At 38.0% G+C, this 71164-nt stretch overlaps 2 protein-coding genes and 1 long non-coding RNA gene across 4 annotated transcripts in view; all 3 read right to left on the bottom strand.

Annotated features, from left to right (window-relative positions):
- Positions 1 to 15342: 15342 nt before the first annotated feature.
- On the bottom strand, positions 15343 to 25311 carry LOC140327755 (uncharacterized). Of its 2 annotated transcripts, none has more exons than XR_011920106.1 (3): positions 22643 to 25311; positions 16911 to 16985; positions 15343 to 15691 (listed from the first exon to the last, which is right to left on the bottom strand). It is a non-coding gene; the product is annotated as an uncharacterized lncRNA (long non-coding RNA). The 2 variants fall into 2 exon arrangements; XR_011920107.1 differs by lacking the exon at positions 22643 to 25311 and adding an exon at positions 17307 to 17518.
- Positions 25312 to 26219: 908 nt separating this feature from the next.
- On the bottom strand, positions 26220 to 35748 carry LOC140326671 (C-X-C motif chemokine 10-like). Its single transcript, XM_072405489.1, has 4 exons — positions 35591 to 35748; positions 33687 to 33822; positions 31443 to 31517; positions 26220 to 26783 (listed from the first exon to the last, which is right to left on the bottom strand). Exons 1-4 carry the CDS (start codon positions 35655 to 35657, stop codon positions 26678 to 26680), a joined length of 384 nt encoding a protein of 127 aa, XP_072261590.1. The 5' UTR covers positions 35658 to 35748; the 3' UTR covers positions 26220 to 26677.
- Positions 35749 to 69539: 33791 nt separating this feature from the next.
- The window catches only part of CCNG2 (cyclin G2), a 7626-nt gene continuing 6001 nt past the window's right edge, over positions 69540 to 71164 (bottom strand). Inside the window, exon 8 of the mRNA XM_072405488.1 lies at positions 69540 to 71164. This exon is cut by the window's right edge and continues 944 nt beyond it. The gene's annotated coding sequence lies outside the window, so the exon portion shown is untranslated.

Raw genomic sequence — 71164 nt, 5'->3', positions numbered from 1 at the left:
CGCATGCTCAGAACATGCACTGAACATCACTGAACGACCGTACACACGATAGATGGTCAATGATCATCGTCCAATCCGATCCGCCGGTCCGGTCGTTCATTTCCAACGACTATCCTCGTTCGTCGGTGTCGTTGGTTACTTTTTTTACAAACGATTTTTGGCCAATCGGTCGTTCGTCGTTCGTTCCTCGTTCATTTCCAATGATAAAAATTGTACGTGTGTACGCAGCTTAACACCATTCTATTTATTTTTTATTCTTATGTTTAAAGCAATTCAGGTTCAATTCCTCAGAGGAGCAGGTTCAAGTTGGGGAAGGTGGGTCAGTGGTTTGTTGCAATGATTGCTGGACCCCATGGTGTGCTGAAATAATTTTTCCTAATGCAACAGATTGTACCTTTTTCAGGTAATTTGAACAAGAAATATAATTTATTTGCATGCAAAGAACAAATACTCCAAAAAAAATGTTAAAGTCGAGACAAAAAGTTGCCCTGACACCATTAGAGGGATTTGCATAGAAAGCAAGAAATTCGAACTTTTTCCAACTCTGCCAAGAAAAGAGTTATTTTTATCTATGTTCCCATTGGTATGCCTTTGCATAAATTTGCATCAGCCTTTCACCAGGTCAAAAAGTGGGGGAAAATTTTTATAATGGTAACACAAAGAGTGTACATTTATTGCATTTCAGCAGTAAGTGATATCATCGGTACTGTAAACAAATGTACATATTTAGCTACCACACACATGGTGGCATCATCATGCTGGGCACACTATTTGGTGTAATTCATAATATAGGGACTTTTTGTGGTTACTTTAACTGTATTAGGAATATGTATGTATGAGGAAATAGGTACTTTTGTTTTACTGTCTTAAGCTTCTTTTATTTTGTAATGATGAAATAGGAACTCATTATCATCAAGTTAGACAATATGCCGTTTGTTTCTCTACACATTTAGAACTAAATTCTCAGCAGAATTTAAAACAATGAATTTAAGAATTGTATCAGCACACAAAATGTTGCTAAATACACATTGCTAAAACATTTTTTATCAATGCTTTGTTTTTTTGTTAGCTTTTTGATGAATCCATTACACTCAGGAAAGCAGGAAGGAAGTGGAAGGCAGTGGAAGGAAAATTGTAGTAACATTCCTATTTTGTTTATTCTTAAGGATGACACACTAGTTACACATTGCCCTTAAACCACAGTAATGGCTAAATAATACAGTATGTAGACTGTTAAATATTGTTGATCTTTTTTATTTTTTATTGGAAATATGTGAGCTGTACTTAACAATTTATTACTGCTAGAAGTAAATAGGGTGAATATCCGCATATTAAGGAGCTTAAGAATAGCGATATATACTACTTTCCATCTTAGTACCAAACCTCTGAAACATTTTTACTTCAGTTGAAACAGCTCTTTCTATAACCTCACTAAAACCCAAACAGTAATCCTCTGTGTAACCATAACACTAATCCTTCTTTTAATTCTAACACTAACTCCTTCTGTAACACAAGTACTATGTCTGTCCCTAAACTATCCCTATCACTAACCCTCTCCAAAACATTAACCTTTCCTGTAATTCTAATACTAAGCCTCAATGCAACCCTAATGCTAATCCTACCGTTCGGTACTTAAACATAGTCAATTAGAATATTTACTTTTCTTGCTCAGGGTTCTGATTCTTTGCCCTTTCATTTGGCCTGATTTATTAAAGTTTTCCATGGCTGAAGAGGATATACTTTCATCAGTGAAGCTGGGTAATCCAGCAAACCAGGAATGGATCAACTATTTGCTAGCAAATGTTTTGAATCATGGCCCAGATCCATTTCAGGTTTGCTAGATCACCCAGCTTCACTTATAAAAAGGTATCATTTCCACCCTTGGATAGCTTTAAAAAATAATGTTCATTGGAGGGAAGAACATTAAAATATAGTATAACATTCCATATAATATAACATTAAATAAACGTTAAAAAGACGGCAAAATCTGTTTTTAGATACTTCTAAACTTTGTGTAGCTTTATCTTGCTTTCTATCCTATCCTATGCCCCTGCCAGTATGCGGGTGGTAAATGTTGTTCTTTAGTGTTGATGTTCGAATTTGGGTTGTCCCTATATTCGACCCGAATATGGCTGTTCGAATTCGGATAGACCCGACCCGAAAAACACGGGATTCGACAGCAAAAATGCAGGAAAAAAAAGTTTAAAAAAAAAAAATAATAATCCTAAATGAATTTATTTCTATGTGTTTTTATTTTAACTTGTTTATTTTTTACAGGTTATCTGACAATGACATTATGAATCCTAATGTCATTGTGGGATTCCCGGACCGTGGGAACTTTGCGGTCACAGCTAATTGAAAGCACGTGCCTTCAATTAGCTGTAACCGCAAGCAATACCAGTAATAGAGGTTGAATGGAGATACGTATCATTACCTCTACTGCTCTGTGATTGGCTGAGAAATAGGAAACCCTGATGACAGCTCAAGCATCATCAGGATTTACCTTTCCTCAGCCAATCAGGGAGCAGAGCAATCAGCGGAGCTTTACTATGCTGACAGCTCTGCTCCCCTGATTACTCCCGGAGCCTTAGAGGAGCTGTGACATGTTTTACACATACAGAACATGTCACAGCTAGTCTAGGGCTGCAGGAACGATCAGGGGAGCAGAGCTGTCAGCATAGTAAAGCTACGCTGATTGCTCTGCTCCCTGAGGAAAGGGAGGCCTGATGCAAAGGCATCATCAGGATTTCCCTTTCCTCAGCCAATTAGGGGAGCAGAGCTGTCAGCATAGTAGTCAGCTGAGGAAAGAGAAAGCCTGATGACAGCAAAGGCATCATCAGGATTTCCCTTTCCTCAGCCAATTAGGGGAGCAGAGCTGTCAGCATAGTAAAGCTACGCTGATTGCTCTGCTCCCTGAGGAAAGGGAGGCCTGATGCAAAGGCATCATCAGGATTTCTTATTTCTCAGCCAATCACAGAGCACTAGAGATGAATGGGCACAAGTCTCCCCATTCATCTCTAGTGCTGAATGGCTGAGAAATGTAAAACCTCAGCCAGAACACTAGGGGTGAATGGAGAGGCTTGTCCTCATTTAACCCCTAGATAAAACCCTCATTTAAACCCCAGTTATAACATCCAAAAATGAATATAATGGCACTTTACTGATGTCTTTTATAGAACATGATCAAACTTTATTCACAATAAAACATATAAATCATTTCTAAAAACATCCATAATGAAAATTTCTGTTAATAATTTTCATGTTAATAGTATCATCACATTTGATGTTTTTTTTGTGTGCATCAAGTGTTGTTCATCTTATTGTCTGTAACTATGGCCAACATACCCATAAAATTTTTAAATACTTATCTTTGTAAAATTATTACTATTTTAAAGAAAACACAAATTATCCACAAGGTATATAGCCAGTATATATATTGCAGGTGTGAAAAAAAATACAAAATGAACATGTCAGTACGTGTCAGTACTTCTAACATTATTTTTGAATGAAAACTTCAAAAGAAGGTTCAAGCCACGTTTTTTTTTTTTTTTTGCATAATTCAGTTGTTTTGGAGAAAGTCAGTTACAGATTCTGGTGAGAGTGGGAAGTAGGACGTGGCCTTTAAGAAAAACATTTACAGTCAGAAAGAAAGCTGTGGCTTACAAGAAAGGAAGTTATTTTTCTAAATATGCCCTTACATTTGTGTCTGCTCTTATTACCTATTATGCAATACATTTACTGTATATGCTGTATAGAGAAAGTCTGCCACATCAATGACCTCTATGAAACCTGCCTTCCTTGACATAGTGCTATAATCACAACAGAGAAAAGTTGGGGTGAAACAATACCTATTAAAGTTGAACTGGAGACAAACACTTACTGAAACAGTATTCATTATGTATTTATTAAAAAAGAATGTAATACTTTTTTTGTAAAACCATACTTACCGATTGTGGCACATACTTACCTTGTGCTATCGTCCTGCAGTAATGACAGGTCAAAGATGCTGCCATCTTCACTGCCAACTTCATGGCAGACTTCTATGGAGACATTAATCCCAATCTAATCGCTGATTGAATGCATGTGCATTCATTGCATACGCTGGAGTTACATTATCCCTGGTGGCTTACTGTGTTTTAGAATGAGACACAAAAAGCCACCAGGAGCCAGGGAGCTAAGTATTTGACAAAAGACACATTGCATGCAAAACATACTGGTGTTTTCTTGGTTTAGGTCAGTTTTAACTTTGTATCTTTGCTACAAATTGTCTTGCGGCAGCTAGACATGCAGCTAATGTTGGTGTTCCTGTAGATGATCCCTTTCTCCACATACACTTTCAAAATGGAGTCTAGGTTTCCCACAGTACACTATTCCTTTTCCTCTGAATGAGGGGTGATGTCAGGTTGGAAGTTTTTCAAGGTCAAAACACTGCTACATTAGTGTGGTATTAAACACCTTGGGATCCCCCAAAAAAGTACACAGGAAGTAACCATGGAGATATGAAAATGATAACCTGTACAGCAGCTCTCAGACTGGGAAGGCCAATCAAATGTGCTGCATGCACATGTGCTGACAGGGAATAAAAGAAAGAGAGACGAGAGCTTCTACATCTGTTATGCGCAGAAGCAGCTTTTTCCTGCAATTAAAAAAAAGTGTCAATCTCACGGATGCATGGTGAGATCGGTACTCTTTTATTTTAATTTACAGGAGGATACATCAGCAGATCTTTCACCTGTGTAGGTGTGTAGGAGACAAAGTAAGAATATGGGGTGCCCCCAGTTCCTCTGCGCCATGTTGAGGGAAGAATCCATGACAGTTTGGGACCGATTCGAAACCAAGTCTAGAGGAATTGAGGGCTCTATGGAAATAAAGGTAAATGCAATTTGTTTATTTTACTAAACATTCTGATTTAGGTATTATTTAACTGAAGCAGAGAAAAAGCAGACAGTGTGTTGGGTGGTAAGGTAAAACAGCTCCCACATACGTGTATTTCATTTGTGTATTTAGCTTCAACTGGTAGGTAGCTTGCTGATGCCACACTTGTGTTTATCACCATTTCACTTTGAAAAAAAAACACATGAAATGGTGCCTAATTCCCTGCTGTAGCATCTTCAACAATGGGTCCCAAACCAAAACAGAAGAAAATGCCTTTTTTATCCTTGCCAGATAGCTCAGTGTGGCTTACCCTGTATCCATATGATGCTCTTTTGTTTTTTAAAACCCCTCTACCAGACAGTATACTCACCATAAGGGTTACACATGGACAAGTGGGATACCTGAATGCAAAGTTGTTTTACTGTCAACTTGTTTGAAAGCTTGAGAACACCATGTACAGTGTTTGGCCACCATTTCACTTTTCTATTGTCATCATCTGCAGTATTACCACTGACAGCTAACCCACGACCGGAAACATAAAGAAAATCTCCTATATATAAAAGTGTGGTTTGCAGTATGGAATTGTTCAACTTTTGGCAAGAAATTAATGCTGTCTGCGATTCTGTGATACAAAATCGATATTTATTTTGCCAAAAGAATGGTGAGCAGATTTTTTTTATTGGCGGCACCAATTACAGTGGCTGTCTGAGGGCCGATGATTTCCCTTCACTTTTGTGAGATGTGAAACTCCATGAACTTCATGAAATGTCCTCTCCTGTGATTTTAATGTTGTGGTTCCCCATATGTGCTTATCCCCTGTTGACTGAAAAACATTGGTTTGGTTACTGTACAACACCAAACAGCTTGGTAATTGATGTAATTTTATTCAGCAGGTTAACTACTGGGCAAACCTGCCTGTTCCACCACCCAATCTTAAATTATGAATTATATTATATATTGAAGGTGCTGCTGGGTTTGAATGTGAAAAGGTAGAGGGCCAAATTTGCTTTTTATCGGTAGACATGAGATGTGTCCAAAATTCATCTTTCATTCATGTGGATATCGTTATTATTATGCCAAGCTCATTTAAAATGTCCAAATATCTGAACACATACTTAGTAACACAAGTAGAAATGAACAGTTAACTGATATTTTACAATGAGAGCTATGGGGTTTGTCTAATTGCTCTATTTAATATGGTAATTTTGGAAATCTTTAATCCACAGCTACAGGCTAATTTAAAATGCCTCCTCCCCAATACACCTAACTTCTACATGTTTTCTATATAACTGCTGGCATAAATCAAAAAAATCTAAAACCCATATTTACTCACCCTACACCAGAGTCACATGATGCTCCAGCCCAGTCTTCTGTCTTCCTCTTATTACTTCATGGTCCATTCATGGGCGTCAACATCATTGGATGCCCGATGTGGACACTTTATTTTGACTGTCTGCTGTGAAGTCCTTTTCTTACTCAAACAGAGAATGGTAATCATGGGCACCTTTGCAACAGTGAATCAGAGTTACCTAGACTGGAAGTGGTGCTGCCAATGGAGCTGGACAGAGTGGTGTAAATATATCTTCCTGTACAAGGTAAGGAAACATTTTTTGGGATGTTATTAAATAGCAGAGGAATGGAAGGGTGGGCAGGTTTGATAATTTGACTGGTGATCGGCTTTAAAGCAGTGCTCATTACTTTTACATATTGATTTGAAATACCTACTGTGAATAAAACTCAAGAATAAAACTACAGCTCAAAGGAAACACATCTTATTATCATATAGGTCAATTATGACTCATTTTTTACACTATTGTTTCTTTCCAGTATGCCAAAATGTGCCCTCAAGTGTGAGAACAACTTATGATGAAACAAATTTTACAGTAATACCCAACAGTATGGTATGCAAAATGTAAAAATATTTACCTGCAGTTTATAAAGTATGCTCAAGAGATTTTTCCAAGGTAGAAAAATATGAGCAGCAATACTGCCAATATGTAGGAGGAAAATATAACAGATACACGTGTTTTACTGTGAACAGATACCGATTTATTTTTAAACATAAAAAAGTGTTTAGTCATAATAATTTACAAATACCACTTGTAATAATTCATACTGACAAATAAAATAGGTCATTTCAATGTGAATATTTAAATTAAAATATTTCATTCGGGGTCTATTTATAAAATTGTGGCGTTCACTGAAACATTCTTTGGTGGAGAAACAATTCTTGCCATTGAAACACATGAACCTGGAAAATTGAAGATTCCCACAAGGGAATGTCTGATTTATACCTATACATTTATATACCTGTTTTATAAATAAAGCCCTTTGTGTTTATTGTGATAACATTACGTTTTATAACACACACACATTTATATAAATATTTGCACAGTAAATAAATATTCCAGGGATAGGGATCACTCCACATGCACAAGTTCATACAGATAGTTCAAAATCCAGTTTATTTTGTAAAACTTAAATAGCTTGTTGCATCAAACAGAAAATGTTGACAAAATTATGACTCATAAACCAACACTATATAAAAAGCCTGGGCCGCTCAGATTACCCAGATTGCTCAGAATGTTATCCCTTCTGAACCCCGAATTGAAAGCATCAATGTCATTTATCCATGCGCTCACACCTAAGGTTGGGTAAGTGCTTTAAGCTACGGCTTGCATTCATCCTTTCTGCGCACAGGACTAAAATGTTAGTGTATGTCCTTCTCATATCCTTTGACTAAGTTCTCCTATATATATCTCTGTACTTCTCTTCACATACCACCTGAACCTGTCATGGTTGGTTGACCGGTGACAATTGGGGAATTGCTAGAGGAGCTAAACTATTTTGTTTGCACTTTGAGTAAATGGGAGACAGTAACTGAGGCTAGACCAAGTCCACAAAAATAGGCTAGGCAGATCTAACACGAGATGAGACAGAAGGCAAATTGAGCAAGGCAAGCAGAGGTCTGGTAACAGTAGTTCAGAATGATCCAGGGAGGAAGAATAAAAAGTGAAGCCAGGTAGGGAAAACAAGAGATAAGCAGGCACAGGTCAAATCAGGAACAAACAGGTCACAATGGAAAATGGTTAGTAGACTGAGATCATCTGGCACAGAGGGCAGGGAATTACAACTTTATGCAATAGTGCTTGAAAGTTTGTAAAAGCTTTAACATTTTTTATATTTTCCTATGAATGTGACCTAAAACTTCATCTGTTGTGCTAAAAGTAGAATGATAAATAATTGTACCTGCTACCATATTAATAGTGTGTCCAATCCCAATATCTAATTTAAGACTACTCAAATTATCCTTTTCACATGATCAATAGAACACAAACATAGGTGAAAAATTGATCAAAATGACAATTTTTATTAAAACATTAAAAACACAATGATGTCATACACATACATAATACATACAGATATTCAGGGCCCAAAGCACTTCTATTTAAACATCAGGAATGGTCATATGGGACTGTGGTCACTTGCCCAAATCTTAAGTGCCAAAATTATAAGCGCAATGGAAATTAATCCAGGGAATTACATCATCATCATCATCATCTAACATCACTGATGAATCCACCTCCTTTATCTGCCTGCACCCAATTTGCATTTTTCTTCTTTCCAACAGATGTCACCCATTCTGACTGCCTGCATGAACTGTTTTATCCATTTATGTTGCAATACACTCTGAATCTTACTGGCTTTAGTACATCCTGCATTTTAGATGAGCTAATTGAACAAATTTGAATTTGTCATGTGGGGCCCTGGTCACATGCCCAAATCAACCCTTTTATGTAAGGTAAACAATTTGTGTTTTTTTTAAGTGCAACACCCTTTTGCAAAAAAAAAAAAAAAAAAAAGGTGCAACACAGTCCCCTTAATTCTCGATCACTGGGTGATCCTGGGAGCCTCCTAGGATACCTATGTCACACATCCCCGGAGGCTTTTGACTGCTCCTTCTGTGCATGCTCGAGTATCTCATGACGTAGGAAGAACCTGGAAAAACAGAGAGAAGATAACGACTGTAGATGAAGATGGTGGCGAAGAGAAGATGACGATGTGGGACTCGGTGGAAGAAACCTCCAGATAGATCGACTTCTCTCGCCGGATTGAAGGTAAGTGTATTTTTTTTTTTTTTTGTTTTGTGTAGTTTTTGGGTTTCCTTTTTCTTTAAGTATTCACCTGGACTCCAATCATTGAAACACATGAACTGAGCAGATACTACTAGGGAATGTTTTAATGAACGTATGTTAGGGTAAATTATTTATAAATAGACCCCTTAGTTTTACAGTTAGAAGTCCTTTTATATATTATTGCTAATAGAGGATGAAGTATATTTTTGTATGACTCTGTATCACTGTGTGCTTTCATACAGGTTCTCTTCATGACATTCCTATTCCTTTAATTTACAGATTGTTGGATGTGTTTGGTATTATAAAAGGCATTACTAGAATCAGCCTAGATACATATTTAGGTCAAATGTTTGATTAATATTAGAGTTTACATTGCTAGTAAAAGAGGAAGGAGGTTTTTGTACGGCTCTGTAACACTGTGTGAGAGGGAGCTGGCTACCCTGCTGACAGTAAAATGTTCCTTCATCTTCAGCCTTCATGTTGCTGATTTTAAGAGTGAAATCTGTTCCTGAATAGGATCCACTGTATCTGTCTGGGGCCCCAGAATGCAGAGTGGTGGCATACCTAATAATCAGTGTTGGACGTTGTCCTGGTTTCTGATGGTACCAGTGTAAATCATTGCTGATACCAGTACTGGCTTTACATGACATGGTGACAGTATCTCCTAGATTTGCAGTGATAGAACCTGGAGACTGTGTCAGTGTAATCTGTGCCCAGGAGCCTGAGGATTGTAAAGGAAACAATTCAATCCAATACAAAATGTGTTTGAATGAGTTTGAATTTGAATTTCCCGCACACGCGCCGACGTCATCGCCAAGAGACACGTACATGCTACGGACAGAGAAGAAGCAGGCCGGCTTCTTCTTCTGGGAGAAGGCACCCGGCGCTGGAGAGGGAGATCGACGCTGGAGAGGGAGATCGACGCTGGAGAACGACGCTGGATGATCACAGTGGGACCAGGTAAGTGATCGATAAACCCGAACTTTTCTCACTGTATTTTCATACAGTGAGAAAAGTTCGGATTTATCGATAATTGCAATTTTTTTTAACCCGAACCAAGGTCGGGTTTAGCGGTAGGGTGGTTAATAAACCTGAAGCTTTAAAACCTTAATCATTGCAACCTTAATCCTTATTATTAGGTCACGATTGTTGCTGATAATAATGTGGCTCATGCCATTGCCTCTGGTCTCTTCCCTACAATCAAAAATTCTTCTGACGACTAATGTAAGTGGCTATTTTCTCACTGACATATTGAATTCATTTTAGCAGGGGTTTCCTGACATATGGAAATTATTTTAGGGGTTCTTATGGGGGTAACAAGGTTGAGAAATGGGTGCTCCAAAGCCTGGGGAGTGAGAAGGCTCACATCCCTAGCCCAGGAGAACTGAACCACATGGAAATGTCCAAATATGGAATTCCCCATTCCCTATTACCAGACCTTTCACTCTTGGTGATTGGAAAAGTTTATATAATCGCATTTTCTTTAGTTTTGGATAAGGCAGGTAAGTGTTAGACTGTCAAGTTGTTGTGTTCCTGCTGCATAAATTCATCCAATTAATTTTTCCTGGGGACCATTGCCATTACGACAGTAAGTGGGGGAAAACTCAAAATTCAAGTTGTAATCAAAAGAACAGGAAAGTCCTACAATGACAACACTTGATCCAAGGACAAGAAAAATTGAAATTTACCCTAGGGAGATATTCTTTCATGTTCTGTTGCATCTTAAGAACTGGACATATAGGAAAATCTCCCCAGTAGGGTAGGGACAGCAAATAATGACCTGAAAGGAGTTGCAACCCTTCCCTGCTCTAGTTAATGGCTAGACATACACTCACATAGTAAAACATTTAGGTTGACTCTATTCCAAGTACAAAATCTGTAAATGTTTCAATATTTGTGTTTGGTTGGTTATGCTTTGCAGCCACTGCATCCTCTGCGTGCATGCAAAATAGGAACGTCTAGTATGGCTGTCATAAGCAAAGTGCTCACAAGATGGCAGTATTGCATTAATTAGGTCCTGTATATATACAATATTACTTGTATTAAAATTGAACTCTAGAGACCCCTAGTGGTCAGGAAATAAAGAGCAGAACCTGCTATTCCAAATAAGAAAATATTTGACTATTTGAGGTCCAGAACGTTGGCTTTACAGATTTTAAAGACAGTAAGGAGACATAATAAACATTTTACTATGATTTTCTGTAAAAAAAAATGCCAGGAAGATAGCACATTTAAATTGGCATCAACTAAGTCCTGTATGCTTTTTCATGTATGACTTGTCAAATTTTTTTCAGAAAATATATAAAATAAGTAAATCAATGTTTATGACCACAAATGGGCATATTTGTGCAGACAAAAAGTGCTATGGTATTCTAGTAAATCACTAAAGTCAAAAGCCAGTGGGCAATTATCTGTGTTTTTAGAATCTTTTTGTCTCCTGTCAATTTTTAGACTTTTATGACAAAGTTTATCCAGATAACTGTAAAGGGAAGGGTTTGCAGGGGATGGTTAGAAGAGTCAATAGGTGATTTACAGTTTAGGAACCATTGAACCATCTCTTAATTTTTATGAATGGTGTTTTGTACAGCTGAAATTACCTTTGTTATATTTTATTTTTCCTGAAAATTCTATTATTAGTCTTTACTAGAATGTTTACATGACACGAGGGGTGATGTTTTTCCAAAAATGCCTAATTTTTTAGGTAAACCTAAGACACCATGATATCTTAATAGTCCTGTATGTCACGGTTGTCTTTTTAACCACAGGGTATGAAAATGCCCCACACTATAAAATTACACCAACAGCTGTGCCAACATCATCCAAACTGCAGCTGGATAACAGTCGCACTACATCAGTTACTTCTTGAAAAGGATCTACCATGTCCATGTCTGGAAGCAGGCCAGTCAAACCCAAGTTTGAAAGTCTTTCACTAATACTGATTTCACTTTCACTAATACTGAAACAATGCATACACCATCTAATGCGGTGGTCACCAACCTTTTCGGACCAGCAGACCACTAAATTTACCAGCTCTGGACCGTGCATGTGGAGGGAGCAAGGTGTCACTCAAAGGGGAAGCAACTTCCCTTTTAGTGACATCATGATGCCAGAACCCGCCCACTCTCCCAGTGAACCCAATCCCCAAAGACGAAATCCGCCCACTTCACAGAGCCTGCGACCCGTACGGAGGACGAGGTTCCCAGCTCTGGCCAGTGCGCCTCCCCGCCCAGGGGGGCACCGGTCAGAGTCACGGACCACCAAAATTTTCTTGGGGACCACAGTGGTCTGTAGACCACTGGTTAGTGACTGCTGATCTAATGGGTCAGGGGTTCTCTATTGATTTCTTCAATCTTGTATATTTTCTTGTGTCAGTAAAATGCACATGTTCTCATCTGTAGACCCTGGAGACTATTGTATACCTGATCTATCTTGGTAAACTACTGATGCCATTTTGAATTTTGGGTTGGGTTTGGATTGTTACAAAAATGTTTTGTTATAAAAATATGATATGTGATGTTCTTGTGGTATTTTCTTTCTTATCTTAAGTGGTATTAGATGATGGCACTTAGGGTCTCAGGATTGCAGCCTGTCTTATTGTGCTGCAAATGTACCTTTTCAAGCTGCACTAGTTTTTTTCAGGGTGTGGTTGGAACCAATAATTTATTTAGTCCATATAGCTGCTCTAGAATAAGTACAGGACTCATGAAAAACCTATACCTTTCACCTGTCTTGTTTTATTAACAATATAAACACATATATTAACTGTTTTGTTGATCCATACATAGTTATTTAAGATAGCTGCCATTGGTGTAAAGAGTATACCAGGAATCAATAGAAATGTGCAAAAACTGTAAAGAATTACCATTTTCAATGCAGCTAATAAACCAGCCCAAGATAAGTTATAATAGTATCTAGAAGCCTCTTTTTCAATTTGAAAAAATAAATAAAAAAATAAATAAAACCTGTACTTGTATTAGGGAAACATTAGCTGGATCCCTATATATACAAGTGCAGGAAAAATTGGGATTTGTTCACAATGAGTTTATAATGTGAGATATTTCCAAGGTCCTCCAAGATGTTGCAAATGGTCTAAAATGCTCCTGTTAGCTTTGAAATCACATAGTCTGCAAATAATCCAATTTATTATTAATCGTGATCAAAAGTGAATTTTGACATCATAATAAATGAAAAGGCTTTTCAAGAGTTGTAGGTTGGTGAATTTGTGTATAAAAAGCAAATTTCAGTTTTAAGATGTAATGTTTAGGATTTAGCTGGTTGATGTGTTTTTAATAGAGGTGACGTCAGTGTAGCCCTCCATAAATAATGGAGCACAGCTAGACCAGGTGTCATTTTGTGCTGTTGGGGTATTGGGTCAGAAAGGATCACTTTAAAGCAGCTAAAAGGGAGAGATAAAGAAAAAAACGCAGGCATACAGTGCTTTACATGTTCTTCTACTTGTGTTTGTCAGTGAGATAGGGTGAGCTTGGAGCAGCTAAAAGGAAAAGATAGAAAAAAATAAATGAATAAAAAGTGGCAGAGGGTGGTTGCAAGGTGCTTTTTATGCTACTGCTAGATTAAATGAGAAAATATTAAAGAACATGCAATGCTTGACAGAATAATTTTTTGCTACTGCTAAATAGAGGAATTTAGGAATTAAAAAAATAAAAAATAGGAAATATAAAAAGAGGCAGACAGTACTTGCCAAGAATTATGGTTAGCAAGAAGGACACTAGTAATGCACACCAATAGTGGTAACACACAGGAAAGGATCCTGGTATGCAAGTTTTCAGAAGATAGCAAGAGGCAGATTTCTCTTAGACAAGCTTCCTTCCTTGTGAACTGTCTTGCTAAACTCACAGAAGGGATGTGGAGACAGTGAATTGAATACATTACCCTGGAGCCATGGTACCATTGCTTCCTCAGCAACATAACATAATTGTTCAGGCTGTATTCCTGTCTCCAAGGAAATCTCTCTGATACAAGCATTTGTTTGTGAATCACATGGAAAAAAAAGAGTTAAAGAGGTAGTTGTTCACATAACTCAATTCAGTGAAGCTACAAGAGAGAAGTGCAGAATATTAATGGAGCATTGATAGAACAAATTTAATATACCATCTTGGTTCTTCTGTTAACAGTAGGGATTATAGTGATATAATTGGTGGTAGTAGTCTTAGAAAACAGCAGGTAGACCAGACATGGATAACAGGAGTTCTGGACAAGACATGGGAACCAGAAGGAGGACAGTGATGGGATAAAGATAGAGGTACTGTGCAGCAACGCTCACCTATAAAAAAAAAAGTTTTTGCAAGGCATTGCTTCTCATGAAGTCCGTATAAGGCTGCAGATACCTCTGAATTGCACATTGCCTTGAGAGCTTCAAATTGTGGGGTTTTAGGATCAGGTGTCCCTTGAATGTGCATTTTTGCCGGGGATGGCCAGCCACACATTGTTTGACATCTCTCCTCATTCAGCATCATCTGCTTATTTAGGAGAAACAATGTGCCCAGACAATCCTAACTGAACTCTCATCTTCTATTCATTTCTCAGAAGGGTGAAAAATGTTGGTACTTCTAGTCCTGCTGCTAATCCAGTTCCTGCTGTTGCTTTTGTTGCCGTTGGGGGTCAGGGCAAGAATTTTGTGCTATAAACATACTGAAAGGGACGTGTTCACTTCTCTTATAAAGCCCTCTTCCTCCTCCTTTCATTTTACCTTTTTGTAGTCATCAGTCCTCCACTTAAAAATATTTGTTGAGGAAACAGAAGTATGCTTCCAACCGATCTCTGGCATGCTAACTAAACCCTTTTTTGACCAAGCCAGCCATTTGAAATAACTTATGAGGCCCCATTGGAAGATACTAAACTGCCATTATTTTTCAAAACAAACTGGCCTTGAACTTATAAGCATATAGCTCATATGCCCACTTAAAATAGCACTTTGTACCCAGGACTATGCAAAGGCAGCCAAATCATGGGCAGTACATGTCTTTTTTTGGATAAAATGCCCATTGGATAAAATCTTGCATGGCACTGACCATCCACACAGTGGGATATGGCACATGCACTTGTGTCTTTGAAGAGACAGTATGGTCCCGTATCACAAAACTATCTGTGACATGCCCACATGCAGGATTTCAATATTAAATATACTGGACCTCCTGTTCTAGCATCAGAAAGTGGTAACTGACTATCTAATGAACCACAGAGCAAGAATAGCAATTTTGTGCTACTGTGTCAGTGAGACAGAAGAGGGGAGTCAAACATAAAACATCAATTCATATGTTTCTATTTTATATTGTGTGTTTATGAATAAAAGCACAAAACTCACCAACACTGCACCTGAAAAAAATAACTTCTTTTATTACATCCTCAGTTAAAGCCAGCTTAATAATTCATGATAATGGGTATCGGGCTGTCTAAGACCTTACTAGGTTTATAAGAGTATGAGTTTGTATAACCAAAAAATGTACGTTCAGACATGAGTAGCTGGCTTTCACTGTGGAAGCAACTATGTTGTCCCTTTTATTCAAGATGGAGTGCTGATTGGGGATACCCAAGTTCAACCTCACTGTATTTAGAGATGGCACTTGGTTGTTCTGTTGTTTAAATCATTGTGGTTTGTATTAGGAGTTTCCATTGTAGCTTGTCCATTTTCTTGCTTCACCTGAATATGTTTATTCATCCTGTAAAAAGGGATAAAATTAACAATACAGGTAATGCACAGAAAGCTGTTCCCAACATTGCCGATAGTAATAGGGTTGATTGCCCTGTACCATAACTTCATGTTGATATGTTTTCCAAACCCCCCCCCCCCCCCTACCTTTTTTAATTAGTGAGCAAACCCCTCCTGATATCTACTGTATCCCTTCCACTGTTTTCCAATATGGTCAGACTAGCATATATACCATAAAAGGGAACGGCAGCATGGTTGCCTTAGTGGTTGGCATGCTCACCTTTGCAGCCCTAGGTCACAGTTTTACATCCTGGCTAGGACAGTATCTGCAAAGAGTTTGTATGTTCTCCCTATGTCTGTGTGGGTTTCCTCCAGATACCATGCAGGTTAGTTAATTGGCTTTCCTACAAAAATTGTCCTGTTAATGACATATGACTATGGTGAGGACATTAGATTGTGAGCTCCTTTGAGGGACAGTTAGTGATATGACAATGGACTTTGAGAAGCGCTGTGTAATATGTCAGCGCTATATTAATACTGTGTGATAATAATCACCTATTGTTTGTATTAAGCCTGCTGTATATCTTGAAAGAAGTGGATATCTACCTCCCCAGTGAGCTTTGAATCAAATCTTTATTTCCTTCTACAGTTACTGGCACTATTCTTACTTGATACGTCTGGATGTATCGTATAGTGTGTCCATCACTAGGCACTGTAGTTACTTCTGCTGGATGTCATATCTCCATGATAAGCAGTAGTAACTTAGTGGCCAGCTTGGATAGCAGCACCAGTAACCATAGAAGAGGAAAATATTTGGCTCACCACTTGTTGGAGTGTGTTCTTCCATAGAGTTCTGCAGGATGGATTTTTAACACGTGATAGGGTTGATATTTTGCAATTCCTTACCCTATAAAACTTATAAGCATAATTAAATGTGGTGTTCAACATTTTTGCTTGTGTAATAAATGAGGATAATCATTGTTTTATTTATATTTAGTACATATTGTCTTGGATACATTGAAAAGATGGATTAAAATCTGTCAGTGTTTATACTGTTTATGCTAACTTGGCTCTTTACATGGAATTTGCATGATCCCCAAATTCTTGCATGGGATGACCTATATTGCTTGCTAAGTGAAAAGTATATAGAAGCTGTAACTCCTTTGTAAATATAATAAATAATTTATTGCTTCTAAAAATGTAATGAACGATTATGCAGATTTACTTACATTATGGATATAATGCTTGACATCCAGTTTGACTTTGGATCAGCACATATCTGCCTGCCATCCTTCATTGTTACTCTGGAAGAAGAATATAGGTTATCTGTAGCTAAAGTCATAACGTATAGACATATATGAAACCCAGTAATTATGTGAGCCACAAGCGTCAAGTGAAATAAAATTTTTCATTACATTCCCAGACTAAACAAAGGCATAAGCAAAGCATGGGTCCCATGTTCTATGATAATTGGATAGATCATTGGTCAGTATACCAGAGAGCCTATCATTGTCCATAATCCAATTCAGTTTCAGGATGCGTGGCTGGTTAGTGAGGAACACCAAGAAGTATTACCCAATTAGTAGGGAAACAAGTTAAGTATGCTCATTAATGGTACCACTTACATAACCTCTATCACTGAACATTGAGAGTTTGCTGGGAAGATTTCAATATTCTTCAACAGACTTCTTCCTATTTGATCTGCTGTTATAAGGCACACACATCTCGTTGGCCTGCAGTAATAAATATGTGCAACATTGCTGTTACAACCCCCTTCAGAGTAAAAAGTCTGCCTGACTTTTAGCAAATTAAATGCTGTTATTTTCTTGTTTAAAAAAATAACAAAAATGCAGTCATGCTATTTTCTAAACCATGTGTATTTTTGCTAGAATATTAACCTTCACCCCCAAATTTATCCAAACGTATGTGCTAAAAAATAATAGCTGTTCAGTTCCCTATATATCTACAATAATATTCCACTGGTGTTGTTTTAGTTATTTTGCTTCCCTACAAAAATTGTCCTGACTTTGTTATTGACATTAAAGTATGGTAGGGACATTATATTGTGAGCCCCTTTGAGGGAAAGCTAGTAATGTTGGCCTTTTGTACTTTGCATGTTGGCCTTAAATAAATACAAGTGAATAAATAGGAAATAAATTGTATCAGGTATTGTGAAGGCTGATCATATCTCCAAATAGGTGTAGGGACACAGCAGGAGTTAATCACAATAAAATGCTGAATACTTCTAGTGTGTTCCTCTACCAATTTAATTCAGTAACAAAAATAGCAACTCCTAAACAATTTTATAACTAGTGCTGTAAGGCAGCGGTCCCCAACCTTTTTGGCCCCAGGGACCGGTTTCACGGAAGGAAATTTCTCTGAGGACCGGGGGGGGGGGGGTGCACAGAAAGAAAAGAGAAGACATGCTCTGGCGTCTTCTCTTTTCTCTCTGTGCACCTCTGCTGCTTCAAAGCGATCACATGACATCTGACAGCCAATCGAGCTGCATGTCATGTGCTCGCATTGCTTGTACACAGACTACTGTGTACATTTACCGGCATCTCATACAAACACCGCTGCGGACCACTTCCGGTCCGCGGATGGTGGTTGGGTGCCGCTTCATTTTTAATAATGGATCATGTACTCGCGGCCCACTGAAAACACCGCCGCGGACCGATAGTGGGCCGCGGCCCGGTGGTTGGGGACCGCTGCTGTAAGGGTATATATCTCTATATGCAGCATCTCATCCAAAGGTGCAATTCTGTGGAGGAACCTAGATTTCTATCATATTTTAGGGTTCTCAATAAATGTACTCCTGTTCTCTTTGTTTTGTCATGGATTTTGGAGATGTAGCAAAAAAATTTTGGCAAACCGATTTCGCAAATTTCATTAAAGTCAATGGGCCGAATTTAAACATTAATAGCAAAGCCCCTATACATGTTAGAACCACCAAATTTGTTATGTATGTGTAGGAGAACAGTGGCAACAAGGGAAAAATACCCTTAGTGAATGGAGGCAGGGGGCCATGAGACAGAGCAGGGACCGCATTGGTAACTGGCATCTAGAGCTGGGTGTAGTGCATCATCAATACCACCCAGAAGTGTGTAATACAATTTTATTTATTGGAGTACTGACAGGCAGCAGCAGTAGCAGGAGACCGTGGGCCCTGGGACGGAGCTTGGACCGCATTGGTAACTGGCACCTAGAGCTGGATGTAGTGCATCGTCAATGCCACACAGAAGTGTATAATACAAATTTTAGTGAATTGAGAGCTGACAGGCGGCAGCAACAGCAAGAGGAGGAGGTGGTGGGCCCTGAGAAGGAGCAGGGACCACAGTAGTAACTGGCATCTAGAGCTGGGTGTAGTGCATCATCAATGCCACACAGAAGTGTGTAATACAATTTTAGTGAATGGAGTACTGACATACGGCAGCAACAGCAGGAGGAGGTGGTGGGCCCTGAGAAGGATGGGGACTGCATTGGTAACTGGCATCTGGAGCTGGGTGTAGTGCATCGTCAATGCCACACAGAAGTGTGTAATACAATTTTAGTGAATGAAGTACTGACCGGCGGCAGCAACAGCAGGAGGAGGAGGAGGTGGGCTCTGAGAAGGAGCAGGGACCACATTAGTAACTGGCATCAAGAGCTAGGTGTAAATATCTGAATTTTGTGATTAAACGTTAAAGGGCCAGACCAAGATGTTTTGTGCGCCAGCATTGTTGCTCTAGTCTGTGGTGCCGGAAGCGGTAGGAAGGTAGACAATATTACTAGTTTGCATCATGAAGTGGATGACTTGAATGCCAACCCTCAATCCTACAATACTTAGCTGAACAATTAGGCAAAGGCAATGGTACCTATCAGTGTGGCAGTACTGAAGATTTTCATCCGCAGTTTTTTGGCTATTGCTATCTGGCACAATGGCAAGCATGACATTGGCGATGAATGCCACCCCTGTACGTTGAGATAACTAGCAGAAAAAGTCAACCGAGGCAGGCTCAGCTGACAGGGTGTGGGTGATAGTCAGCACAGGAGCAGTATGGGTTCACAGGGGCATCTTGTATGGCCAGTGAGTCCTTGTGTCAGTCAATTAGTGACATCTGCATTGGGGGTATGGTAGTTGTTAGTAATCCACCTTTCGTTCATTTTCAAAAAGGTTGTCCTTGACCACTACGCCAGCGGCACTGAAGGTTCTTTCGGACAGAACACTGGATGGCGGGCACGAACGAAGCTTGATGGCATACTGTGCCAACTGTGGGCAGATTTCAAGCCTGTTGACCCAAAAATTAATAGCGTCACTACTGTCAGGACAGGCATCCTTCTCATACCTGCTGTCGTCAACACCACCACCACCAACCAGAAAAGAGCCAACGTAATCATGCACCATGCGCTTCATACGTTCGCAATGGTTATGCCCCCGCACTTCACTTGTTTGAGGGGCCCTGCCTTGGCCTAGATTTTTGGATGTGTGTGGCCTGCTGCCACTACTGCTGCTGTTGCCACTACAGAAGGGATATGGGGGAGACAGTGTCTGCCTGTGCTGCCTGTGTGGAATGTGGTGCGCGGAACTTCCCACACAGCTGGTTGCATAGTAGTCTGCTCTGGCGGGTCACCTTTTCTTTGTTTTGCGCCGAGTTGCGTAGAAACTGTGACATTTTGTCTTTTGTAGCGGTGACCCGGAAAGGTGGCCAGCCAGTAATCATCCTGTTTTTTGATGCTGCAAATGTGGGGGTCTCTCTGTAGGCATCGCAACATGTGGACACACAGATGAAAGAAGGGTTCCCTGGGCTCATTCTCCTCCTGTCCCTCAGTAGGCGCCAAAACATCTTCCTCCTCTTCAGGCTGCAGCAGTTCTTGTTGTTCCACCGCCCGCACAATGTCTGGGGAGAGACAGCACAAATGCAGGTTGGACGGGTCCTGTCCAGCAGCCCCAACATGGTTTCCCTCATCATCATCATCATAATCATCTTTCTCCTCCTCCTCTTGGAACTCCTGACGCTGGCCAGTGTCCCTTCTTGCTCCTCCTGATGCTGGCTGGGCGGTATCCAGTGTAATGTCACCCTCATCTCCTCCCCCCTTTCTTCCCCTCCTCTCCCATTGCCACTTTCCATCAGGCCACACAGGGTATTATTGAGTAGAAAGATGGTGGGTATGACGTCGTTCCAGTCGGACCGCTCCCGACTCACAACCTTTGTGGCCTGCTTAAAGGGCGCCAGTACTTTGCACAGCGTCTCCATCTGCAGCCACTGGTCACTGGTAAAAAAGCTTTGTTGTGTGGCTGTACCAAGGACCCCGATGCCTCCATGCACCATGCTGACCAAGTAATGGCGGATGGCTAGCTTTTGCTCACACAGACACTGGAGCATGTGCAGGGTGGAGTTTCATCTAGTCACAGTGTCACAAATTAGTCTATGCGGTGGCAGCCTCTGTTGGTGCTGGATCTTGCTATGCGCCACAGCGGCAGTAGGGGATTGGCAGACATGGCTACAGATGGAGCAAGCCTGTCTCAGTAAGTCCTCCAGTCCTGGGTACATGCGGAGGAACCAGGTTCAGTATGTGCGCAAAGCCGGGCACATGTGTTATGTGGCCCATGCGCAGCACAGCTATAAGGCTGGCCCCGTTGTTTCACACTACGTTGTCTGTTGTTAGCCGGGAGGGCTTCAGCCAAGCCTCAACCTTTCTGTGCAAAGCGGACAAGAGTTCTCTGGTGGTGTGACTTTTCTCCCCCAAGGACACCAGTTTAAGACACTGCCTGGCAACGCGTGTGCTTGGAAGAGCCGTAGTGGCGTGCCCGCTTAACCACAGTGTCCTCTGCTGCTGGCCTTTCAGGAGGAGTGTCGAAAAGAGAGGGGTTGACGGTAGAAGAAATGCAGGAGGAGAAGGGAGAGGACTGGGGTGGCCTATGTTTTCCCACCACACCCCTCGGCGGGGGTACCAGGTGCTGTAATGCCTCTTACAGACTACCGCCCACTGAGCTATGCAAGGCCACCCAGTGAGCGGCGAGGGACAGGTAGCATCCCATTCCGTGCCTGGTTGTCCAGCTGTCAGTGGTGATGTGTATTTGGCTAGACACCGAAAATGCCTATGTCCGGGAGATGTTATCCATTACATGTCCATGTAAACTGTTTGGGGCAAGGTCCCCTCCTCCTCCTGTATTACTGTCTGTATCTGTCTGTCATTTGTAACCCCTAGTTAATGTACAGCGCTGCATATTATGTTAGCTGTATATAAATACTGTTTAATAATTGGTCAACCATGTAGAAATATATAACAAATCATATGTAAGAACCATAAACCTGAGGATATAAAAAATAATGTGGTACAAGTATTCATTTTACTCTGTTATGTGTTTTAGTAGTGTTTGTGGGTAGTCTTCCTACAAAGTCCCATATTGTCTGCATAATGGAAGCAATTGGTGACTAGTGGAAAGAATAACTGCCTTACAACGCCTAGATTATCCCCTTCTAAACACACTGTTATAGTTGTGCAGCTGGTTCTATCAAGTGGTGTTGGTTCCAGGAATATGCAGGGACCATCAAATGGGGAAACATATATTGCACAATGTACATTGTAAGAATTTTAGTTAATCTTTGTTTTTTAGATCTGTACCTTCCTTTGTTCTGAAGAAACTGATGTTTCACTATGACTCAAACTGATTTGTGAGAAGGTCTCACATCCTATTACCAGTATCATATTAGAAATTGTGTAATGAAATAAATTGTAGTGTCAGCTGTGAAAGATCACTGGGGGTTGCTCAAGCTAACGGGATGTTTACAGGGCAGATAAAAGGCAGCAGACTCCAACAGTCCAAAATAACAGCATTATTTATTTTAGCCAGGTGTTACAGCACACACTCGACAACTTTGTAACAAGACAATAAACAGTAGCCCAGCTGGGCATCTGGCTACCTCACTTGGTACCCTCTCTTGCTAACACATACACTATATCAGTACTGTTTACTCACAACTTTGTAGTACTGTGTGGCCGCTGGCTTTCCTGGAACACTCTGGCTCTCTCTCAGCCTAGAACACTCTGGGTCTCTCTTCAGCCTGGAACACTCTGGCTCTCTCTTCAGACTGGAACACTCTGGCTCTCACTTCAGCCTGGGACCCTCTGGCACTCTCTAGCCTGGAACTCTCTGGCTCTCTCTCAGCCTGGAATCCACTCTGGCTCTCTCTCAGCCTGGAATCCAATCTGGCTCTCTCTCAGCCTCTTGCTGATCACTTCCCTCAGCCTCTTGCTGATCAATTCCCTCCCCTTGCACCTGAGTGCAGGTGGATATATCCCAAAGGAACCCACCCTTCACTTCTCTTGGCCGGCTCCAGGGCCCTAAAGAACCTGTTTTTTCTTCCTAAAAACCTATTCAAACAACCTCTATCTTTTCCCTGGAGCCATTAAAACACTTTTGTACCTTTACATTTTAGATACCTTGGACATTTTACACTCTGTCACACAGCATGCATGATTTTCTAAAACCTCAGAAAAAAACAAAACCCTTTCAAAGGTCTAGACAATTAGACTTTTAGGATAATTTTGTACAAATCATCAATGTATAGGAAACCATAGGCTGCCTTTATGCAATGTATTCTTGGACAGTTTATGAAAAAAAAAACAGCATTAGAACAGTTTTAGAAATTTAAAGATTCACATAGAAATGCTCTTTCATCACTACTTCAGTATTCAATTAAACAGTCTGACATAATCAGCCCTGGGTATAATCATGTTTTGGGACCTCTCAACTACCATAAGCCTAAACAATATCTGACCACACAATCCACAGGTTCCTAATGGTTTTACAATTTTATTGGCAACAAGTTAGCAGAAACACTACACAGAATATCTTTCTCTGACATGTTTTACCTCTAGTGCAGTGGTCCCCAACCTTTTGGAGCTCGCGGACCACTAAATACACAGACCCTGAAGTGCGCATGCGCGGAGAGCCGTGTGTCTCTTAAAGGGGAAGAAAATTCCCCCAGAGTGACGTCATGATGCCAGAACCCGCCCACTACCCCATCACAGGTCTAATCCTGAGACACAACCCGCCCACCACCCTAAGCCTGGGATGTCTCCAAGAGACATAGTCCACAGCCCTGTCTTTCTCCTGACCCCACTGGTGGGTGCCAGAGCCATGGCCCAATTGTACTTACTGATAAATTTAGTGATTTGATTTTGCTTAAAATTGGGGATTTCCCTGTGCAGTCAGATATTATTGGAAGTATCTCGAACAGTACTTCATTCTGTAAATACATTACTAAGTAAGATTTTATTTTGTTTGGTGTCCAAACACCCCGAACTTCCCCTGCAGTCCGAACTTCCCCTGCTCTAAATGGTAAAACTGCATTGCCATAATAAAAGGGAATTATATGATTGTTCTCAGGTAATAATCTACAATCTATTAACCAAATTACCTCTTGTACCTGTTTCCCCTGTGGACATGAACAGTATTCACATTTTCTTGCTTGTTTTTTCAGCAAAACATTGTCAAAATGCACAATAACAATTGTCTTGCAAAGGGGTATACTTGAATACATTCTAACAATGCTGGGGATGATTTAGATGGATATCACTTGATGCTGGGGAAGATGTGGCTGGAAACAAGATAATGCTGGTAAGAAGCTCTCGAACCACTAACAAGTTTAGTTCCTCCTTAAAAAAAATTCTGTTTTCCAGATTTATTTTTTGATGTTTGGTTTGTTTGATGTCACAAATATTTTGATTCACCTAATTAGTTGGTTCATTGTTATTTGCAATATTTTTTTTCAGAATGATCTATTCTATCTCTCTGAATAAAAGTCAGTTTTTATTTGGACTTAGTATAGTTATATGGGAAAGTATTGTTTGCTGCAACAGTATGGTCTTATTTATGCAAAATTGAATCTATGGAGGGGGTTTGATTGGCCAGTGGTGGAAGTTTTGTAAAATCAATGTTCTCCTAACTAAGTAGATGTATATGTGTTTGGGGATATATACATGTATGAGAGCTACAGGGAGAACAGGATTGGATACAAAAACTGATCTTGTAATAGGCCTGTTTTTAGTAGTTAACTTTGGAGTGTTGGAGTAGAATTAAAAGTATATGTATATACATATTGGATGCAATTAGTCAATAGTAGGATAGCTATATTTAGGACAATGGCCCTGATTTATCAAGCAAAATTGGAAGTTCAGCCATCTAACCTATTTATCAACGGATTTTCAGCTATCGAGAACATGCTGACGTATTCTCCCAACAATTATGAACAGAAATGATCTAGTGTTTCGAGGCACGCAACTCTGGCAGCTTGACCCTAGGAAGCTTGCATTAAAAGTCTATCTTTCTCTAACAAATAATTCTTTCAAATGGCGCACATGCGCACATCCACATTCCAGTTAGCCCTAAATAAAAACATATGGTGTGTTAAAACATATATGTTAGCTTAGAAAAAAGCATATTGTAAGACTTAATATTTTCAGGTTCAGAAAGAGTTAACTGATTTCAGCTGTTTACATAGGCCTTACAATCCGACTGGTTATAAATCCCTGAGTACTTTGGCAGGTGAGACCTCACTTTTGTCAGCGGACTAGATCATCCACCCACGTTCTTGTTAGCAATACATATATAGATATCTATGATAAATATATAAATACAGTATAAAAATATGAAAAAAACATGTATATATGTGTCTTTTCATATTTTATACTGTATATATATATATATATATATATATATATATATATATATAGACATATATATATGTCTATGTGCATGCCTCGGTGTGGGTGGGAGGATCGGCGGAAAATTAAAATAATTTTCTATTGGATTCAGTACAAAATAGCTGTATTGAGTCCAATACAAAGACATTTTCATATTATATATATATTATACAAGCTACTGTACAGCTTTATTACATGTTTAACTTTTTTTTTTTTTTTTTACAGATTTGTGTGATTATTTAATGTTTATTATTACATTAATTAAATATTGGACATATTTCAGTGAATTATGCCTAAGAATTATAGACTACAATGTAAAATAAATTTCCCTGCAAAAAAAAATGTAACCCTTTTTGCATAGAAATTTGGACAGAATTAGATGCTAGGAAATGCTTGACCCTGCTTGTGAGCTTGGCAACCTGGACCTTCTTCCATCACCATCAGGTGTGTTAGAATGAGTATGCAACTGAGCTGGACAGCTAACTGACAACCTGTGTTGGCCAGGAAAGGAAAGTGTGCTTGTATACAAGTAGGCTAATATCAGGCAGCACAGCACAATGGAAACAACCCTATAACAATACTACAAATGAACAGAGGAGTTCTGTAAACAGTGACAGCAAATCAACACAGTGAAGTATGTTAAAGATAAACCACAACTTATTCAGCAAATGTCAGACTATAAAAAAAAATAAAATAAATAAAACTATGACAATTTATTCATAAAAGGAATTATTACATGATATATTCAAATACCAATATGTGACAATCTGACTTTGTGAATGGGACAAAGGCAACGAGGGGGGTCAAGTACCAGTTTTTGATGGAAACCATGCATACATTTGTACTAATTATTCGTGAATAAATGACAAAACCTTTATTAGGAATGATTACATAAACATTGTAAGAAAACAGGTTAAAGAATTACTAACCAATAGAGACCATCATTTTAAAACAGGCACAGAAACATTGCAGCAACAGATGAAGCTAACAAAAATGAAGATTACAAAAAGTCACATTAATGCATACCATACAAGCAAACTTACTTGAATATTTGCTCAATAAATGCTCATTTATAAATGCTGTAATCCGGCAGGCGAGTGCACGAGCACTGGTTTGCGGTAATGCGTAGAGTTGTAAAACCCCAAAAAACGTAAGCTCGAATTTCAATTGCTTATTTTGACTGTGTTTCTTTTATATTGTTTCTTTTATTCAAGATAGAGTGCAAGTGATGCTCAAGCTTTAAAACAATGGACTTAAAGTGGTTGCCATTCACATCACTGTAATTACAGTTACATTATGAGTGTGATCACAATTGAACAGTGGTTGTTCTCCTGTTTTCATCATTGTTGTTGGTATTAGGAGTTTCCATGGTGTTTTCACCATTTGCTTGCTTCTGTTTCTGTTGATTCTTCCTGTAAAAAGGAATAAAATGAATAGTAAAGACAAAGCTTTTGTTACTCAGAATTCAATAAAAAAACTGTTCACCAAAATTGTTATTGGTAATAAGCTGATTACCCAGACTTTTTATTGCATGTTGATTCTCTAGTAGAATGAAATATGTGATGCCAAATTCAGAGGGTATTTGGCATCATCTACATCATATGACCACGGTAGGGACATTAGATGAGCCCCTTTGAGGGACAGTTAGTGACACAACTATGGACTTTGTACAATGCTGCGTAATATGATGGCGCTATATAAATACTGTGTAATAATAAAAATAATTTGTCACCTGGAAAATGGTTTAAGGAAGGGGCCTGGATATGGCCATGAGAAATTGTGTTGCTGCAGACTAGGGATCCAGGTCTAGAGTGTCCTGGAAGGAATGGATGGGCCAGGCACTTTGTCCTGCCCCCAGACCACAAATTGAGGATACCTAGGAAGCACCTGGCTCATTGTAGAACAGAACATGTCATTGAGAAGGGGAAGATGAAGCCTGAGGCCAGGTGGCTTAGGTGGTAAGGCTGTGTGCAGTCTGTATGCAGGGAGAGCCCAGGGGGTCTCCCGAAGTTTAGATTTTAGATGAAATATCTTCTCTGTAGATTGCTTTAGGATTATTTTTGTGAATAAAAGTGGGCAGAGTGCCCTGAAATACCTCTTTCAAATGAGTGAATTCCCTCACAATAAAGCTGATTTATCAAGTCGAAGCTCTCCAGGTGCATATACAATCTGTGTGGCACAACGTATTCCCCAACTAAGGAAATTCATTTTCAGTCGCATGATTGAGATGGGCCTGGTATCGGTGTTCTTGTGTGTGACTCGGGATGGTTTTTACCTGAAAAAAGTGGTATTCCTAAGTCACACTCAGGGTAGCTTTTAACTAAGAAAACCCCCACTTACCTTGCTCCGTTATCGTCCCCTGTCGTCCTGCTGGTCCCTGCAGGTCTTGGGGACACGTCTGTCCTCCTCGATCTCCAGCTGGCGAATGCAGCGACGATCTCTGGGGTTTCCCGGTGACATTGGTGCATGCGTCGGTGCGGGCGGGAGGATCGGCGGGAAATTTATAATAATTCAAAAAATAATTTTCTATTGGATTTATTACAAAATAGCTGTATTATGTCCAATAAAAGAAATATTCAAAAAATGTATATATATTTATATTATGTATAAATTATATATGCTACTGTACACTTAAATTACATTTAAATTTTTTTTTTTATTTAAAGTTTATTATTACATTTTTTAAATTTATTTAATATCAGCAAATTATGCCTAAGAATTATAGCCTACAATGAAAAATAAATTTCCATGCAAAAAATTGGTAAGTGCTACATTTTTGTTACATTTTACTAATTCACAAAATTTTCATTTCATTTCATTGCTTCATTTATAGTTAGATTGGCTGCAATTGTTGTTTTAATACATTTTTTTGGACTGGTTGTAACACTGCAAACTAATTCATATCAAGCTGTATATATATATAAATAAGTAGCACTTTATAATATGTCATCTCATCACACAATAGTATGAATGTTAAAAAAAAAATGTTCCAAAGCATTTTGGATCTGCTTCAAATTTCGTTATAGTTTGGCTTTAGAGAAATAAAATATTTGAAAAAAAAGATTGTTGGCAAAGATGTCATACATGTATCAAGGAACATTTACTGATTTCACTTGTGTGTGTGTGTGTCAAAATAGATTTAATGTATATAAATACATATGCATTTTCATTTTTACTATTTTAACTGGACTGGTTTGGGATGGGGGGGGGGGGTTAATCAAGTAAATTTGCTTGTATGGAATGCATTGATGTGACTTTTTGTAATCTTCATTATTGTTAGCTTCATCTGTTGCTGCAATGTTTTTATGCTTGTTTTAAATATAGGGTCTCTATTGGTTAGCAATTCTTCAACCTTTTTTCTTACAATGTATATGTAATCATTAAAGGTTTTGTCATTTTATCTATGAATAATTAGTACAAATATATGCATAATTTCCACTCCAAACTGGTACTTGACCCCCCTTGTTCCCTGTGCCCCATTTTCAAAGTCATATTGTCACATATTGGTATTTGAATGTAATATATAAGTATTCCTTTTATGAATAAATTGTCAGGTTTTCTATTTATTTTAATAGTCTGACATTTGCTGAAAAAGCCACTTACTGGCCAAACTGGTTGTGAATTAGTTGTCCAGCTGAGTTGCATACTCATTCTAACACACCTGATGGTGATGGAAGGAGGTCCAGGTTGCCAAGCACAACATCAAAGCTCATTGATTGCCAAGCTTACAAACAGGGTCAAGCAGTCTTATAAATGAACAGATGTTGTGTTGTTTCTCACATCAATGCACACCATTAAGCAAACTTACTTGATTAACCAACCGGGCGGTTAGCCTGACCTTTGTACGGGGTAAGTAAACTTGCTACTATCGTTTACCCCGAACCAAGGTCGGGGTAGCTAAAAATATAAACAAGCGTGACATTCTGATTGTCATAAAACATTGTATGACAATCAGATCTCCGGGGTTTCCCGCTGACATCGCTGTTGCGTCGGTGAAGGCGGGAAATTCAAATCACTTTGTATTGAACTCAATGCAAAAAAAGCTGTATTGAGTACAATACAAAGAAATCTTTATATATTATATATATATAATTGTAATATATATGTATTATATAAGCTACTGTACAGTTACATTACATTATACACTATTTTTTTTGTTAAAGATTTTTTTTTTATGTTTTATAAAAAATTTTTAATTTTTAATTTATAAAATTTTGGACATATTTCAGTGAGTTATGCGGTAATTTGGTGAATTATAAGTAATTATTGAGTAATTTGGTGAATTATAGCCTACAATCCAAAAAAAATTTCCATGCAAAAAATCTAACACTTTTTACATGGAAGTACGGAAGTTCAGGAAAAATTTGAACACCCAGCATTCGCGTACGCGTCCCTCGGCGATTCCTGATGATGTCAGTGCATGCGCCTGTCGGCAGGGGTCGTAGCGGGAAATTCAAATATTTTGTATTGGATTCAATACAAAGTCCTGTATCCAATCCAATACAAAATAATACAAAATATATTTATGTGGTTTTGTCTATAGGTATGTGACGTTGGACTCTGTTTTAAAATTTACCACACTAGGGAGATGTTTTAGAAAAATATATTACTATACAGTATACCGAATTATTGCATTTTCAGTATTTTTTATTTATTTATGTATTCTTTTTTAAGCTGATTTTTGTGTTTTTTATTTAATTTTATTAAAAGTATTTTTTTTTTTTTACATGATTGTGTGTTTCAAACTTTTTTAAAAAATAATGATATTCACTAGACCCGTGTTCGGACATATTTCTGTAAGTTACAGGTCTACAATTTAAAAAAAAAAATTCATGAAAAACAGTGTACCGCTTTTGGTACAGAAATCTGGACATCAGTGAAACGCCCAGGTGGTTAATCCCCCCCCCCCACACACACACACACACACAAACCAGTCCAGCTAAAAAAGTAATAATGAAAATGCGCATGTATTTACATACATTTAAATCTATTTTTACACAAATGAAATCACTAAATGATACATGTATTAAACATTTTTGGCAACAATCATTTAATCACAATCAACAATCAAACTATAATGAAATTTGAATCAGATCCAAAATGCTTAGGAACATTTTTTAACATTCACACTAATGTGAGATGACATAATATAAAGTGCTAATTATTTTATATACAGCTTGATTGATTTAGCTTGCAGAGTTGCAACCAAACAATTATCAAAACAACAACTGCAGCAAACCAAACTATAAATAAGGAAGTTTTCTGAATTAGTATAATGTAACATAAAACTTTAGCACTTATGCAAGTAATAGGGTTGGTTTTTGGCATTCCCTCATTTGATATAGGGTCCAACACTTCTGCAATAAATTAAATAGAATATGAATAAATAGTAATTATTTTATATATATTGTACCTAATATACTGGATTGGAAAATAAAGTTTCTGCTTTATTCTATTTTGCTCCAGACTTTGTAATTATTGCAGAGGTTTAAGGGGCTTAAGATTTCCATAATGATTCGGGGAGAAGTATATTATGTAAGGGACTCTGGGCCATCAAGAGGTATACCTTGTAAAAGAGTACAGATAACAAAACGTTTGCTAACATCTGCTAATGCACTTTTAAAAAGTACCTACCCAAATCTATATGAGAAAATAGTAATACATCTGCAAATTGAATTAAAAATGAAAATTAAAGTATATCTTTAGTTAAAATGTATGCCTTGATGTCATAAGGAATGGCTCAAACCCCTGTTAGGTAAGGAAGGACTGCTTAGATAGTGGTGTTATTCTTCTGGTGCCAAATTTTGAAATATCCATCACTAGTGGGGACACAGATTGCAATAAAAACCTGGTGGGGATTACAAACCTTTACCCCTTTATCCAAAACAAAACAAAATAAATGGCTCATTACATGGAGTTTGCATGGTCTCTCTAATCTTGCCGAGGATGACCTATATTACATGTTAATTGAAAAGTATACAAATGCTGTGATATATTTAAGTCCTTTGTAAACATAAATATATTCAATTGTATTGTAAAAATGTAATTAACAAGTATGCAGATCTACTTACAGCTTGGATAAAAGGGATAAAAACCACTTTGTCTTTGGATCAATACATATTTGAATGTCATCCTTCATTGTTAATCTGAAAGAAGAATATAGGGTATTTGTGACTGTAGCCATAACTTAAAGACATATCTCAAACCCAGAAATGCCCAGTGCCCAGCTGCAGACTGATAACCTATAGGCTTGTGAATCTGCAGTGTTGATGCTGATAGCTCTGCCACCCCCTGTAACATCTTCCCAGTTCTCTGTAGAATGACAATTCTGTTCTGAACTGAGTAACAGTGAAGCATTGTTGCCAGAACATCACAGAAAACTGCATTGAATAGACTTCTCTGGCACTATCAACACACATTTCTGTGACTTTGAAGGAGGACCAATGCCTTGTTCTCACTTGCTGTTTCCAGGCATTTCTCAAATCCCCCAACCTCTTTGTCCCACCTCCTTTGTGCCCTATGCAGAGCCTGCAGTGCCTGACCATAGCCATTATTGTAAGGTGGTAACTGCCAGTGAGAAGAAGGCCTAAGATGGATAGGATTTCATCTTAGGTCTTCCATCTTTAATGAAAGACAGTTCTCCTTTATTGGCATTTTTTTCTCCATTTCATAGGTTTTCAAGAAAGCTGAACTCAGTTTGCAACATATGTTTGCTGTGAATTATTTACTATATTCAGTGCTCCTATATGGTCACCAGGACAGGAATTAAAGAGAAATTTCCCTAACAGAAATACAGCCAGTGATGTAAGGCAAGAAACTAAATTTATCTTGATTTCCACAATTATTTTTTGCTAACCAGAGACATTTTTTTTTGCACATTACCTATAATTCTTTTTTTTTAACATGAAAGTGCACTTAAAGCAAAACTGTACTCATCAATGAGTGGTAAGCTTCTGCCCCTAAACATGATATATTTTCATGATCAATTCTATATCTTCATTAAATAACATATTAGAATTATTTTAAGTGCAAATTTTAAAAGATGAGACCACGGGTGACGGTTTAAAAACCTTTGCAGTCTATCAATTTAGAGGTAAATTTATGAAAAAATGTCGTAATGAGGAGTTTATTCTTCTCACTACAGCATGCAAAGCAGTACATGATGACTACATGCATCTGTGCAAGCTGGGTGGGAGGTATTTAAAGCAGAACTAAACTAAAAAAAACCTCACCTTTACTTCTGCAGATCCCTCGATCCCACCTGAGCTTTCCTGGATTGGGTTCCACGTGGTCCTGTTATCTGAGGAAGCGGCATGTGGCTGCAACCTTCTTTTTCCTGCCTCTCCCTACGTCACCTAATCTCACATTGCGCAGGGGAAAAAAACAGTGTCGATCTCACTGGCATCCTTGAGATCAGTGTTATTTTTCCCCAATTGAGGAAAAAGTGAAAAAGAGTATGCCAGGAGGCTCTGTGCTCCCATTATGTCTTTATCACTGCGGGGAAGGCAAGGGTCTTCATCCTTTTCCTTTAGAAAAAAAGGTTTTAACCCCCCCAACCCACCAAAAAGAGGGTTGTCTACCCTAATGTGTAAAGTAAACATTTTAGTTTAGGTCTGCTTCAAAGGTATTTTAAGGTTTATTTTTTATTATAATATACTGTACATTGCAAATATTTTTTTTCTACCAAACTTTCTAGAATCTCTTTTTAACTTTTTTAAATCTAAATGATTCTTAATTCCACCTGGACACAATTAACACAGATAAAACACTTGATATAGTTTATAGTTTTTTTCTAGTTAGTTAATTCGTCTGTCCATTCTGTTCTGTTGTGATTCTGTTGTGTTTTGTGTGAATACATGTGAATTACAATGTGTATGGGTTAAACTGACAAAAATACAAATGTTTTGAATGGTAAGACAACTTCTTGTTTATGTATTTCAATGGTGTATTTAGCTTTTAGCATGGAGCTAATCATTATATTTTTATTTAATTCAGTTTATGACTTTAACAGTTTGGGATTACCTGGAAATAGTTTTTGGGAAATTTAGTAATTAAAAAAATTCCTCTCACTAATGCTTAAGGAGTCTGAATTGTAAAACATCTTTGAAAAAACTAGACTTAACTAACATAAGTGCACAATCTTCTGCTGTAACCATTAAATACATCATATTTGCAGGGCAGATCCTTGATACAGGTAGTCCCCAGGTTACATATGAGATAGGGACTGTAGGTCCTTGGAGCAACAAGGAGCAATACCCGTTTTGTAAATAAACAAGATACATATACACATCAGAGGATACATTAGTGACACTTACATAATCTCTATCGTTGGACAATAAGTTTTTGCTGGGAAGATTTCAATTTTCTTTATCATTTCTCTTTTTATATGAGATGATGTTACTTTACGGCATTTGCATCTGACACTTGGCATACTTGGTTCAATTTCTACGCCTGCAATAATAAATATGTACACCATTGCTGTTATTTTTACTTTCAACCTCCTTCAGAAAAAACTATTTGGCAGACAATTTACAGCAAATTAAAAGAATGACATAAACACATAGAAAGTGACAGTCACTATTCAACACAGGACCAGGGTTAGTTTTTTTTTCCACAAAGTGAATTGTGTTTGGTCTTTGTACATAAAATATTTTTCACTAACTTACTAAATGACAGTATTTCATATCCTAAGGCTTTGTGAATTGATAATACTGCTTACAAATAATTGAGATTCAGCTGTTAAACATGTCTGGAGTGATATTTTGTGGGTTTGAGAGGACACCAGAGTTGACATCAGTTGTAATTCACAGTTAAACGCTAGCACCTTAAAATCAATCATAGATATATTAACTGTCACCCTGCCCCAAGAAGATATTGCTGGAGGGGTCTTCAGGCCTGTTACATAAAGTGAATTATATATACAGTACCTCCATACTCTGAAGTAACAAGTGAATATTTGGACATTAATGCACACCTCAAATTTGCCCTTCGAGTTACCTTTCTGCAAACCTCACTAAACAGTCTTAGGGGTAAAATTAGACTTTAGCACCCTCTCACCCAAGTCACAATCACCCTTTCTTTCAGCATAGTAAAAACAAAAAGAGATCTTTGAACATAAATGGCCTAAATAAATTAAAACTTTGTATCAAATACTTTTTTTTATTTCTCATCACTGGAAAAATTAGGTGGGGAAGGGATGTTAGCTTCCCCACAAATGAAAGTGATAGTCTATAGAAATTAATAGTGATTTACCATTATTGCTGCTCCACTCCACTCACTACTTATTAAAGCTGCGCTGCCCATGGCAGCCAACTGTTCCCTGTTAAAAGTCAATACTGGTAGTCCCCAGGTTAAGGACATCCGACATACGGACAACTCCTAGATACAGACGGGGCTTCCCTGCTCTCTCCTGTGCAGGATCGAGACTTGGAGGGGGGAGGGGGCAGTTTGCATGACTTGCAGAAGAAATCTTTTGCAATACACAGCTGAGGCTGTGGGTGATCTTAAGGACAGCTCTTTCTGCAACCCCCTATAACTCTTTAATGACCAAGACAAACTCTGCAATTGTTTCTTTTTGCATACCAAAGCACAGCTTGCGCCAGAAGTTAATGAATGTCTATGCTCCATAATGTTTTTTTTTGCTTTGTTTAAGATTAACTTACAGTGGTATACTATACAGTAAATGACACTACACTGCCTAAATATTTGTTGAGACAAACATCGGTCCGAATGCATTTATTAAAATAATATACCTGTTCCGACTTACATACAAATTTAACTTAAGAACAAACCTACAGTCCCTATCTCATTTGTAACTACCTGTGCATGCAAAATCATCTGCAACATATTTAGCAAAAAGTGTGTAACTGGCAAACTGTGCAATCACACAGGTCACTGAGGCTAAAGACCCAAAACAATGGCAGAAAAAAATAAACTTAGAAGAAAAAAGGAACATTAGGGAGTTCAAAGAGATTTCAAACACAAAAAAACAACAAAAAGCTTAGAAATCAGGGCATGATATAACAATACCTGTGAGTGGCAATGGAAAAAAGAAATGCAAAGCAACACAAAATCTAATGCATATTATACAATACATCTTAGTAAACAGTATATAATAACTGCAAACTATAACTAATAATATAATTTATTTTCTAAATGTTGAGTAATAGCACTCTAGATCGGAGGACACTAAAAGAAAACAAAAATTGCAGATACTCACCTTCTATAACTTCAACCATCACAAAAAGTCCCACAAGACATAATGCAGCAAGACTCTTCAGATTCATTTCACCAGTCTGGATAAACTTCTGCAAGGTAAGTCAGTTCTGCTGTCTCCTTCTTTTGTTATTTTTTTGTTCAGAGGCCTTGTATTTATTAGACGGAAAAAAGGAAGTTTGCAAATAAAAAAAAAGGAGTGATGCAAATTTTTGAACCACGTGTATTTTTTACCAGAATATTACCCCCCACATTTATCCAGCATAATCTACCACAGTTAACAAAAAGTGGTGCTCGTTTCCTTCTAAATATCTAAAGGAAAATCCAACTTGCATTTTTACTTATAAACACAGCTAGCTCATAGTGTTAATCTATAAAACAAAATGTCAATAATACTGTGATTTATACAATCTTTTGCATTTATGGTTGTACAATATAGAAATAAGTGTTTCACATTTTCATGTCACTGCAAGACATTGGGTATAATCATCTTGCAACTGTAAGCTTCCCCAAAAGCTCAGTTACATGAAATATATTTTATTTTTATTTTGCAATAGAGTGGGGTAGTGCTAAAACCTGACATGAGAAGGTAATGGTACAAGTTTCAGAGATATCTTATATTTTTTTGATTAGCCTTTTTTTTAACACTTTTCAATTTTTGTCCTGCATAAATATTTTGCTCTTTAATCTTCATGTGAAGTACAGGGGTATGTAATGGTGTTATGTATCTTTTTATAATGTATCTTTTTATGTATCCTTTTACAATGTATCTCTTTACATCTGTTTGGAGGCTGTAGAAGCTCTACACAGTGCTGGAACAAACCCGAATTTTTCCTCCCCTTGACTTTATTGGTGTTCGAATTCGATGTTCGACCACCCGAATTTTTTTGCTATATTCGAGCGAATAGCTGCCGAATCAAATAGTGAGCTATTCGACCAACACTACTAAACAGTACAGTCTTGAGCTAGCTTCTGTACACCTGTTGTGCTTTAACAAAAATGTACATATTTAGCTACTGCACACTCCATTACTCCATTATACTGGGTACAATATTTGGTGTATTTTATAAAAATTTTCTTTTTTTTTTATTATATTATAGGGAAGTTAGATGTTACTTTTTACTGTAATAACATGAAAATGAGGAAATAGTCACTTTCATCTAGAAATAAAATAATGATGTAGGAAATGTATCAGCACAATAAAGTTGCTAAATACATATTGCCACATATTTTGTTTATCCTAAAGAACAAAGCTAACTAAATTAGGATGTCATTGAAGTTGACTTCAAGAAGGCAGAAGCAGTGATGGGGAGATTGTAGTAACAAATGTATTCTTCAGGATGACACAGTGCTTGAACATTACTCAAAACCCACTGATATTGCTAAATTGTATATTATATTCAACCCACCATTACCCTAACCAACCTAACCTTGGGACTAACTCTTCCATAAACACACCCTGTAACCTTATTTTTAATCCTCTCTGTAATCAGAACCAGATTTCTCACAAGACCACCTAAGCCATGGCCTAGGACAAGGGTGTCCCGCAGGCCAAATCTGGCCCTCAAGGTCCTTTTTTTTTTTTTTTGGCCCCCCAAAAAGTTCCGAAAATGAACTACATCTGGCCCGCCCATGTTACCACGTCACATAATCATTTTCAATACATGCAATACATAGACATTATTCCTGTACACCCATCTCGTGACACAAAGCCCAGGCAATGATCACATGCTGCCTGACAACCAGGGGCATTGTGTTTGTTTCAATCAATTAGAGACTGCATAGTTTAATATTTAGTGTCAGACAAACTTGTGATGTGAGAGGATGAACAACACACAGCCTGCATAGACAGATAGAAATTAGTCTTTTAAACCCTAAAGTATATGTAGAGGGGTTTGTATTTGTTATGGATGAAGTAGTAAACTTCCTCAATTTTTTCAATAAATTTCAAGTTTGGCCCTGTCTTGGTCTAAGTTTTTAATTTCGGCCCTCTGTTTTTGAGTTTGACACCCCTGGCCTAAGGTATCTTGGCCAATAGGGGTAACAATTTGTACTGCTATGATGGTTGTAATACAATACATAAAAGTGCTTAGCATAGGGCTGTTCTGGCCACAATCATCATAGTTCCTACCAATGACCCTCCAATATCATCATGGCATCTCTCCTATATTCGACCCTTGATAACAAGTTAGCTGGCCTAGGGGAGAAATCATGTCTGTAAAAAATAAAACAAAGTATAAAATTATACTTTGCACTATTCTTCACTGTAACACTAACCTTCTCAGTAACCCTAAATTGAATTCTGTAACACTAATAAAAACTCTAACCCCTTACTACCACCAAAACCAAGGTTATGTACACGTCAGATGAATATTGCCAAGATGAATAGTTGTGATCATCTCAGGTGAGAATCTAATACAGCAGTTGCGTGTTCATGGATCCACCCTGAGGGATCCATGAATCACTGATCGGAAACAAAAGCTATATAAGTCAAGGGAGGAGAGCACAGCGGGGTGCAGATTACCCATCCTACCCCTTCCCCTCTACATAGAACAGGCGCTGTGTGTACAGCACTTACCGTATTTTTTGCCGTATAAGACGCACTTTTTCTTCCCCAAAACTGGGGGGGAAAAGTTGGTGCATCTTATAAGACAAATACCATGTTATAAAATAATTAAAATAAGATACTCACCCGATACCCGATTCTGCATGTGTCTTCTCTCCTCGCTGGCTGCAGCGTTTGTCTCCTCTCCTCGCTGGCTGCAGCGTGTGTCTCCTCCTGACTGCAGTGCAGAGCGAAAGAAGCCGGCACACGCGGCCTCTGCTGATCCCTGCCCTAACTACCGTACAGTGGAAAAAAAGGTAAGTGAACGGCACAGAGTGATCAGAAGGTTAATTTGAATGGCACAGAGTGATCAGAAGGGGAATTTGAATGGCACAGAGTGGTCAGAAGGGAATTTGAATAGCACAGAGTGATCAGAAAGGGACAATCAATGGCACATGAGTGATCAGAAGGGGAATACAATCTTTCAGAATCTTTTTTTTCTAGATTTTCCTCCTTTAAAATTGGGTGCGTCTTATATTCCGGAGCGTCTTATACGGCGAAAAATACAGTATTCCTTCCTCAGTTACTGGTAACGATATTAAAATATCAATAACAGTGCAGAAAAATTTTTCCTTGTAATATCCTTGTAATAAACCTGTAATATTAACACCAACCCTTAAAAACCTAAAACTCATCGTACCCTTAGCAAAAACCCCCACTCTAATTTTTTTTACTGTATGTAAAAAAACTTATATACATAAGCATAACAACTCTAAAATATATGATTTTCCATACATTTTGTTATGGTGACAATAGTCACCAGGACAAATAGAGAGGTGACGCTTTTCAGTTGGGCTACAGCCTGCAACAAAAACTCATACCTTAATCCTCCCTATAACATTAATGACTTTCTGTACCACTAACATTAACCCATTAATCTTCAGATTCTCTGTAAACCACCTGTAATACTAATACTCCCTGTAACCCTAACAATAAACCTTGCATTCCTCTAACACTAACCCACCCGATAACCCGATATATTACTTATAACCCGATAAGTATACTTGTAACCCGATAAGTAAATACTTATAACCCGATATAATACTTGTAACCCTAGCACTAATTTTTCCTGTAATCCTAACAATAACCCTCCCAGTAACATTACCATTGACTGGAAAACACTAAAAAAACATAACTCTCACTCTAACAATATTCTTATCTGTAACACTAAATCTTACTATAACCCTTACAGTAACTCTCTTTGTAACCTGAACCTTATCCTTTCTCTAATCCTAACATTACCACTTCTTGTAACCCTCTTTATCACTAAAACTCTCCATATCCACAACTTTACTCCTAAAAATATCCTCGCTACTCTAAATTTAGCCATTTGTTGTGCTGGAATTGTGTGCTCTTTCATTGGAAGGAAGAATAACTAGCATATACTATTTTATAAATTGTCAATGAGACTTTCAAGACAAAAAGATGTGTATATCACCAAAATGTCTGGTGATATAAGGCTTTATGTACATCAAAGTTACTTTTACAAAATATATAACATAACAGTGTTATGACTTCTTTAAGGATCCTCCTAAGGATCTGTTATTGTTACATATCTTCCCTGGTGCTCTAAACAAAACCACACTATGGCTTTATTGAGAATCTTCTGTTGTCATCTAGATTTATTATATATTCCTGTTCTGACCACTGAAATTGCTTTGAAGCCTCATCAGTGCACTGTATAGATGTTGCACAGTAATACTGCATTTCATACATCTTTGTTAATGTTACTATTTCAGGAAAAAAAAATCCATTTGTACTGGCTCATCCCAGCATTTAGCTTGTGCTGATTTGTTGATAATATAAATGCAATGTTTTACATAAAAAGCATGCAGCCCACAGGAACCTTTCCCTTTCTGTTTTAACTCTTGTATGACTATCACATTTTATGTCACATTTTTTAAAGTCTGGGTCTGGAAAACCATAATACTTTCTAAATCATATTTCACCTAAAAAATGTTACATCATCAAGCTGGGTTATGATGCCTGGCAATGAGCATCAGAATAAGTAGAGGAATTGTAAGAATTGGGACAATTCTAAGGATATTTTGGCTTGGAACAAAAGAGAAAAATTTATACTTTTCTTTTACCTTTACTGATCTAGCCAGGTTCAGCCTCTCTCTGATTGAAAGTGTACTCCAGGAGGCATTTAAATGTCCTGGGAGAGATAACTCCCTAACACTTACTTATGGTCTGGGGTAGGGGCATAGCTTGTTAATGCTTTAAATAGCCTAAAGCTTTGGGCAGAATTGAATCCCCAGCAGTATATTATAATTATAACCTTACTGAGGATGGGGGATCTGTCCTTCCTTTCTAGTTATAATTATCGATCCACTGGTGGGGGAATGGAGACATTCTCTTCCTGTCTCCAGCCCTTCTTTAAGCAGGATGTGGTGGCTGTTCTGCACCTAAATTAGTCTCCAAGCTTTACAATTATTCCCTGCAAGGAGGTAAGCCTATGCCTCTCCAAGCATGCCCTGTAGGGGCCAGATTAATTTATTACACAAACAATTGGGTGGAAGAGATTCAAGACCAAAGGTTGGTATCAGTTTGTGAGGTTAGGCAATGAAAATTCAAATGAAGGTCTCCCAACATTTTTTTGTAATGACATCAAAGGAGTGAAGAAAAATCCTTCTAGAACACATACAGGTACTATCTGAAAAATATGAATATTCCTGTTTCAGAAAGTGAGTCAGGGGAAAATGGGATTCAATTCAACATTTTTCCTTGTTAAAAAGGTCCCAGGTCTGCAGACATTTACCAGTGATATACTCATGGAGACTTTCAAGATGGATTCTCAATAGTTGAGTCTGTTAGCAATGGATCTAAATGATAGGATCTGGGTGATATCCTTTTTTTATCCAACAACATAAACACTTTATTGCGACATTGTCAATTGCTACCGACAGCTCTTCAGAAATTTGGGCGTTTTATCATTTGGAGGAAGGCAGCACTTCAACCAAACCAAAGAAATGTCTTTTAGGGAGCAATTATTGATACCAGAGACAATTCGGCATCCCTCTCACCAAAAAAGGTGGCATCGGTGGTTCAGATAAAACTAATTCTAACCAAAAAAGCTCGGTAAAATCTGTCTTCCTCTGACATTACAGATATCATTTTCAGATATCACCCCAACCCCATACTCCACTCAGCAGACAACCTATTGACAGGAAGAAATTATAGAAATGATCACAAGCTTTTTCCCTGCCTTGGAAGTTCCTTTTTCCTCTAAGTATACCCTTTAAAATCCTCAGTTTTATCTATTGACTTTGTGAACTTTCTGACATTGCAACAAGCAAATTTGTGCACAGAGGAACCCACACAAATTTGCATCATAGTAAGGTGTAGAAAAACTTTTCCTAAATCAGTTGTGAATGCATACCTGTAATTAAACAAATTATTTAACACATATAATTTTTTGTGTTTTATACTTTAGTATAAAGTAGTTGAGCTGAAACAAAATATTTTAGCAAATACCACCCTTACCTTGCAGTTTGCAAGTTTGCCAGTAGGTGTCACAAAAGCACCACATTTTTATTATACTGTAAGCCTATTTGAACCTATAACCTATTATGTGAACCTATAAACTTGTATAATTTGATATTTCTGGGTGTATAGGCCTTAATAAAACAGTCCAGTATCAAAGTTCAACAGTAACACAACATCTGATATTCCATCAAGGAAGCTCTACAGAATATTTGTAGAGCCTTATTGTTAACACCCATGTACTTGTGCAAATAGAATTGATGAGCATAAGCTCATAACAATCAATTATTAACTTATTATCGAACAATTAAAAAGTGCCATTGTGCACCAAATATTACTTTTTATGACTCCCCAATTAGGGGTGTGATGGGGGTTTGTCACTTGCCCTTATACTTAGAGCAAAATGTGCCCCTTTTACCAATCTCCAAATGTTGTAATATATGCAGTAATCCATACCAACCATATATATGATTACATATAGATAGTAGATAAGTAGATTTATGATTATTATATACAGTAAGCAGATATCGGTTGCTTTAGGTCAGAACCCTCTGCATATCCTTATTAATTTATGTAAACATGCCTGAAAGTGCTAAACCAGATTACATATGTTAGAGATACTGACATGTTCTATTTAGCAAATGATATGGTGGTAAAGGTATTCTTTTGTAGGGAAGGGTCAAGGATAGTAAGCACAATATTATTTACAAATAAATATGTGAACTTATATACAGTACTTTACATTTACAAGCTTTAATATTCTAAATATCAAAATTGTAGAATAAAGTATATTTTGATTGAATTTTGAAGAATGTTGAAATGTGTGTAAGTTCATATAGGAATAAATGTACTCCCTGGCCAAAAAGCGTGTGTGGACAGTGTTATGATGTGGAATTGCTTTAGCTGGTCTAGGTTCAGCAGTGTTATGTGTCCAAAGAAAAAGGTCAACTGACTACCTGAATATACTAAATGATCACGTTTTTCCAATAATGTCTTTTTTTTTCACTCAAATTGTTTTTTTTCACTCAAATTTAGGGAGCATGAAATATTTTCACACATGGATTGGCCACCACAGAGTCTAGACCCTAACTCTATTGAGAATATTGGGATTTGCTAAAGAAGACTTTACGCAAGCGCTCAAACCCTCCCATCATCAATCATGATCTTTGTGAAACATATGGAAACTCTGGACCGAAATAAATTAAGTGATGTTTTATAACCTTTTTGAAACAATACCCCACAAAATGCATGCTATAATCAAAGCTAAAAGAATGCAATGAAATGTTAGAGTGTGTGACTTTTTTTGACCTGGCAGCAAAAAAAGAAAGTGGATTCTCTAGAACAGGGGTGTCTTTTTTTTGGCCCCCAAAGGAATCCTAAATATGAACTGCAGCTGGCCCGCCGCTGCATTGAAATAGCGCCGCTACTACAATTCCTGGCATCACTCGCGTCTATAAACCAGCGATCTCTCTGTCTATGCAAGGCCCCACATTGGACTGTTTTTTAGACACAAATAATGCCAAGAATTTTATTATCAGCGCTTTTTCAGTGAAGACGGAGTTCCAGCGGTGGGCCACTCATAAGATTTAGCAGCATATTGGCCGCGTCTGGCATTTCCAGCACTCCCCCTCAGTCGTACTTTTTCTTGGTTGGATTTTCATAGAAGAATATTGTTATTATTATTGTTAGCCTGTGCAAAAAGTTTACCATTGAAATTTAATTCAGAAGTCTACAAACAGAGAAAGAGGGAAAAAGATTTTTTCTTAAATAAAATTAAAAAAAAAATGTTATGGCTCTTTCTCTATTATAAGCTTGTTCCCGATTGAATCTAAAGCAAAATCTCTTTGTTTCCATATGGAAATGGCTTATATCTAATGAGAAGGAAAAATTTCCTCAATTTTGTCCACAAATTTTAAGGTGGGCCCGCTACTTTGTCTAAGTTTTTAATTTTGGCCCTCTGGGTATTTGAGTTTGACACCCCTGCTCGAGAACGTTTTAATTAGTTCTAACAAGATCATCAGTCCGGACAATCTATTTCAATTTATTTTTCATATTTATAGCAACAATCGGTCCTACTACCTGCTTTGTAAAAGCATGCTGATATTTCTTAAAAATGCTTTATGCTGTAAACTGTACAGGTAGTCACCCGGGTTACATATGAGATAGGGACTGTAGGTTTGTTCTAAAGTTGAATTTGTATGTAAGTCTGAACAGGTAAAATATTTTAATAAATTCAGTTAGGACAGATATTTGTCTCAACATTAGGCACCATGGTGTCAGTTACTGTATAAAATCCCCACTGTGAGCTAATCACAAACAAAGCAAAAAAAAGTTCCTTATGGAGCCTAGACATTCATTAACTTCTGGAGCAAGCTGTGCTTTGATATGCAAAAAGAAACAACTGCAAAGTTACAACCAAAAGGTTTCTTCTGCAAGTCATGCAAACCGACTCCCTCGCCCCTCCCCCAATTTAAATCTCTGTCCTGCACCTCAGGGAATACCTGTATTGGAGGAGGAATCAATTTCTTCCATCTTCTGTATCCTTCTAATATTATTCTCCTTCTTCAGAACTAACTTACTGCTTTCTATAGTAGAGAGCTAATTCCAAAAACTGAATAGATACTTTATAAAATGTAATTTTATCATTTCTAATATTATATATGCTTACTGAAGGCCATGTCTATTTTTTCAGCGAGTCATGTGACATGTTCTTTTCCCCAGATACTCCACCTTGTATTTTAGGCCATCTAAGCAGTCTGTGCCAGAGACCCCCAACCACCAGGCTTGCTTCTCTTTCTAGTCAAAGGGTGGAAACTTGTAAAGAAACTGCTGCAAAGAATGATTGTTTCTCCTTCTCTGCTTCACTGGTTTGTGCATATATCTCAAGACTGGATGGGCAAATATACAAAACCCTTTGCAAGGTATTACCATTTCATTTGTACAATTAGCTGTTTGCCTGGGGTACAGCTTTAATATTCTTAAGGATAAGAAAAATGTGCCAACTAAAGTAGGTTTTCTCCAGTTTGGTATCTGCTGGTGACCTAATATATACCACTTTTCTTATAGGTACTTTTTGCGTTAGATATGCTGTATCATATACATCTCAACTCAATATGCCAAATACCATACTTATATATAAATATCATATAGTAAGGTATTTGACATACTGAGTTATCATATTTAATGATGCACAAACCAGAGTTTACTATAATATTGTAACATATTTTGCATTCAGACACAGCAACTTTTATTGAACTTTTATAAATACTTTTGTGCATAATTGTTACCTTTAGTTTAGGAGTTATATATTTTTGCTCAGCTCATTTTCACGAACTAGCTGGACTAGTAGGATGACATTCTGACATTCCCTCAAACATTCCCTACCAATTACTTCCATTGAAACACATGATCTCGGAAGATTCCCACAATGTAATAAAATTAGGTCAAGAGATGACACAAATGTATTTTATGGCTAATGATTACATAGACCAGTAATATTATATTTCAGAAACCTGCTGTAAATTAGTAAATTCTTACAGCAATATTATGATAGTCTTTTCTTAGGAACATTAAGGTTTTTTATTTAAAAAAAATATATTTTGAATAAAATACAACCATATGCCAAAAAAGTATTTAGGGGTGCCAATAATAAATTCAATTTTAAATTTTCACATGATAACTGGATATTTTAGTATGGACATTATATTACATTGGTTAAAAAAACTAGGCCATTAACCCTCTGAATTCCAGCTTCATTTGGCCATTGTATTTGAATGCTTTTCATGGTTTCTGCTTTGGTTGGCTGCTGCCATCTATTGGACATCCTGCAAATTACACACTTTGGATTTTCTACAACATCCTGAATAGAGAGAAGACTGTTAGACTTCCTTTTGTTCTTTGCTACAATAGTTTTTCTTTGTTGGGCCTCATTATTTATTCTTCTTCTTGAGTGTTTTTATTTAGAATATTTACCTAACTGTAATCTGCAATACTTTGAATTGGTAGATGAGGAACATTCTGTTTCCCTTATAATGCTTACCTCAGTTATATGTGTTTACTCTGGTTATCCTAATGGAAGTTATTTTGTAAAATGTTAGTTTTCAATTTTAAATTTAGGTGAGCTCTTGTGTTTCAGTAGCTGCAGAAAAAAAACATATTTATTTTCAAGAGACACATATTTGATGGGGAATTCTATCCTTAGTTTTATCCTTAGGAAGGCCATGGATACAGATTTTGTGCTACTTTTTTTTGTTTTGCAAGAGGGGGAGATAACATTCTGGTTCATTAGTAGCTCCTCTGAAAAGTCAAACAGGTTATGCTTAATCCAGGAGTTTCACTTCTTGTGCTCATAATGGGTGATTTTATTTGTATTCTGGAAATGGTATTGCATTCCTCCAACCTACATAAAGTCTCCACTTTAGAGCTTTCCAGTGGGCAACCACAGACGGACTCGCTGATTTTGACAGTAGAAACAGTACGGGGATAGGCAATACACTTGTCTGTCTTCTACATTTGGCTGCACAGAGTTGGCTTTTAGGAAATTAGAAATGTTGCTGCTCCTCGGGGGAGGCGTCCCATCTGGAAGGTCTGTTTAAGTTTGCTTATGGCCTTGGGGTGAGACAGTGGCAATTGTCTCGGGCTGAGTTTCAGAACCTAAGGTAGATGTGATTATGGCTCCAGCCCAGCCCTATTAGGAATTAAATTCTCGGTCTGCAGCAGTTTCAGTTACACAGATGCTTTTAAAGTGGTAGTAAGAGGGGGATACATATATTTTATTAAGAGACTCAGAAGGGAGGAATACCAATACCCTGCAGAAATTCATGTCATTGCAGAATATAATGCAGATCATGGGACAACTGAATTTAAATTATACTGATTTGGCAGACAATAAGCCTCAAACTATGGTTACCTGTATTTACTCTGAGGATTGTGCTCTCCCAACTGACCAGGAAGATATTATGCATGTTTTTTCTGTCTATTTCTATCAAGTTCTGAATATTTTTATAGCTCTGTCCCATCATACGACCCAGGGGACTTAAATGGGGCTATGTATATGCCTTCTTCTAAAAGCATTGATGGCCTCTGACATAGTTTCTTGATAAAGAAATTACAATTGAAGAAATTGAAGCAGTAATAGCATATTTTCTCAACAATAATTCCCCAGATGGCCTGACAGTCGAGCAGTACAAGAAATATTTGAGGATGTTTGTTTCAAGTTTTCGTATGTAAAACTCTTGTCTGGAGAATGGTATCCTCCTTCAATCCATGTAGGAGAGTATGTAATTTTAATTCCCAATCCGGTTAAAGACCCCTTGTATTGCTCCTCCTATAGGCCAGAAGCCTTACCTAAAGTGGAACTCAAAATTCTAACTAAAGCATTGATTAGATTGGATTTATACCTCAAAATTCCATGGATAGAAATTTATGGAGACTATTTACACATACGCAGATTTCTTAACTTGAAGGGTCTGAGATCTATTGTCTAGTTGGATCTTAAAAAAGCATTTGATTCTGTGGGATGGACATATATGTATGTTGTCATAAAATAAATGGGGTTTGGGGTATTTTTCATTCAGTGGATGAGAGTTATTTGCTACTGTTCACTTGGGCAACTCTCACTACCCAATTTGCAGTGAATATGGGAACTAGTCAGTGTTGTCCATTATCCCCAGCATTGAGCCCATAGCTGCTGCTTTTATTTGCCATCTGGTCATTACTGGTCTTCAATTGGGAAATGTGGAAGAAAAATGTATACGCGGATTATATCATTCTTTTCTATTTCTAAATTGGACTAGGACCAATAAAATGATCCTTGAAAATACTCTGATCCCAACCATGTGTCTGGATATGCCTCTACAGGGGGTCTGTACGATATTTGGGCTTGGACATTTCTAGATCTGTTTTGGATTTTATCCCTCTGAATGACACTCTTTTGTATTCATTTTGCATTCATGAGTAAGAACCTCAAGAAATGTAACTTTTTCCTCATGTACAAGCTTAATCTGGGCCGGAAATTCCATTGTTTCTATATGTCCTGAGGAATTCCCCATTTTGGATATCTCAGCATTTCTTTAAGAAATTAGAGGGCCTCCTTAAAGCAGAACTAAACTGGCTGGTGGGTGGTGAGCTTCTGCCATGATCAGCAAGTATGCACAGCATTCTTGTCAGTTATGCCACTTACTGACCCTGTGCTGTTGCCTTGCAAATATGACAGGTCCTTGACCTGTCATCAATGCAGGCATGAGCACCACCATCTTCACTGCCAGCTCCAAAGTGAACTTCCATGGAGACGGTGATCCTGTTCATTATGGATTATGTACCAGTTACATGATCCCCAGTGATCATGTGTGTGCTGATGCTGCACAGAACCAAGCTCTAAGCTACACAGAACATGTACCGTGTTGTTTAGAGCTGAAACAAAAAGCCAACAGGAACCAGAGAGTTAGTTATTTTTTACACAAAATTACTTTTTTCATCTCTGTGAATAGGTAGATTACTTCACTACCTGATGAATCTCTGTGGTTGGGTCTTATGAGGCCTTATAATATGAGAGGCACCCTGCCCCATGACTGTGTCTATGCACTCCAAGGTAAAGGCATGGAGGAATTTTAGGCATATGTTTATTTCTTATGGATCCTTGTCATCCTACCCACCATTATGGGGAAACCCATCTCTTTCCCAATTTTTTAGGATCCTGGATCCCAGGGTTTGGACTGACAGGGGTAACACTTTACTGTCAGATATTATGGAAGGTGGCGCTTTCAGCTCCTTTGATGTTTTGTAAAAAAAAAATTCAAATACCTAATTGGTTATTTTTTTAGATATCTACAACTACGACATGCCTTTTCGTAGCCCTGTTTGGTGGAGGGTCTCTCTCCCTCAGCATGCCAGCATTGGGTAATTTTTAGGAAACACCCCCTTTTAATAAAATGTCTAAATTTTTTCAGCTTCCTCCCTCCTAACCTCATCCATATGTTGAGGCCTGTAGACAACCTTAGTCCCAGGTGCTGGTGATTCTCCCTGTTAAAGGCAGATTTTATACATGTTTTTCCTGGTCCTACATTGAGATTGGCTCTGGAAGGATGTGTTGGAATGTATTTCTCACTTAATTGATATAAATGTTTTCCCCCACAGCTTCATTCTTTCTTGGGATTGGTTGAGCCTTTGGCAGGGACCTTGGCGGAGCAAGATGAAGATGATGTAAAAGTTGTGAAGAAGCGCCTGGTTTAGAGTAAAGATTGGTTGATGGACCGAGACAACATTTCCCATGATAATCTGCTACGGGAAATGCACCTGACATCCCCAGATGACTACAAAAATTACCTTTGGATGTCGGATGTGTGCTTTCAGGAATTACTTTCGGCAGAAGGAACTTTTCTGCAGAAACAAGATACCTTCATGAGAAAATCTATACCAGCTGAACAGAGGTTGATCACCACGCTAGGATACTTTACCACTGGAAGATCTCTGCAAGACATGAAGTTCTCGCCTGGGATCTCACCACAATCAATGGGTCATATCATACCCGAGACGTGTGCGGCAATTATCAACAGCTTGAAAGATGAATACATGAAGGTAGGTACCCCATACAATCATTACGCAAAAAAATGTACACTTGTACTTGATAAAAACAGATAACATTTATTTAACAAAGTGTAATTTTCTTGTAAGACTATAGCACATAAAAAGTATAAATAACAATACATAACCATGTAATAAATAACAATAAACAACAATGTTAACAGCAATATAAATGCAATAAATAGTTGTAACACACTCTCGCTATATTTCGGTATATTGGCGGCTTTCATGGGCCAAACTATAGTCACTTGTCCAAACTGAGGAAGGGCAGTGGCGAGGCTCATATTGGTGGCTTGGAATGTAGTTAGATACAGGAGGAGGGTGAGGCTGCTGGTACAGAGTGGGGAAGGAATGAGTAGGGTAGTGTGGGGTTTAATTGGTGCATCAACCCTTTGTTGACCACATGCGTTGACAATCAGCCCCACAGGACATGCTTGTTCTGGGGTCATCTTCTGCAGTTTAGCAGCAATGCTGAAGCCAAAGGCATCAAATTGATCCTCTTTTTGGTTCAGTATGGCCATAGCTTGCTGAAAATTTTGCTTCTATTCCAGCTTCTCTTGTTTTCTTTTCCGACTCCTTTTTTGGCTAAGGCTTGAAGTCAGAGGAGTGAATGTTGCAGCAGGTGAACTCTCCATTAGGTCACTGGAGGAGGAAGTCCGCAAGAAAGAAAAGAAAAAGAACATATTATTATGCATATTAACTCTTCTTATGTTCTCTCTTCAGTTTCCTGGCTGGCCTGGCTGGCCATCGAGGAGCAAATGATGAGAAGCATGTAAGGATCAACCTACCTGCTGACACTGGATGGTTCTATTGCAACTACAAGGGGTTTTTCAGCATTGTGCTCATGGCAATAGTGAATGCACGTTATGAATTTGTTTTAGTGGACATAGGAAGATATGGGCGCATGTCTGATGGAGGGGTTTTGGAAGGTACGCCATTTCACAAGAAGCTGATAAACAAGCAACTGCACCTTCCTGGAAACAGCCAAACTGTAGAGGGAATGAACTTTGTGTTTGTTGCAGATGAAGCATTTGCATTACATGACAGCGTATTAAAACCATTCCCTCAGAAGAATTTGGACTAACAGAAAAAAATTTTCAACTACAGGTTATCTCATGCTAGGAGGGTGGTTAAGAATGCATTCGGTATTCTAGCAAATCGCTTCAGAATATTCCATATTGCTATCAATCTGTGCATAGACAAAATTGACAAGGTAGTCTATGCTTGCTGCATAATTTTCTACGCCTCAATAATTGCAGTGCATCATTTGCTCCTCTAATGGAGCAAGATTCTGCTACAGCTGCACAGGGCAAAAGCAGTAACAAATTCACCGGTCTAGTGGACCTACAGCTTGCAGTACCGCAACATGCTTGTGTCGGCAAAAGAAAACCAAAAATAAGTACTTGCAGTACTTCAATACCACTGGAGCAGTAGAATGGCAGGATCGCATGACACTTTAGAATTTAGACCACAATGTTTGTTTGACTGCAATAAAAATCTGTACTAAGGTTTTCTTTGCTTTTACGTTAGTCCTGTGTTTTCCTAAATTGTACAATAAAAATATTTTTCGGTAACTTACCTGCCCTTGTGTCGTGAAAATATCAGAAGCCTCATCAAGGCTCTGTGTATTTTCCCCTGCATCCTTGTTCTCTACTTCCTGGCTGCACACCGAAGGACGACCTTCATCTTGATCGCACAGTGCGCAAATTTTGGATTTTGTGCCTCACGTAGTTAATGTTGGCCGCAGGATTTATGCTTTTGCAGAGCTCAACCATAGCATTGTACGCCTTGTACCTATTTGCATACTCCCCAGACTTCACCTTCCACAGACAGGGATAGGATCTGTAGGTCTCAATGAACTCACACATGAAGTCTGGGTTGTTGAATGCATCAAAGGCCATGATCTCTGCAAAACATATTAAAAATTCAATAGTTAACTCACACCACTACACACAAGGACAGGCAAAGCAGCAACACCTACCTTATAAGAATGTTTGTTCTGAAATAATCGTACGATCAAATGTTCAGACAAACGAATGGACTGCAGATTTCCCAGCACACCTTGCATATCAGGTCATTTCCTGTCACATGATATCCTGTCATACTTGGGAGAGATGCCACAACCAAGCCCTTCCAGAAGAGCATCACCAATCACTAATGAGGAGATGGAGGTGATGGTGGCCATTCTGGAAAAGAAAGATTATGATGGCAGGAGGGCTCATTGCTCTTATCCAAATGTCAGGAAGGAGCAAATGTTGGAGACTGTGCAGACCAGGCTGAAGGATAAATTTGGTGTTCCAAGGACCAGCTCAGAAAGCGTTGGTCTGACTTAAAAATTAGAGAGAGGGTCATGCTGAAAGTACTAAGAGGTCGTATCGCCAAAAAACGTAAGTACAAATAATATATGTTGACTGCGCTTAGTAACTTCAAGCGGTGTGTTTGGGGAGGGAAGGACCAGTTTTTTTGTCTGTATCTTTTTTATTATTATTTTTTATTATTTTTCTTATATTTTTTTGTTTGTTTATTATTTATATATAAATACTTATCTTTTTTATGTTTAATAATTTTGTTTTTTATATTCGGAGGAGGAGCATTAAAAGAAAAAAAGCTGGCTGCTAGGGAGGCAGAGCAACAGCCATTAGAGCCGAAGGTACAGCCAGAGGTAGAAGGTAGGAAATTTTTATATATTCAAGCTTAAAAATGTATAACATACATGTTAAGTAGATTTATATTTTTTTTTCTACAGAGTTGATTATGGTTTCCCTTACAGAGCCTATAGAGGAGGAAGTGTATACCCCATCCCTGGATATTGACCCAGGTATGCACCAAAAAGGTAAAGAGATAGGTTGAATATGATTATGTGTAAATTATGTTAATTTTTTTTTCTGTACACGTTTGACTTTTTATCTTGTGAAGTTATTTTAGAGGGAGAGCAGGAAAGCCCTGAGCCAGTCAGATCAGACCAGATGGAGAATGTCAGAGGTTTGAGGAGAGGAGTACCAAAATCTGTTGGTAAGCATTCATATATTGTGCATGCAAAAAAATGTGTCATATCCATGTGTCAACTTACCTTTACAATATCTGTGAACTTAATATGCTTCTTTTTTTTTCCCACACAGGTGTTGTTTCAATGAAAAAAATGATGTTGAAGATAGTCGCCCTGCAAGTTACCATGCAGAAAATGTCACGGGCACTAAGAGATGCAACTAGGGACCCGGAGATGCAGCAAGCCCAGTAGAAAACAATTATTGTATTTTCTTTTTATGTTTTTTTTTTTATGTTTAGTAATGAAACTTTTGTCATTTTAAGAAAAATTGCATTGTGTCATTCATTAATACTGGAATGCCAGGTGAATTTTAAAATTGAACTACACTGGAAACTGACACAGAAGAGGAAGGATGGAGAACTACGCTGAAAACTGACAAAATTATACACATCATTACACATCCTTACACACATACACACATATATATATATATATATATATATATATATATATATATACACACACACACACACACGTATATATCACCGCGCAATTATATCTGCCGGGACGGTTGTTGGTTTCCAGCGACTTCTCTCCCTCGTCGGCGTCGTTGGTCAGTCGTAAACCTTTTTGGTTAACGATTATCGTACGAACAGTCGTTAGTCGTTCGTTTCCAACGATAATTATTGCACATTTGTACGCAGCTTTATTCAGCCACTTTATACTTTTTATTTACTTTTATTACTTTACTACTCGGCCACTTTATTAAATATACAGTACATACTCATGTTAGTGCTGGTATTCTTGGGAAATGTGGAGCCATACTAAATGATAATATGGAGATTTGTTGGATTTTATAAATCTCTTGTGCTATTATTTTTATTCTCACACATGTTATTTTGTATTGCTGTGCATCTTTGTATACCTATTTGTAACAGCTGGAGGGGGGGGGGGGATTGGGGGTGGGGGTTGTCTTTTGCTGTTTGGTGTAATATTTTTTTCAGTTTCAAATGTTGGGGTTGTTCTGTTTTGTATTTGTTGTTTTTATTGTTATTATTGTATTTTTCTACAAACTTATTAAAAATATTAAAAAATATAGTTGAAGATCATTGTACATCAAACTGTCATAGTGCTCCAAAACCCCAGCACAATGTGAATATATACAAATTACTATTCCGGCCTCCTATGGATGCCAATCCAGACTCTCCTTGTACTTGTGTAAACAAGTTCGGAAGTCAGTCTCAGACAGTTTACAAAAGAATGTCTAACTTATGATAAAATGTCATTTGCACATGATAAAATAGATTCTCTTCTCAGACTTGTAATTAATATAAAAAAAATTTTTGCAGGATTAGGATAAAGAAAATGTATTACTATAGAAGTTTTACAGCGAATTCCTTATTTTAAAAAGGACAGCACATGGGTGAAATTTGTTGAAAAGAAAAAAATTTCAACAGTCATGCTTGCTAAACTTTACTTGTACAAAAAGCATTTGGTTTTCACCAAACAATTTTCGTGTATTAACTCTTTGCTCTGCCTGTAAGTCATAGTGGGGGTCCCTCCTTGCCATCATAGAAAAGTGGGAAATTTATTGTAAATAGGTATACCAAATTCCAACTGTTTGCGTCTACTTACATAAAGTGTATTTCCAAATAAAACTTGTTTTAGTATCTGGGTATAGAAGGATTACAACCTTTCTCAGGTTCTTGATTCTATCTGGAACTCCAAGAGAGATTTTTACTCACTCACTGTAATGTTGACAGCAGTTTTACCAGACAGGAACTTCAGGAAAATATCTAATAGCAAGAAGGACTGAATTAAAATTACATTTATCATATCATAAGGGTAAATCTCCTAAATGGAATAAAATCTATGTACTGTCGCTCTCTCGCCACGTTTCCTCCCATCACCCTGTGGCCATATTAACATCTTGGGTATGTCCAGTTACATAGGGGAGAGTGTGCAACAAATAAAATGTAAGTAAACAAAGGAAATATTTTTTTCCTTTCTGTAATATTTGTAAAAATATTAGTAAATGTAAATATGTAATTAGAAAGATGTTGAAAATACACGTTTAATTAAATGTAAAATATGGGTTCTCTAGATCTCTTGAGGAAGCAGACTGGGGTTCCGCAAAGCGCCTAGAGAATACTCTACCAACTAGAGTTCCTCATGTATCTGGCGTTACACACCTAAATGGTAAAAATGTTTTTATGCTGCTGGCATAATAAAATATCTAAAATTGAATTTATGTATGATGCTATTTATCACTGCCTGAAAAGTCTCATGTTTTTTGTTTGGTTCTGCACTTTTTTATGGAAAGCAATTAGGATTTATGGACAGTAATAAATGTACTGGTCTTGTTTCCTTTTATTACATTCATACTACTTCAGCACACATAAACTAAAATTAGCACTCTGAAGAGTTAAATCGCTGCTCTCATACACAACATGAGACTGGGACCCGAAAGATCTGACACCTCATCCTCTCCCCACTGTTTTAATCAATAGTTTGGTAACAAAAAATAAGTAAACCTGTATTACTGTATATTCAACCTACCTCCATTATTGTTAACAATACCAAGGATTTAGTTTGGCTTGTATAAAATGATGGCTCTTTATAATAGATGATATATGTAGAATGACTAGAATGGCAGATTAGCTGTAAAACAAGTAATAAATTACCATTATTCAAATCCTAAAGATAAGTATTCTATAGTTAGTACAAACAAGTCCGACAAGAGACTGACATTAGTCATATGCAAATTGATCTCGTCATGAATTAGTGTTTCCTTTGTTAGCTGTCTGGGACTGTTTACACAATGCAAGGAGTGCTATGTATAGTATGTCAGCAAAACAGAAATTCCTCACTGCAATTTGCAAACCTGTTGCATAGTGATACTGTGTTTAGTATATTGCATCAGCTACTGATGAAGTTCTAGTGCAACTCATTAGAAAAAAATGAAGAAACACCCTTTCCTCTCCCTGGTCCTCATAATGACTTTACTTATTTAAGTGAACCATAAAAATGTTGTATATTTATTTGTCATTATGCCTTGATGCCTGTTAAATCATACATTCTGTGTTAAATATCAATTTATAAATAACACTTAACTATTTGAGCCATTTCACTGAATTTCTTATTCGTTTAAGGTATTTATCTTCTATTCTATTTTTATTGTAGGATTTTGTTTACAATGTTTCCTACATTAACATTTTTTAATAGAGTAGGGCAGGGTTAGGGTAGGACTAAAAACTCAGATAGCTTTTATCCATGACCTGTTTGGGAAATTTTCTTCTCTACTTGTTCCAGAAATGCAACAGATATAAGTGAGATGAAACAGAACAGATATAATTAAAACGGGTGTCCCCATTTAAAGATGTAGTTTATGTACACATGTAGGATAATTGTTGCTGGAAGTGATCTTTTCATGATGTTCTATGGAGAGGGGGAAGGGAAGAGAAGGGAGCAGCACCCCAATATGTTCTCCTCTCCACAAGGGTCGTTTATTATTCTTCTTGGACTGATCAATGAACGACGTTGGTGGACTGCAGTACTCGTCAGATTTTTATTCAAGACTGGCACGACTGTTAGTCTCAGGCGACAATAATTTGAGGAGTAAACTCAGTCTTACCCTCACCTTCTGTTCTCTAAAATTTAGGATTTCTTATACTCAGTCCCCAAGACAAATAGAGGGGAAAATCTCTCTATTGAGGACACTGACAGGAAAAAAAATCAAGCAGAATTTTAGCCCACCTCTACTCTATATTAAAACATTTTGGGTTTGGGTAAACTTTATAAAAAACTGCAACATAAAACAAAAGCAACATGATTACTAGAAAAAGACTTTTAGGCTGGGTCTACATGGACGGTTTTAAAAACACATGTAAACGTTCCTACCATGTTTATATGTGTTTTTATGCACTTTTACAAGCGTTTTAAAGCTTGTCTAAAGCTTGTTTTAAAGCGTCCGTGTAGCCTTAACAAGAGATTAGCAAATAGATAGAATGTTACTTTGTTGGCAAATAAAACGGTTGTTTCTTTTTGGTTCCCAACTATGTCAGAAATACCAGGACACCATGTCAGACATGCAAGATTTTACAAAAGGTAAAAGCATGAGGTTCCTCTGCTACTCTTCTACAAAAAGTAATAATGGTCAGTAACCATCTTCCTTCAGCTTTGTAAGTTTAGTTCAACACATATGTGAGTTCCATAGACTTTTATTGGCCACCCAAATAAATATTTGTTTAATTTTTCTGGCTGATGAGTCTCTTTAAAATATCCCGTATCATAGCCTTAAAATATCATGATGTTGGCTATGGTTGTGATAGGCCAGCTGGGAATTGTGGGAAAATTGCCTACTTGGCAAGGTACAGGAATGAGTCATGCCTTAGACTGCTGCCAGCTCAATGAGAAGATTTGCTTGGTTTAAGCATGGGCAGCGATTACAATATTCTTTCTATCTGTTAATGCTTATAAGCTTTTCCACACTGAAAATTGTAGACGGCCAAACAAACATAGATAACTGATCTCTTTCTTAATGGTTATGTAAGAGAGAAGTCACAAAGAGAACAGAATGTCTGTCAGGTGAATTAAAACAGAATAGAACAGCTGAAAAAAAAAAAAGAATGTCTGTGTGAAGAACTATGAATTTCTGTACTGAATCGCCCTCCCATTGTGCCCAGAACAGACCAGTTGACTGTTCAGTTAAATCCGATCCACACGGCCAAATGTTCCGCTATGAACATTTTTTAGCACATTATTCTCCTTTTTAGGGATAAACAGGATTAGAAGTAAAACCCTGTTTGTCAAGGCACTTAAACGTATTTAATGCTCATCTTGTGTAATAACAGTCCTAAAAGCTATGGTTTGTGTGGTTCAGCTTATTTCATGGTATGAGCAAAACATTTGCTAAAACATTTTTTGGTAAAGCATTCTCCATGTTTCTCGCATGACAGCTTCTTTTTAAATCAGATTTTATATCAAATGTGTTTCTTTTACGTAACACTCACATGATTGGAGCTCATGTGCAAGATTTTAGTACTTGTACTGTAGTCAACAAAGTGTTTGACCTTTTGGCCCAGCCCACCTTTTGGCTGAAAAACACCTTTCTTCCACACCCCAGAAGTATACTTTCTTGAATTACATTCAACCATAATCATTGTTGCAATGGTTGTGTCTGTATTTCTATGGACTTCTTTGATGTAGTAGATCCTGCACTGTCTCTGGATTCATTCTTATTTCCATCTTCTTCTTTCTTACTGAAAATGAAAACAAAGTATTCATCTCCAGGAAAGCTTCTTCTACGCCTATCTTATATCAGGCATGCACAGTTGGAGTAGCTCAAAGCTTCCTGGGATACCTGACTTTTGTATCCTAAGAAGGTGCAGGTTTCCCATTTAGCCACAGGTCCTCTCCCAAAAACAAAAAATTACAAAAATATTTTCTCATTTTAATATACTGTAAATGGTTTAAATCTTTTTTGGTGGTATTTAGGTTAGGTAATCATTGTACATAATGCCACATCCCCTATACATCCTCTATGTTGCTATATGACTTTTTTTTATAATGTTAAAAATGAGATGCTAGGTCCACTTTAAGTGATGGCCACATAAATGCTGTTGCAGTCAGATTCAGGGATGCAGGTCAAAGAATAGGTGTACTTAATCTCAAAAGAAAAGTTTAATTTGTGCCATGTCTGTGTTTTATTGATACTATATCAGAAACATTAATAGAAATCAGGCAAACGTTCCCGTGTCATGTGTCATGTTACTCATGTTATGTCTATAATAGTGAATAATCATCTGTTGTATGGAATGCACAAATCACTACCACCTGCATCAGACATGATTCAGAAAAGGTGCAGCCCGGATGATGTTGTAATGTAAACATGTTTTCCTATCATACGTAGACACATATAATAGTAAATATTTTAGGTGTGTTTCATAAAATGGAAAATACATATCATGTACAGTAAAATTGTGTAGTACTCTGGTCTCCTATGAAAAATAAAATGGTTGCAGCACTTACGTACACACGTCAGATGATTCTTGTCTAATTATCGCTTCAGGGCTAGTTTCAGATGAGAATCTGAAGTGTGTACAAAGCCCGTCTGACTTTTTCTTTGATTTGTCCTGGCGGATCCATGAACTACGAACGATTGCAATACAAGTGGAGGGGAGAGAGCCCAGTGGGGTGCCTCTCCGTCCTTCTTCCCCTCCCCTCTCTATAGAGCAACACGACGCTGTATGTACAGCACTTGTTAATGCATCTTTCAGTCTTTTGTTATTGAAAAGGATCATGTGGGTACATAGCCTTAAACATAAGTGGATCGGCACATATGTTTTTTTCTTTAGGTCATTTCAGACCCGCATTAAACCATAGCAGACTCCTGTTGGGAATGTGAGCAGTTAAGAAACATCCTATGAAACATGCTGTGCATGTGGAAAAGTGTATCTGTGTACCACACTCTGACAGCACTGCTCCTGTTATCAAAACTTCTGGGAGCTGCAGTGTCTGGGAAGGGGAAGAAAAGTAGGATTTTTTTTTTAGTTTTATGAAGCTTACGAATCACAAGGGGATTTGTGACCTTTTTAGACTGTCAACCAAGAGCATTTAGGCCTATTTACCACTATTGTTGTGCAGTAATATGTATGTGCATTGTCAGAATTTAATGGCAACCCAATATGTTGCCAATGGATGTGTATAGCAGTAAAACATTTGGCAATACAAAAACATGGATTGTGGTGTCCCACTAAAAATGCTACACCTTTACTGGTGCATTAGGCAGCGCGTTTAAATGTGAATCTGCTTTAACACAGCACTCAGAAGCTAATGCATGCACTAATGCACCACAGTTATGTGAATGGGGCTTTGGATGCATTATAGCTACAAAGCTGAATTTTCAATCATATGTTCATGACAATAAAATATCAAAAACTGATCACCTGCTTTGGAAAAAGTTGGTTTTTACTGGGCAATTTTGAGTCCCACAGTTGGCATAATGCTCCAGGTTAGTAGCAGCAGTTTTCTTTTCCTGTTCTTTTACCTAGGCAACTATGTTTGGTCACATTTGGTTCTGCAGTTTGGAATAAAGAAAATGATCTGGTGAACACCCTTCCCCTATTAAAAGTGATTGTCTAAACAAAATTTGTTTAAAAAAATTGAATTCTAATAAAACAATGACTGATTTAAAATAGTGATTGCTTAATTAGAAGATTTTAAATATTACATCCTAAATTGTTCGTCGTCCATCGTCCGAATGACCGTCCTGGCGGATCCAAGGACGATGGACGAGGAACAATCGTAATGGAAGCGAAGAGGGAGAGCGGGCAGCAGGGTGCCACTCCATCTTTCTCCCCCTCTCCATAGAGCAGAACGGTGCTGTATGTACAGCACTCGTTCATGCATCGTGCAGTCCTTAGTCGTTGGAAAGGATTGTGAAAGATTCTTTCCAATGACAATTATCGCACGTGTACCCAGCCAAAGGCTTTAAATTGGTTACACTGTGTATTGTAATAGCACACATTTTTTAAACTATATGTTAAACTGGGAATGATGAATAGTTATAGTAACTTTTCATAATTTTTTAAGTATATACCAACAAAAACTTGTTCTTAGTAAGATAGATAAAGAAGTAAAACAGATAACGCAAGTGTTAGAACTCTTGACCAATTTTACAGTATGCATGTATTAGATCAGGGGTGCCCACACCCCTGATTTTTTGGCTTGCAAGCTACTTTTAAAATGACCAAGTCAAAATGATCTACCAACAATAAAAATGCTAAACATATATTTATTTCTATATATATATATACAGAGTATACTTTATATTTAAAATATATATTGTTTACCTTGCAAACAGCATGAACATGTATGGCACAATACAATTCTGTACATTTTTGGCCATTACCTTACTCTGATGACCTCCTAAACTGAATGGAATGAGCCAAGATTGCATAGTCCGGACTGTAGTTGCTGGTAGCCAGCCTCAAACAGACTTCCAAATGATCATCAGCCATGGTGGAACGGTATTTGGACTTAATAACTCCTGTGCGCTCCACAATCTACTTGCTTTGCCTTTGCGATTCACGTGTTGAGCACCCCTGTATTAGAAGCTTCTCTGGGGAAGAGTCCTATTCTCCTCTGTTCGGTCATTTGCAACCAATGTGTTTGTTGAGCTGACAACGTTTTACCACACAAATAGTGGGAAGAACTCTTCAAGAGCAGTACAGACAGTACTGTTAGAACCACTGTCAGATTTTTATTTGACAGCTACAAGCAGCAAAGTGTCTCTGCAATAGTGTGTACCTACGTTGTTCATACTTGAACATTATGGCAAAAGCATTGGAAGGCTAAGATTTCACTATAAGGAACACAGTTTGGGCCTGCTTTATTAAAGCTTTAGAACAGGGGTCGGCAAACTTCGGCCTTTAGGCCAGATACGGCCTAGCCGGTAGTTCGTTACAGCCTAACGCCCCGTGGCAGATCTGGCCTAATGTCGGCTGGCAACCCCCGGCTCCGGATCTGCCAGGGGGTGTTAGGAACTACTGGAGCCGGAGCGGCTGGAGCTGCCGGAGCCTCGGTACCGCCTCCTTGCTGTGGCTCCCCTATTTACCCCTATTTCACTTCAGGGGGCGTTTCCTGGTGGGAGCGGAGCCATTAGGGCGGGACCCAGAGTCTGGCCTAGTGTGCTCCCGCACACCCCTTAAATAACCTAGTGGCCATAAAAGTTTGCGGACCCCTGCTTTAGAAGATAGACTATTATAGGAGAAACTGGGTAATCCAGCAAACCTTGAATCTTCTCCAGTCTTGGAGAGCCTTAATATATTAGGCTCTTGGATCACCTGTTCAACCAGTGCTATGTGTACAAATATAGTATCCGTTGGTTTAGGGAAATCTAAAATTAGAAATTAGAAATAGAATTTTTTTTTCGAATACATTTGGTATTTAAACACTATATACCTAAAAAAGTAGATGTTTGCTAAGAAACAACCAGATTACTTAAAGTTTTTTTTAACCTGACGCAGGCATACAAATACATTTTAAGAAAAACATAAGCAACACACCTTATTTTAGCCTTTTATGATCTGAACATTGAGTGAAACGTTTAGAAATAACCATGTGCCCTAAATTGCTCATCCATGTCTAATACTAGCTCTGATTTTAAATAATTTTATCAATATAAAAATCACTTGTGGTCACTGTTGTAATTTGAGGTTTAAATCCCTAGCTGATCAGCAGTTTAGATTTAGAAACCCTCCCCATCTATGCCCTTTTAGTTATCTTGCCTTTCACATAGTGAAATGCATGGATTTTACTGCAGGAAAGTGGATCAGTATGAATGAGAGCTCAGTGGTGGATACCCTGTATCATGTGAACAAAAACAGTAGTGTCTATCCAGAAGACCATCATGTTGTTACAGATGCTGAATACTATTTTAGAGTGTTTCAGTGCCTTAAAATACAACTTATTTTTAGAAGAACTAGTCTTTAAATGTAGAAACAGACATAGGCTATGTTTAGAAGTTTGGATCTGCTAACAGCCTGTCCTTGAACTGAAAGAACACACACTGTAAATGTCCCTGATACACTTTCAGGTCTCGGCAGAGAGCTCGGCCTCTTAGCAACACAGACCAAATAGTCATACAGACAGATCCTTATCTATGGCAATGAAATTCCACACTGTACTCAGGATCTAATGTCAGTCACTGAATTCATATGTGCATACACAGAAAATATGCAGTATGACTTGCAGTATGCCTTTCCTCCACTATAGCATAATGTTTGGTTTGTCTTGTGTTTTGACCTTGGGTAACACCAGATAGAGTTTCACTAACTTAGGCTGTGTACACACATGCAATAATTGACGTTGGAAACGAACAATCCACGAAAGAGAATTTGAATTGTTAACAAAAAAGTGCACAACCACTGGTCAACGACGCCGACGAACGAGGAATCTGGCTAGAAATGAACAACCGTCCTGGCGGATCTGATTGGGTGGGTCGTTCAGTGATCTTGGATTGTTCTGTGATACACTTTCTCTTGTACACATCATTTCCTGCATTGTTCAAACAATTGTATCTAATGTGTATATTATTAGTGGATTATATTTGAACGATCGTATCGTTACAGCATGTACAGAAATGTTCACAATACGATTGCTCAAAATAATCAGGATTATTCGTTGATTGTTCGTTTTCAAACAATAATTATTGCACGTGTGTACCTAGCCTTACTTAAAAGAAAGTATCTGTGCAAATGTTTGTTGCATAATATGCTTTTCAATTGGAGAGATCTTACAAATTTGCACATAAGCAGCTCAGCCCATAACACTGGAATATGCAGAGCATGTGTGGGAGTTACATTATCCGGGACAGGCCATTCAAGATGGCTGAATATAGACATCCCAGAAGAGAAGAGGAGGAAGATGCAGTACCCCTAACAGAACAGGGACAGGTAAGTGTACATAAAAAAAAATAAAAACAGGTAGGTATGTTTATTTTATTGCAAAATGGACGAAATCTCTCCCTTCCCAGTCTAAAGCTACGTACACACATCAGATTTTTATCGCCCGATAGTCGGCATCGGCCAATTATCGGGCGAAAATCTGCCGTGTGTACAGTCGGTGTCGTCCATCGTCCGGACGACCGACCTGCCGGATCCACGGACGATGGACGACAGCCGATCCTAATGAAAGGGAAGGGGAGAGCGCGCAGCAGGGTGCCGCTCCGTCGCTCTCCCCCTCCCCTCTCCATAGAGCATGAACGGTGCTGTATGTACAGCACCGTTCATGCATCGTGCACTCCCTTGTCGTTGGAAAGGATCGTGAAAGATCCTTTCCAACGACAAAAATTGGCAGTGTGTACGCAGCTTAAGACTAGATAATTGTTGTCCAAGATAAACAGTTGTGATTGTCTCAGTGGAAAACTAGCTTGTGTCTGTAGAACATTGGGTGGGGTTTAAAACAAAAAAATAAATAATGTGCAGTATTTCTATGAATATATTAAGGCTTGGATTAAAGTTTACATTTTACATAAAGTTACATAAAGTTTACATTTACGTAAACTTTATGTAACATAAATGTTACATAAAGTTTACATAAAGTTTACATTTGGAGGCCCCAGGTCCAGACACTGCATATCTTAAAAAGGTGTACATTGCGATGCACAAAAAATAATACATTTGTGTTGTAGTGTGCTGTGTATGCACATTGTGGTACCATTCAAACAGAATAGCACTGGGATGCACTCAACTTCCTAGTTTTAGGGGACCTGAAGTAAAAAGGAAGTTTAAGGCTTACTTTACAAATATACATTTTGGAATTGCATTACTACACTGCAGGACAATGAACAACTGCTGGTTTAGAACAGTGGCAATCATGTGAAAAGACACCCTAATGAATAAGGGGTTTAACACCTAATGTGTGGCCTTCAGTGTGCACTTCCTTCCTCATGCTTGTATACAATGCAGACCCCCCTTCCCCCTCCTAAACACAAACATAATAGTACAATGCAGTCCTCCCCCTCCATCCACACACAGAATACAAACAAACAAAAAAATAAACACACTGTGCAAAGTACACACCGTGCAGCTATGCCCAACAACCTTCTGTTTTTCCCTTCCTCTTTCTCCCTATAGTGACTTACAACAGGGCTGATGTAGATTCTGCTATGGTGGTGAGTAAGGTCAGGTGTTGGGCAAATACAGGAGGTGTCCCTGCAAAGGACTGCTGTTCCTGGAGGTTCCTGCCAGGTGGGGATTAGCTGTGGGTGGGAGTGTTCTTTTGGGAGACTTTATTAGTTATTAAGTAGGTAGGCGATACATTTGTAATGCCAAGATTTTTCATTCTTTTTTTTACCTTTTAGAGTAGGGAAGATATAAATCTCCATGACCCCATGCTTTTTTCCCCCCCATTGGTGAGAGTTAACTTTAATTTCTGTCCTGGATACAAAATAAATAAGAGGAAATCTCTCCAAAGTAAACTGAAATACTGCCTTCAACGGCTGGTATAGTAACATATATCCTAAATAGAGAATATTCCCTTGTCTCGCCAACATTTTGAATTTCACACTACTGTCTCTCTTAAGCTACGTACACACTTTCAATAGTTCACGCCCACAGGGCCGATATCGGACAAGAATCTGAAGTGTGTACTAGGCGTGTCCCTCATCGTCCAAACGACCGTCCTGGCAGATCCACAGACGATGAACAACGAACGATTGTAATGCAAGGGAAGGGGGAGAGCGCACAGTGGGGTTCCGCTCTGTCGTTCTCCCCCTCCCCTCTCCATAGAGCTTGTTCATACTTCGTGCAGTGCATAGTCATTAAAAAGGATTGTGAAAAATCCTTTCCAACGACTATAATTAGAAGTGTGTACACGGCTTTAGTGACAGTCCAGGTGGCCAGGCCAAACAAAGGAGAGAATCTGCCCAGTGGCGACACTGATTGCAATAATAACAAAAAGTGTGTATAACCCTTATGTAAATCTAAGTTTACGTACACATGGCAAATGTTTCTTGCTTCAGGGCTGATATCGGGCAAGAATCTGGTGTGTGTACAGCCCTTGTCGTCCAAGGAACGATCGTAATGAAAGTGGAGTGCCGCCCTGGCGTTCTCACCCCTCTCCTCTCCATAGAACCAAACTAGGCGCTGTATGTACAGGGCTCGTTCATGCTTGGTGCAGTCGTTTGTGGTTGGAAAGAATCATGAATATCCTTTCCAATGACAATTATTGCACGTGTGTACACAGCCACAAGTATTTATTACCCCTCACACAGATCACAGTAGTGCCCCTAACAATGCTTTTATTTGCTTTTCTTCCCATGCTATCTTTGTTTTGGCACTATTCATGGTCACAATCTATTCATTGAACTGAGATACTGGCTCAAGGATGACAATGGTGTATGTGTAAATCCTGGTTTCTGTGTAGTTCTTGGCTTGGTATTTTGCAGCCCCAGACTTGCTACCCAGTTGTAATGTTGATCACTGGGAGATAGGTGAGTGAGATAATTGTTCCTCCTACCTGCATCAAACTGATGGATGTCATTTAAAAGAGCAGGGCTTTTTTTTCTAAAAACTGTATTTTGGTGTTCCAATAAAGAATCCTAAATGTTTTCAGTCTACTGCAGAGAACAGGAAAAAATTCCCTTGTCCTTGACCTAGCAGTCAAAAGTTAGCTTAGGCAAAGAAACCAATGAAGCTTAACAAAGTTAGGTGAGCTGCAAGGTGAGGTGACTTGTGTGAGCTGTGCAAACTGTGCTGGTGGCTGGTTTCTCATGATCATATCACCGGTGGGTCAGCATCCAATTCCAAGAAATAGACAAATCCACCCAGTGTCAAGAAATCAAGCCTGCATGGTTATGAATACTACAATTACATATTACTGTGCATGCATACATGCAACAACGAAGCAGTACATATTGTTCAAATAAAGATAAATTAGCTTTTCATTTCACATCTCAAGGGTTTAGTACATTTAGAATAAGTACAACAGGTAGCCTACATTTGTGGCAAGCTACAAGTTACTCTTTGCCTTATAAATAAACCTGTCTTTTTTGCTGTTGATACTGTTGCTACAGATTACTGCATTATTGCAACATACAATAGGGTGTTGCGAATAGTTCAAAGATCATGTAGCTGCATAAACAGCCACCAGTGAGCTTTGACAGAACAGAGTTCTAATTGCAGTGTTATATAATCTCGCAGTTTTAACTCCTATAATGTTGCCAGAAAACTACTGCAAAGGTCTGCAAAGAATTTAATCTAACTGGTAATGATCTTTGCCAAAATGGGATGTATGGGGATAGAATCCCGCTGGCACTAAAGAATACAAATACCAGGTTGCCTGAATGCACTTGTAGGTATTACATATCCACAACCTTATGTATGTATTAATTAAATAAATAAATTCAAATAACCAAAAGCAATAAATTTATCAATCAAAAGCATAGTGTAAAGTGAACCTAAACTCCAGATGTCTTTTTTTAAATACAGGTATTAGTATCTTCTTTCCCGAAGGAGGACTAGCTAGACTATAGGGTGGCATCAAGTCTGCATGCAGGAAGTTGGAATATTTTAGGAAAGGGATTTCACAGAGAGAAAAAAGTAAAGGTTTATAGCTAAGTATGCTTTTAATGAAAACATCCAAACATCTAAACAAAAAAGGAGATAGATAATATTGTCTGCTGCAGACAAGACAAAACATTTCCTCAGTTCTCTCTCCTCCAGTGATCTGATTGCCCGATTGCAGCATTTTTAGTGTGGCATAAGTTTATGCAGCAGGGACTGATCTGTGTCAGACATTTTGCACACAGCCAAAACCTGCAACTTTATATTGCCTGCACTATATTATTTTGCTATCCCTGCATCTTTGAAAAGTCTGACCCTGGATGTTGCCTGAACAAGGTGACTTTGTCCTTCAGAAAATAATAGCAGTAGAAGGAATAGTCAGTACAACATGTCATCTTTGTGAGTGGTGATAAATACTTGTCACATGCAGGTATGAGATTTCTTGTCTAGCAGAAAGCTCTTAAGCTGCGTACACACGGCAAATTTTTCTCGCCCGATAATCGGTATCGGCCAATTATCGGGCGAAAATCTGCCGTGTGTACAGTCGGTCGTCGTCCATCGTCCGACGACCGTCCTGGCGGATCCATGGACGATGGACGACGACCGATCCTAATGAAAGGGAAGGGGAGAGTGCGCAGCAGGGTGCCGCTCCGTCGCTCTCCCCCTCCCCTCTCCATGGAGCATGAACGGTGCTGTATGTACAGCATCGTTCATGCATCGTGCAGTCTTTTCTCGTTGGAAAGGATCGTGAAAGATCCTTTCCAACGAGAAAAATTGCAGGTGTGTATGCAGCTTTACTCAACTTTTTCTAGTGCTTGCAGTCATTCTTTTGGTGGTAAGTGTTTACCCTTAGGGTTAGCTGGGGTTAAGTAAATGCTTGCTGATAGCACTAGTGAGGTTTGAGTGGAGGAGGGCCTGCTGCCCCAATAACTGCACTGGCATCACCAAAGTCTAAGTGTTAAAGTTACATATTACTTAGTTTTCAGGTAATTGAAAAAAATATAAAAAAAATAGGTCTATTTTGCCAAAAAAAAACAATTTGTAAACTGACAATATTTTTTTGTTATTTTGTTTGAAGTCAAACTTTGTTCTTTAGGCTTTACTGACATTACTGAATTAGTTAAGCTTTGCTTCTACAGAAGAACTGCCAACATGCTGGCACAAGAAAATCCATATGGACCAGGAAAAAAAGCATAGGATCCATTGGATCAACTCTTTAGTCTCTAATAAGTAATGGCAGCAGTAGTTACAGATGGTAAATAGAAAGACGTATCCATCAATCCACCCGTCCACTTGATGCTGAAAAGCTGCTTGTTAGATGCATCAATACATTATGACATTATTGAAATGTGAGCACCAGTCAATGGCAATAAGTCTTCGTCCTCTAGGAACTGCCACACACATTGTTCTGCACCAGAATTCCCAATTGCACCAGCATAAAGTCTAACAATGGGTCTTAGGATTTCATCCCAGTACCTAACAGCAGGGCCATTAGCTAGAACGTGGATAGTCTGTATGTCTCTCAGAATATGCCCCCCCCCCCCCCCCAGAGCCTCACTTGCCCACTTCCAACCCAGTAGTGCTTGATGATATTGCAGGCAGCATAAGGTTTACCGTACGTTCTTCAGACTCTTTCACCTGTGAAGAGAATGGAGAGCCAATAGAGATCCTGCCAACCATGATGTCCTTTGGCAAATGCCAGTCGAGCTGCATGGTGCTGAACTGTGAGCACTGGCCCTGCTGTTCCTTCTTGCACAAAGACACAGATACTCTTCCTACTGCTATGTTGTGCCTTTCTATGGCCTTGTTCAGCAATTCTCATGTAAAGGCCCATCTCTTGGGATCCCCTCCACACCCTTGAACTTGTGCTAGGAGATACCGCAAACCTTGTTGTTGTTTTTTGGGCACACTATACAGTAGTTGCAGTCACCATTATAAAGAACAACACTATTTAAGCAAAGGTATCTTTTGACAACACATGTAAATGTTGTTTGTCCTACTCTCTGTAGGTCCCCCCACACACCTAATAAAAAAAAAAACATGAATTGATGGATTATGGAGTATATTATAGGATTATAGGATCATACTCTTAATCTTAGTGTTTTTGGTTTCTGAAATAACCTGTACTTGTACACTTTGACACTAAACAATCAGGTATATTTTCCATATACATAACTGATATAACTTTAGTAAGACTGGTCTTTCCAGTCCCTATATTTAAACTTTGAGGGAGGATTCCTGATGCTGTCCAGAATTTCCACCCTTCATGTTAAAATCCAGTTCTTGGCAGTTAGTGTATGTAAATCTGACAGGTAAAATAGTTGATTCTTTGTTTATACCAAACACGAGGTGTGCTGCCTCAGTTATTTTCCATGTACTACTCTGTACTTGACTGAATGTGATTTTAAACATAGCTGGTAATAAATGCAGATAGGCAGGACAAGAACCCCTAACCAGTTTACTAAGGCTACATACACACATGCAATGGTTCTCGTCCAATAATCAGCTCAGGGCCGATATCGGACAAGAATCTGTCGTGTGTACAACACTCATCGTCCATACGACCGTCCTGGTGGATCCAAAGAAGATGGACGATGAACGATCCTAATGGAAGTGAAGGGGGAAAGAGCGCAGCAGGGTGCTCTGTCGTTCTCCCCCTCCCCTCTCCATAGAGCAGAACGCTGCTGTATGTACAGCACTCATTCATGCATCGTGCAGTCGCTAGTCGTTTGAAAGGATAGTGAAAGATCCTTTCTAACGACTATATTTGCATGTGTGTAAAAAGCCAAAGTTAGCTGGAGGTATCCTTAAAGGGAAGCGTTTGAACAGAACTGGGCCTGAGAGTGTGGTTCATTAGAAAAGTGCATGAAAATTGGGGGTGTGTAAATTAAGAATCCCCCCCCCCCCCCCCAGTACCTGAAAATTATTCCTGGGACATGCCCTACAAATATGGATAATACATTATTAGATACAATGTATTCTCTGGATCAAATGCAAAGTTTGGGAGATGAACGCTCTCTATGGCTCCAGATCCAGCACCCATGGAGCCCAGCCTTAAGGCATTACAAACAAGTGCATTTCAGGACAAAAATTCAATAATTAGAAAATGAAATTTAGCCTCTGTATTCCAGATATGTAAATATATAGAACTTGTGCATATGTCTAATATGTCTAGGAGTAAATATTAATGCAATGTTTGAGTAAAGTAATTAACAACACAGGCATATTTGTAAAAGTAGATTTTTCTTTTATTGGTTAGGACTGTTTGAGAAAAAGAACAAAAAACAGTCCAATAAAACAATATAGGTCATAAGGAATAAATTAATATCTACATGCCATTTAACAAAAATGCTACATACATATAAAAAAATAACATTTTTTATGTGCATTTTAGGTTTTTACATTTTTTTCTGTACATTTTTTTTTAATTTACATTTTTTTTTATGTACATTTGTTTTTGCACAACTGAACAGCACTATTTACATCTGTACCTTCACACACACGCACACCTTTAATTCAACAGTTATGGAAAAATCTTAACTGTCTTAAATGTTCACAAACCACATTACCAGAACACAAGAATTTTTTTGTTTTTTTTTTAATTAGCAATGACATTTGTCTTGCCTGTATAGGAACCGTTTTAATTTTAGCGAATATTCTCTTAACATATTTAACATATACAGTTTCTCAACATAGCTGCAGAGTTCTAAGTCAGTTGCCTAACGACATAGGTACAAGGTATTTCTTGTCTAATGTACTTCTGTGCAACTCACGGCAATTTGTCTTAAATAGACACACACACAGACTGATATAAAATGTGTAATATATATATATATGTATGTGACAGCTACAGTGTGGGGCATTAACATCCAAATCACCCAAAAGTGTTGGATGCTTACATCCACAGACAAGAAAGTGCTAGTAGAAAATTTTATAACCATACATGGAAATTCCTGATGTTATAGATACAAATATTATAGCAACACTGGCACCAGGTTCAATAGGCAACTGGGCAAGAAGAAATACATGCAGATATTTGGAGAAATCCTTTAAGCAATTTAAACATACCAAGAGGCCACCTTTTAATTGGCGATTAGACATCAGTTTCTTGAGATGAGCAGTTTAAAAAAAAAATATATATAGGCTCAGGCAAATCATGTGGCCTCATGTCTTCTTCCTATCAAATGTTCAGTTATTGAGAATTTAAGAATATTGTTTAGCTTTTTATTTTGCAGGTTGCTACTTCATCTTGGTACAAAACCAATATACTAAACACAAAGGAAGCTAGACTCCACATAAGATAAAAGTTAAACAGAATAATAGTGTAACTAATTCTTTAAGTGTTGCTTAACTCAGGTGCTGCTTGTAGCACCAAAAAGACACCTTCACAATACAAGCCATGCAAATGAAGATTTAAGGGGATTTTTTTTATTATTAATTATACCCCACATAAAAGTAAATATCAATTTTTCTTTTTTTGTTTTTCTTTTTGTTTAAATTTTGCTACTTTGAAAAAACATCTATATTGCATTTTAAACATGTTGAAGAAAAAAATGGCACTGCTGTAAAGAAAAAAAAAAAAATCATCTCCTGAAAAGAAGATGAAATGCCACTTAAAAATTAAACAAAACAGCACAGCTACGCTATGTTTATAATACTCCCTATGCATGTAATACAGATATTGGAAACTGTATTTTTGTTGCAAAGCTTTACATTATGATACTATAAAACTGAATAGTACATATCTAATGAACCTTTCCTGTGCTTCTGGGAGACAGTACATAAGTACATTGCCATTGTGCCTTTAGCTCAGGATTGAGCTATTGTACAAAAGAGCAAAGTAACAGTATC

This window comes from Pyxicephalus adspersus, chromosome 3 (genome assembly GCF_032062135.1).
Source record: "Pyxicephalus adspersus chromosome 3, UCB_Pads_2.0, whole genome shotgun sequence".
NCBI lineage: Eukaryota > Metazoa > Chordata > Amphibia > Anura > Pyxicephalidae > Pyxicephalus > Pyxicephalus adspersus.
This window is presented reverse-complemented; position numbering and strand designations above follow the sequence as displayed.

What these genes read in the sequence shown, in the direction of transcription:
- LOC140326671 (XM_072405489.1), bottom strand. Translation starts at nt 35,657, where the DNA reads ATGAATCTGAAGAGTCTTGCTGCATTATGTCTTGTGGGACTTTTTGTG. An exon ending in GATGGTTGAAGTTATAGAAG is followed by an intron (nt 33,823 to 35,590) that starts GTGAGTATCTGC and finishes TTATTATTGCAG; the next exon opens with GCGTAGAAATTGAACCAAGT. An exon ending in TGTCCAACGATAGAGATTAT is followed by an intron (nt 31,518 to 33,686) that starts GTAAGTGTCACT and finishes TTCTTCTTTCAG; the next exon opens with ATTAACAATGAAGGATGACA.